Raw genomic sequence first — 72,089 nt, 5'->3', positions numbered from 1 at the left:
TTCTTTTTAGACCATTTATTATGTGCAACTACCATAAAAAGATGTTCCCATTTAAGATAACTCATCATCATACCATCTTGTCAACTCTTAAATGGTAAGATTGTGTAAATCTAAATAATTTTTATTTGTGCATATAAGTGAATAGATACACGGTTAGACATGAATGCAATATGTGCTTTTTCAATATTTATTGTAGACTTAAATGTTAAGGTGTGACATATTTGTATGTGGGACACATAAGCACGAAAATGATTAAATTGAATCAGATAAAGTAACGAATTTTTCAGATGAAAATTGAGCTTTAATTTAAAAAGAGTTTAGAAACTTATCACAATTCAATCATGACCATCTCGTGTCTTAATTTTGAAAATCTTGATTCACACAAAGGCTTTGTGAGAATATCAGCTATTTGATTTTCGGTCGGGATGTATTCAATTGACAATTCCTTCTTTTCGACATGATCTCGGATAAAATGATGTCTCACATCATTGTGTTTTGTTCTTGAATGTAACACGGGATTGTGTGTTATGACTATGGAACTTGTATTGTCACACAATATGTTGACATTTTCACAATTCACGCCATAATCTTTCAGTTGTTGTTTCATCCACGCCATAATCTTTCAGTTGTTGTTTCATCCACGCCATAATCTTTCAATTTGCGCACAACAACTCCAAGCGGCTATATATCCTGCTTTGGCTGTACTTGTAGCTATGGAGTTTTGCTTTTTGCTAAACCATGATACCAATCTTCCCCCTAAGAACTGGCATGTCCCTGAGGTACTCTTTGGATCGATTTTACATCCTGCAAAATCTGCATCTGAGAAACCAGTTAGTGTAAAATTACCTTCCTTGCGATACCATAATCCCACATTGATTGTTCCTTTTAGGTATCAGATGATTTTCTTGGTAGCAAGAAAATGACTTTCTTTTGGCTTTGACTGGAACCTAGCACATACTCCCACTGAGTAAGATATATCTGGTCGACTTGCAGTGAGATAGAGTAATGATCCAATCATTCCTCGATATTTTGTTTCATCAATGTCCTTGCCTTCATCACTTTATCCAATCTTAAAGATGTGCTCATCGAGATCTTGATTATCAACTTGAGAATTTTGATTTTCCACGTGTGAATCTTCATTAGCTTCCATGTGTCCTTCACTATTGCAATCAATGTCCAATTGCTCCATACCCTGTATAATTTGATCTTTAAAAGATGTGTCAGTATCATTAAATGATTTTTCAACTTGACATCTTTCCTGATCATTTTTGTTGCTCTGGGTTTCCTTCTTATGAGCTTCATCAAATGTAACATGAATTGATTCTTCTACCACCATTGATTTCTTGTTCAATACTCTGAATGCTTTGCTGGTAGATGAATATCCCAAAAATATTCCTTCATCTACACGCTCATCAAAAGTCTTTAGATATGTTTTACCATTATTAAGAATAAAACATTTGATGCCAAAAGTATGGAAATAACTAAGTTTAGGTTTTCTCCATTTCCATAATTCGTACAGAGTCTTATTGTAAGACTTGTGTATCAAGCTTCGATTTTGCGTATAGCAAGCGGTGTTGATTGCTTCAGCCCAATATCTTTTAGGTAGCTCGGCTGACGTAATCATCACTCGTGCGGTTTCTTTTAGCGTTCTATTTCTTCTTTCGGCTACACCATTTTGTTGAGGTGTAGGTGCGACAGATAATTGATGTAGAATTCCTTGAGAATTGCAGTAAGCTTCAACTACTTGATTCACGAACTCAGTTCCACGATCAATTCGGATCTTTGCAATTTTCAAGTCTTTCTCGTTTTGTAGTAGCTTGAGTAGTTCTGGCAACTTTTGCTCTACTTCATTTTTCTTCTTGAGAAATATCGTCCATGTATACCTGGAAAAATCATCAACAACAACTAGTGTATATTTCTTACCACTTAGACTTACTGGGTCTACTGGATCGAAAAGATACATGTGCAGTAGACTTAGCGGTCTTGTTGTAGATTCTTGAGCTTTGGATTTGAAAGATGACTTGACTTGCTTTCCTCTCTGGCAAGCATCACATATTTGATCTGTAACACCCCGAAATTTTTCAACTTTTAAGACTTATATAATAAAGGTTAATTCTCATTAAATCCCAAAACATAACATAAAGAGTACGGGGTGCTATGCCACACCTGAGCTAGAGAACTCAGGTGCACAGGCTAACTAACTAATGTCCTCAATAATGTAAATGCATAAGCATGGCACGCAGGCCGAAAGGGAAACTATCTACTTCTACGCTCCAAGACTCTAGCGCGCTCCAGTGTCTACTCCTCTGTGCCTGAAAGCCAAATATATCTGTTCAGCGAGAGATGCTGGTAACCCACTCTAACGCGTTGAAATACAGTACATATAGATATATACATAGATATAAGAAAAACTATTTCGAAGCATGAATATATATCCTAAGAGACTCTAGCTTTATAAAACAGGGCATAGACTCGACAGATAGGGATAAGCACAGTCAACAGTCATACAATTCACAAGCATAAGGAACAGGCTCGACAGATAGAGATAAGTACGGCCAATAGTCATAACCAAGCATATATAGTTTACTAGCATGTATCCTATGGTCACGCTTTCATAATACTCATAACATCAAACCATCCATATCTCATCACATAGCACACTTTGATGGCGCCACAGGACCAATCGCATGCCCATACATGAGGGTCAGCGCATATAGCTCTGACACAGCCCCGCAGCACCCTGCCCCGTATCGCAACACGGAGGGGTCGATCGCAACCGACTGATGAACCGCAGCTCATCATAATGTTTGATCGCAACCGAACAGTGGACCGCAGCCCAAGAGTAGTCATCTGACCGCAGCCAGGAATATGAACCGCAGCTCATGTAAAACGTTTGATCGCAACCAAACGGTGGACCGCAGCCCAAGAGTGTAAATCTGACCGCAGCCAGCTTTTGAACCGCAGCTCAGGAATAACTAATTTGATCGCAACCAAATTGGGGTTTCATGCACACATAACACATAGCAAACACATGCAACCCACATTGACACATTGGGAAGGGGGAGAAATCGTATAACGAAACCTATGCGTGATCATCCACATACTAAGAATACTCCTAAAGGGTTCATACTTCTTACACCTAGGCCAACGGGATACCAATCCAACTAGCATGCAATATATAAGACTTATTCAACCTACGAATGGTACCCGAACATCAAACTAGACATAGGCACGATGGACGGGGTCCGTTGGGACACCACGGGGGTCGGGGGAACATCAAACGGGGAAGCCGGAATCCCGAGGCGGGGGAATTTCCAGCGGGTAGCCGGTGGGTGAAGGGTCACACGCCGGCTGCCCGCCGGTGACAAGTCTCCGGGCAGCGGGTGCCCGGCGGGCAGTCGCCTGCCCGCTGCCGGCGACGTTAAACCTGGCCACGGGTAGGTGGCGGGTCCCTGATGGACAATTTTAATATAATGTCCTCGCAAGTGCACGAGTCAGTGTAGTAATAAGGTGCAAAAGCAAGGGTCGAACCCAAGGGAATTGATACTAAACAATTTAATTTATAAACTTGAACTAACAATTTAAAGGTAAAAGAGAGAATTCAAAATAAACCTTCAATTGCAGTAAATTAAACCAAATGAAAATAACTTAGGAAAATATAATAATCTGAAGTTAATGAAACATAATTGAAAATCAAAATGGATTAACTAAATGAAATTGCAAGGCAGAAAATAAAGGCCGAAAAAACAATTGACGTAACGAAATAGCAGCTAACAAAAGGACTAGAAACATGAGTGAATTAACAAATCATCAAGATCAACAATAAAAGAACAATCAACCTCACCAGCTAAACAATATAACTCAACATGTAAAACTTAAAACTGAGCATTAAACAACGTGATCAAGCTTACTACTTTCACAAGTAAACAATTTGAATTTAAGGAATTGCAACACAGTCCTCAATTGAAATTGAAGAAATATATATATCAATAGCTACGTAAATTAAGACAGGGAAAAACCAGAATGTTGTGATATGTTGTTGAACCCAAAAGCTGCCACCGCCCAACAAACTCTCCGGAATTGGTCCAGAGTAATCGCCGTACCTGCGACGCCACCGGAATTAGTCCGGGACGATTGATGATCTTGTTTCTCCATTGTTGCCGCCTTTTATACTGCTCTAGCTCCAACCGCAACTCCATGATTCAGATAGAGAATAGCCGCAGAAAATTCTTGAAGCAAGGATTGCCATTGAAAATCTTCCCGCTATTTAATCGGATCACCAGAGGACTTCATCTGCGGAATACTGATTCGAGCTCTGCGCCTTTCTTCTCGTAAGTAATTTTGACTTTCTGAAATCTATTAAATAGGCTAATAATAATAATAATAATAATAATAATAATAATAATAATAATAATAATAATAATAATAATAATAATAATAATAATAATAATAATAATAAAGTTATTAGAGATCATATATAACTAATCTACATTTATTAAACTCCTACTGAACATGTACTACTAAAATTATAATTATTATTAAATCAGGATCAACGAATTATTGGACTAATAGAATTCAAATAATAAAATAAATTTAATAAAAACAACCTAAAATGAATAATATTAACAAAGTTATTTAATCAAAATAATAAATAAAACTGTATATAAATTAATCAATTATACCAGGACTATGTGGTCCAATGGTACCTGGGTTGGACTTTCATTAGGAAGGTTGTGAGTTCAAGCCTCAGTGGAGGCGTTATTATCTCTTTGTGTTTCAATAGGTTGAGAAAGTATATGAACAGATACTACAATGTAATAGAGCTAATAGCATTCAAAAAAAAAAAATCAATTATTGTAAATTAACTATAAAAATATCATTGAAAATAACACTAAAAATAATGTTTATCAAATTTCCCCACACTTATTTATTTGCTTGTCCTCAAGCAAGGACAATATTAAAAGGAAAAGAAATTAAATTAAAATCAAACATAAGATCGAGCTTTACCCAAATAGACTTCCAAATTTATTACCACCAATGAAAAATTAGTGTCGATCTCAAAGAATGTATAAAACATTTGACTAGAAATCAAAAACTTTAACAACTAAAATAAATATAAAACGTGTGTTCGTGTGCTGACACCCCTTAAATGAACTATACAAAAGCTCAATAGGAAAATATGAAAATTTCACCAAATTCAACCTAAACCAAATTCAGAAATATTCTATCCCTGTGCAGGTGCAAAACATGAAGGAAATAAGGATCAAGGCATTTATTAAAATTGAAATGCAATTGCTCGTCTTTTCCAAAGTTCACTCCTTATTGTTCTATTTTGACTTTTTCCAAAGAGAACTTCCCCAAAAACCTCGCCATTTTACGCCAGACTTGTTTGGATTTTCAATTTTGTGTGTACTCATAAATCAGACCACGACACTTATTTATTTATTTATGGTACATGTGTATATGTGGCTGATTCAGCGGAGTAGAATCTCTTATTTATTGCAAACAAAATAAATAAATAAATAAAACACTCATTTATTTTTTAGATCTTTTTTTTTTAAAAAAGATTTTTCACCTCACTTATGCCATACAGATGATCCTTAAACCAACACACTACACCACAATTTATAGCACTCAAGAATTATTTAAGGATTTGAAAAAGGTAATATAAAGTGAAAGATACATACAAACTACTAAAGAAATTGTATAGAACACATAAGGGTATTTGTGATTTTCAAATTCTTTTTTTTTTTTTTTTTTTTTTTTGTCTAAATTTGATTTTTTTGGTTTTTTTTTTTTTGGTTTTTTTTTTTTTTGATTTGATAAAGATATAAGATTAAAGAAATTACCAACTAGTCAAAAGCAATATACACACTAAGAGCTGACAAAAACCTGCATTATTTTTATCACCAAATATTTAAAAGACTAATGGATAAAGCTCAAACTAATGCTAGAATTTTAAAATAAAAAGATTTAAGAAAATGAACATAAGAAAATTAAAAAGTTTGAAATTTTTGATTTTTTCCTGATTTGTGGGTAAAATCCCTTCCCCACACTTATTTTCAACATTGTCCCCAATGTTGTGATAGGAAAGAAAAGAAGACAAAGAGAGTCCTCCTTTATTAGATTTTTTATTTGTAGAATTTTCATTTAACCCTGCAATTTTAGAATAACAGGAAGAAATCGATTTATCAACGCCATTCAAAAGATTTTCTTTTTGGAGTTTTTCAAACCCCAACTTACCATCCTTTGCACAATCCAACCCCTTAACTGCAAAAACTTGGTTAGATTTATCAGAGAAATGCATAGATGTAACAATTGGAAACTCAACAGTTTCATCAAACACATTTTTGATCAATTTATCTGCTTGAGCATCAATAGGTATTGGGAGCAGTTCTTTTTGTAACTCTGCACCTACCTTTTCAGGCACACAACTTTCGAGCCTATTTGGAAACGGAATTGGGGGCACATAAGGCTCGGGTGCTACATAGGGCTCCTCCTCATCAAAATCTTCATTTTGCACAAGGTTGGTGTTTTCAAAACTTTCATTAACAGGGACTGGGGGCACATAAAGCTTGGTAGGCACATAAGGGTTACTAGATTTATGCAACTGAGGCTCATCATTTTCAACAACAATATCATCAACATCATTATTCAATTTTTCAATCATTTCAGTTTGTTGACAAATGATATTATCTTTTAACTTGTTTTCATCATTCAGAGCATCTTCATGTTGATTAGGTAACTTACCTGGCACATGCCCTTGCACAAATTTAGCAATTTGCTCTAAATGTGCTTCTATTCTTTTAAAGCAAGCATCATTTTCTTCAAATCGTTGTTCATCTGTTTCTTGGGGCTCATAAGCTTCTTGTTGCATCTGCAACCATTGATCATGTTCTTCTTTTTGCTTTTGGAACCATTGATCATGTTCTTCTTGTTGCTTTTGAAACCGTAGATCATTTGCTTCTTGCTGCCTATTGCTAGCCTGTATATAATCATTCAAGGAGTCCTCCAAAGATGGTTTTTCAGGTTGGGGTGGAGTTGGTTGAAAATCATTTTGATCATTACCCCAATAAAAATTAGGATAGTTTGGCTGAAATTTTTTTGATTATTCCAAGAAAAATTCGAGTGATTTTCCCAACCCGAATTATAAAACGGGTCATGCACAGGCCTTTGATTAGAAACATTAATTGAATTTTCCTGTACATAATCATCATTATAAGAATTATTTTGGTTTGATAAGAAAGAGTACATATTAAAATGTAAAAATTTTCAAATTTTGGTTATTTTGTGTGAGAATGAAAATATAATTTTCAGACAATAGAATGGACCAATGAATTAAATAAATGAGTAAGCTTAAAAAGGAAAAACAAACGAAATAATAAGAAAGAGATAGCATTAAAGAATCAAACAATTAAGAAATGAGAACATTAAATAAAGAGAATAGCCAAAGCAAAAACAAATATAAAGCAGTTTTTAAATGGACGAAAGACTTAAATGAAATGCAAGATTAAAAATAAAGAAGATGACAATAATGAAAGGATAGCGAAAAAAAATAAAATAAAAATCAAGCAATTAAAGAAAGAAAAAGAACACAAGCAAATTAAATTGCAAAATAAACAATTCCCCGGCAACGGCGCCAAAAATTGATGGACAATTTTAATATAATGTCCTCGCAAGTGCACGAGTCAGTGTAGTAATAAGGTGCAAAAGCAAGGGTCGAACCCAAGGGAATTGATACTAAACAATTTAATTTATAAACTTGAACTAACAATTTAAAGGTAAAAGAGAGAATTCAAAATAAACCTTCAATTGCAGTAAATTAAACCAAATGAAAATAACTTAGGAAAATATAATAATCTGAAGTCAATGAAACATAATTGAAAATCAAAACGGATTAACTAAATGAAATTGCAAGGCAGAAAATAAAGGCCGAAAAAACAATTGACGTAACGAAATAGCAGCTAACAAAAGGACTAGAAACATGAGTGAATTAACAAATCATCAAGATCAACAATAAAAGAACAATCAACCTCACCAGCTAAACAATATAACTCAACATGTAAAACTTAAAACTGAGCATTAAACAACGTGATCAAGCTTACTACTTTCACAAGTAAACAATTTGAATTTAAGGAATTGCAACACAGTCCTCAATTGAAATTGAAGAAATATATATATCAATAGCTACGTAAATTAAGACAGGGAAAAACCAGAATGTTGTGATATGTTGTTGAACCCAAAAGCTGCCACCGCCCAACGAACTCTCCGGAATTGGTCCAGAGTAATCGCCGTACCTGCGACGCTACCGGAATTGGTCCGGGACGATTGATGATCTTGTTTCTCCATTGTTGCCGCCTTTTATACTGCTCTAGCTCCAACCGCAACTCCATGATTTAGATAGAGAATAGCCGCAGAAAATTCTTGAAGCAAGGATTGCCATTGAAAATCTTCCCGCTATTTAATCGGATCACCAGAGGACTTCATCTGCGGAATACTGATTCGAGCTCTGCGCCTTTCTTCTCGTAAGTAATTTTGATTTTCTGAAATCTATTAAATAGGCTAATAATAATAATAATAATAATAATAATAATAATAATAATAATAATAATAATAATAATAATAATAATAATAATAATAATAATAATAATAAAGTTATTAGAGATCATATATAACTAATCTACATTTATTAAACTCCTACTGAACATGTACTACTAAAATTATAATTATTATTAAATCAGGATCAACGAATTATTGGACTAATAGAATTCAAATAATAAAATAAATTTAATAAAAACAACCTAAAATGAATAATATTAACAAAGTTATTTAATCAAAATAATAAATAAAACTATATATAAATTAATCAATTATTGTAAATTAACTATAAAAATATCATTAAAAATAACACTAAAAATAATGTTTATCAGTCCCCTACCCCCACCTACCCCCCCACTGACTCTTTTTCACAAATAACGTCCCGGGAACCTTTGTGGAACCCGAAACCATGCTTAGAGACCTTTAAACGCAATTGATGACAACACGTAGACAATTAACGGATCAAAAGCGAGAAACATGCGGAACCTATCCTATCATGCTTTCTAAACATAATTAACACCCAAACATGCGAATTCCCACCCAATACATTAAGAATAACACCATACGAGTTTCACGTTACATCCTAGGGCCCTAATCACAATTAAATCATCAAGAACGTAACCCATCTTTTAATATCAAGAAATATCAAGATTCATCAAGAACATTACGCAATCATCAAGAAACCCTTATCATCATCAAGATTATCAAGACAAAACCATATCACCAATTATCAAGATCACATCATCAATATCATAGCAATTCATCAAGACACAAGAATATAGGAGGATGCCTAAGAGAGAGAGATCATAGCTAAGAAAATAGGTTTTGTTGAGACATAGGTTACCTCTTAGCCTTAATTAATTTCCTTGGCTATGAAGGGTCTTTCTCTAAGTCTTCCTTCTTTCTTGATTTCTCCTAGGGGAATTCTTGGAGCTCCTTGTGTGGTGAGAGATTATTGTGGTGTGGGTTCTAGGTGTCTTCTATGTCCCCTATTTATATATCAAAGAGTCCTAATTAGGGCCCAAATACTATAGGCTTGCTAACTCTATTCCTTTTAGGACTAGGGGTTGGGTTTTTAGAGGTGAGGCCCACAGACTATGGTGGGCCTTTTCCTAATTAATTATTGTAATTTAATTCTTTCTTTGGATAATTGGTTAAATGATTAATTGGTTTTAGGGGTCGTAACACGGGGTGTTACATGATCTTTCTTGTAGACAATGTCGGGTAGACCTTCAACGAGTTTGTTTCTTGCTAGCTTGTTGATCGTTTTGAAGTTTAGATGATTCAACTTCTTATGCTATTCCCAACTTGTTACGTGTGAGTTGTTTGCTAATAGGCACACTGATTCTTTTGTTGTGTTCCAATCCACAACATACATATTTTTCTTCCTTATTCCTTCGAGCACGACTTATCCCGAGGAATTATTCTTCACTTGGCACTTGTCTTTGAAGAACTCTACTAGATATCCTTTGTCACAAAATTGACTTGTACTCAACAAGTTGAATTTTAGACCTTCAACAAAGGATACATCTTTGATTTTCAAACTATTTCGAAATATTGTACCAATTCCTTTTGTTATGACGTATCGTTCATTTCCACCGAATACGACTTTTGGTCCTTCGATATTTTTAAGATTCACAAGACTAGATTTATTTCCAGTCATGTGTCTAGAACATCCACTATCGAAGTTCCAAACTTCCTGCAAATAAATTACACATTTTTAGGTACCCAACTTGATTTGGGTCCTTGGGTGTTAGTCATTTTTGGTACCCAAATCCACATGTACTCACTGATCTAAGTCTAGGTGATTGGTAACCATTAAACACATTATAATCATATTTAATTTTTGAAAACATTTTTTGTGCCGGTTTTTGAAAATTTACTTGATTTTTTTGGCACGTGGGAGGTAGATTGTTTGAGCCTATGATATGCATTAAATCTGGACTTAGTCCATGGTTTAATATTATCAAACCAATCTTGTTTGGAGGGATAAAATCTCCCTGCCTCAATTCTTGGATTCCTTCCCATTCTTCTATGAGGGCTTTGTGCACTGGACTCATTGGTGTATTTCCATTTAGGAACAAACTTTTATCTTTTTCCATACTGTTTAGGCGAAATATTGTTTCTTTGAGGCTTCGGCCTAACAACATTAATTTTGACATTAGTTTGGTGACCAATTCCTTGTCTCACTGTGCTTTCTTGACCTTTTACAAATTTTACTACTTGGACTTTATTATTTAAAGTAGTAGTAGAATTGGCCAAGTTTTTGGAGGCTTGAGAACATGATGGATCATAACCGAGTCCGGTTTTATCACTTGAGGGTTTTTGCATATTTACCATTTTGTCCATTATTTTGGATGAATGTGTAAATGTTGCTATAACCTCTCTAAGGTTTTGTTTTCTCACTTCCCTTGATTTACACTCTTCTTGAAGACAAATAATTTTATCTTTCAAGTCTTTCACTTCAAGTAGAGCATTTTGCAATTTTTCATTTATTTGATCTTTTTCAAGAATCAAAAGACAATTGCGCTCTTTGAGTTGACAGTGAGTGTCCATTATGGTTTGACATTCTTCCATTAAGTGAAAGAAGGACTCTCTAGAAAATGAAGAATTGACAGAATCATAAGAATTAGATGTTACCTCATTTTCTTCATTTCCATTTGCCATAAGACACATGTCCTCGTAGGGTGTGTTGTTGGAGATGCTCATGCAAAACATTGCATTGTCATCCTTTGAGGTGTCACTTTCATCACTTGAAGATTCTTCTGACTCACTTATCTCAAGTGGGTCACTAATAAGTGCTTTTCTTCTCTCCTTTGTGAACCTTTTATCTTTGGGCTTGAATTCTTCCTGTTGAGAGTTAGAAACATTTGTATATTGACTTTTACTTACTTTGGGGTGTGGACAACTAGCTGCAAAGTGTCCAGGCTTTCTACAGTTGTAGCACAAATTCGAGTTTTCCTCAACTATTTCTTTCTTTGAGTTCTTTGTTGCATTCCACGATTTCCCTTGTGGATTTTTCTTGTAGTTGCTTCTCTTCATGAATTTCCTAAATTTCTTGACAAAGAGAGCAAATTGATCATTAGGTAATAATTCAACATTTTGTACTGACCTTAAAGTTGATGGTTGCTCAGCTACAAACGCGTTATTCTTTTCTTCATGATCTTCCTCTAATTTTGATTTCATCTCAAATTCATAAGCTTTTAGATCACTAAAGAGCTTATCGGTTGATAGGGTTTTTAGATCCCTATGATCTCTCATGGCCGTGACCTTCATGTCCCATGTAGATGGTAGACCACGTAGAATTTTGAGTGAGATTTCTTTTTGATTAATATCTTTTCCAAGATCATTAATCTCTCCTAAGATTTTGGCAAATCTTGTTTCCATGTCGGTAATATTCTCGCCGTTTAGAATTTTGAAATCCTCAAATTTCTTCAATGCTATGGTGAGCTTATAATCCTTTTCTTGCTCGTTTCCTTCACCAATTTGAATGAGTGTTTCCCAAACTTCTTTCGTGGATTGACACTTTCGAACTTTTGGAAATATCGTGTCATCGATAGATTTAAATAGAATATCCTTGGCAATATTGTCCAAGTTATTTCTTGTTCTATCTTCACGAGACCATTCCGCTTTTGGTTTTGGAATGTATTGTGGAGTGTCACTTGTTTGTACGGATGAGGTGTTGACTTGTAAAATCTCAATAGGACCACTCGTAACTACTTCCCACATTTCATCATGTAATGCGGATAGATGTACCTGCATGCGAATTTTCCAATCATCAAATTTCTCTAAGGAAAACAATAAGTTTTGGGCAAAAGCCATATCTCTTTTCATCATCTTGATTTTTCGAGATCTGTCTAACAGTCAAAGTTGACTCAAATAGTCAACTGCTCTGATACCAATTGTTGGTCCCGATAGGGTAGTGAAAGTCTAGAGGGGGGGGGGGGGGTGAATAGACTTTCAAGCTTTTTAAAATTAAATAACTCTTTAGTAACTTCAACTCTAAGTAACAAGTAAATAAAGTAAGTTTGAACTGCACAACGGAATAATAGTATGTAAAGAGTTATGCCCAACCAATAATTTAAATCTGCATGTAAGATGGGTACAGATGATATGTAAAGTGACAGAGATATCTTGAATATATAAAGGAGATGGTGCACTCAATATATAATAATAATATTCAAGATTGTAAATAAATATCGTGTCACGTCGACCGTGTAACGGACGTTACATGCAACACGTCAAACTTGCTCAGAATAATTCAATATTTAAGCTCTAGAAGTTTGAGTCACATGCATACGTGAAAAAACACTAAACCCGAACGATTAAGATTGACTGTGAATAGTAAACGGGTTAGTCGGATAAGATAGATAAATAGAGCAAATTATGTAAGTGCGGTATGTAAATGAGAGAGGCAATTTATAGTGATTCGGAAGCGGCGTTATCTTCCTAGTCCACTTTACTCCATTCACTTCTAGGAGTAATTCACTATTTTCCACACACAGTTACAATAGTGAATAAGCGCTACACAAGCACTTCTTCCGGATGTCTTGCATACAGCTACACCCAACTCAGAGTGTCTCGCACAGAGCTACACTCAACTCCGAGTATTTCGCACACAGCTATACTCAACGCTAACTAAGTGTCTTGCACATAGCTACACTTAGCAACTACGAGTGTTTTGCACACAGCTACACTCACTAGAGTATTTTGCACACAGCTATACTCTTTCTACAATTACAAATACAAAGGTAATTGTATCTCTCTCCATCTAGATTTGAGACTCTTCAGACTAAGTCTCTAAGAATATTTGAGCACTTGAACTTTTTAATTTTGCACTTTGTTTATCCGTGTGTATTGCACCTCTATCTCTCTTCAAGTCTTCATGGCTTTTTATAGGCAATCAAATATATCTGTTGGAGTGGTATAATTTGATATTTGAAATTTGAATCTTCATAGCCTGATATTGTTGACAATAGTAGATCTTCAATTTTGATTTGATTGTCAACTTGCCTGATAAAATAATATTTTATCTCAACTTGATTTTCAAGTTGTTTCTAAAATATTATTTGTTGTTGTCAATTTGAATATCCAACGAATCTTTGAATTAAATTCATCTGATAGAATTTATTTCTAGGATAAGTGTTTATATTCATGTCTTCATAAATATTTTTCCGTTCTGATCAAATATCTTCAGGCAATTTTGGACTCTTGTGGCATGTGGGCTGATCCAAAATAAATTCCTTCGAATTTATTCATTTTCTGAACATCTTGCTTCTTTGCCACATTGTGCTCCTTTGACTTGGGCACTTCTTGCTTGTTTGAGTTGAACATTGTGCTCTTTCTGATTTGGTCACATTGTGCTCCTTTGAACACATCGTGCTTGTTCACATTGTGCTCTTTTAGAACATTGTGCTCTTTTTCAGACATTGTGCTCCTTGGGCACATCTTTCTTGTACACATTGTGCTCCTTTGGAACATTGTGCTTGTCCGCATCGTGCTCCTTTAGGAACATTGTGCTTCTTTGAAAACTTGACATGTAAAAAATAAGTCCTTGGGGGGGGGGGGGGGGGGGGGGAATCAATCTCGGGTGTGATCGTTTTGAGTAAGGACTTCTACTATTTTGTCGTTAGGCTTATCCGGTCATTTCTTGCAACGCCATTCCTTTATGCTTCTTTCTCGGATGAATACTCGTAGGACCAAAATTAATTTCCCAAATTAATTTTGTTCTTCCTATGGTAGATTCCTTTTTACTCGATATTCTGATTTATGATGCTTATACTAAAAGACCTAAATACTAAGGGGATCTAAAGTACATTTGCCTCATCAAAACTTACAAAAATATTCCTATCACGATCCGACAGATTTATCATCTAACGCGGTGTATTCCCACGTTACGAGGTTGGAGACTGCTCGCCAGGCTTGGAATCCTGGTTAGGGGGTGTGCACACTAAAAGTACGATACCTGATGAGCAAGCAAGAAAGAAAGATAAAGAACTAAGAGAGTGGTTATGTGAGCGAGTTGAGTATGTGGCCGGCTAGATTGCCGAGCCGGTTAGGTCCATTCACGATTCGAGAAGACCTACCTCCCCACGAGTTAGAGGTTCCGTAGCTACGGATGTGGCGGATGCATGAGATTGCACCGTACGCTAGGGCTTCGCTGCGGCGGAATACCTGCCTTGCACAAGAAGAGAAACGAGAAGTATGAGAATGTTTGAGCAAGTAAGAAATCGAGTCAAGAGACTCAAGAGAAAGAAAGTGAGTCATTGCGACTCTAAGAAAGAAAGAGCAAGTGAGTCCTTGTGGCTCTAAGAAACCTCCATAGAAAAGTATTCTATTTACAAATGAGTGTGTAAGTATACTTATTCTATAGCATTTTATTGCACTTGAGTATAGTTTGCACGAGATTGCATAATGAGAATGTTTAATTTGCATGAAATTGCATATCGAGAATGTTTGCATGAGATTGCATATTGAGAATGATTACCCGAGATTGTATATTAAGTATGATTGCCTTAGTTGCATATTGATGTATGATATTTCTAGTTTGCATGATGAGAACTTGAAACATTAATTTCATATTAATTGATAGTACGGAATTCCTTGATAAGTTTACGTGTTAGCATGTAATTGTTATTGAAATGTTATACAGGATTGAGATTGGATAAGTTAAGTATGCGATAGTATGAGCATGTTGTTAGGTTGATATCGTTGAAGTATGCTTATTTGATATTTTAGGTTGTGAGCATGTAGAAAGCTTTGTGGTTTATATCAAGGTTTTGTCTAAGTGATTGAGATTGCTTAATTTGAGAATGTGAACAAATGTTTTTCCAAAGTATATACTGTAGTATTTTACGGGGTTGAGTGGAGTAATACATAGCTTCGTGCTAACGGGTGTTTTCTACTTGTCTATTTGCAAAACCCCTTTCAGGTGCGCCCTGTGACACCTCGTAATCCGAATTCTATTAAGGGATTAATTGAGTAATTAATCCTAATCCAATTGATAATTTAATTCCTTAAATTCCTGAAAATTCAATAGTCGGGGACTAGTAATTGACTAGTCAACCCAAAGTCAAGTGTTGTACCTAAAGCTTTGAGAGTAGTTCCCTTGTTCCCTTACACCTCTTCATTTTAGTAAAAGTAATAAAGACATTTCGACTTATGTTAGTAATGCAAGCTAACCTAGAAGACACCCCTCATTCTTTCCCTTACACATTCTACACTTGAGCTCCTCCTTCTCTCTAAAAGTTAGATAGCTTTTCTTCCAAGCCAAGTTGGAGCTTTACCAAATCCTCAAATTTTATCTCCAAGATTCCACATTTCCTACCTTTGAGCATCTAGGAGGGTAAGATCTATGTTTATCTTGTGTTTTTAGTGTTTTCTAAGGTGTCTTTCCTTAAAGATAGAATCATTATGATCTTTTGGTGTGTTCTTGAAGTGGGTGTGGAAGGTGAACCTTATTAGGAGCTTGGTGAAGTGTTAAGTGAAGGTTTTTGTCTACATGAGGTAACCCATGCTCTACAAAATCTATTTTGCTTACCTATATGATGATTTATTGGATTCTACATGTGTTTTGCTATGAAATGTGAGTGTTTATGCATTGTCTTGTGAGAATGCATATCTAGAGCTTGTTATTGGGGTTCTTGTGTGCCATTGCTTGGCTATTCCTTTGATTCAAGTCATTTTGTTGTATTTGGTGAGATTTGGCATGTTTTGGACTTGAATTTGAGCTTGGAGTTGAAAATCCCCGAAGGGATTATTTTGGTACAGGGTGTGTACCCGCGGGCGGAACGGCGGGCAGTGGCCTACCCGCCTCCCCACCCGCGGGGTACAAGGCCTCGGGAAGGGGGTTCCCGCGGGCGGAACCACGGGTGGAGGTCCACCCGTGGCTCCACCCGCGGGTACGTATATGGTGTTGTTCGGGGATTTGCTCCCCGTGATATTTTTGACTCGGTATTTGGTCTTTTGACTTTAAAATGTTCTTTTGTGGAACTATTTGAGAGTCTTCTTGATGTTTCGTATGTCTAGAACTATATGGTAGGATTCCATGTAGGTTTTGGTTTCTTGAATCGTGCTAAGTGTTCAACATTGTGATTCGTTGAACCGTGATGAGTCTTGTGTGTTATTCGGAACTACATTTGGTTTACCCGTTTGATAAGCAAGCTAGTTCGTTGTTTAAATGCTAGCGTGTGGGTTGTTTGTCCTTTCCTATTGTTTTGATGATGACTTGTGTTTATCATCGTTGTTGTTGGACTGTGATCCATTCCTTGATTGAGTATGGTTTCATATCTTCGTTGTGATCCGTTGATTGATTCCTGTTGTGGTGTGGTATGTGTGGCTGTACCTGGATTGCACGATTAATGGTATGGGACAATAGTCACCAAGGTACGACAGTTGTCCTCGTGGTGGCCATGACGCGATTTTGGAGTTTGTGACCTATGTGTAAGGTTCACGTATTTCTTGGGTGGCATGTGTTGCCGTGTGTGTGATCGGTACCCTCGTGTACTATGAATCGGTGGTCTTGTTGGTGGTCGTTGGTGGGGGATGACGGTCCCATGAGGGAAAAGGTTGGACTTGGATGTACAGGGGTCCTGGAGGTAATGGTTGGAACTAGACATAAGGTTGGGGGTAGCCATAAGGTTGGAACTGGGCATAAGGAAGGCATCTCAATTCGTGATGGGTGATGTCACAAAGGTTTGTGTAGCCGTTGTTGTGTGTTTCTCTATTTGTGACATGTGTTGTCACAAAGGCAATGTGTTGCCAATGGTTGTGTCCTTATTCTCTTGTGTTTTGCATGTCGGGTGTTAATCTACTGTGTGATGGTAGATTATGCATTGAGCCGTTTTTGTGAGTCGTTATTGCTTCTTGTCATATTGGGATGTGTTCCGTTATCTTTATTGCGAGTGCATAGAGTTTTGTGTTGATCTCTACCTTGGCTTTTGAAATTGATATATACTATATCCCGTTTCGCAAATGATTTTGTATACATAAAAACTATCTACATATGATATTTCACATGTATTGGTGGGTTCCCAACATCATTCGCTGACCAGGCGTCGTCCCATATATATATCTGTGTTTCTTTCAGGTGCTGATTAGATGATGGCGCGGTCTAGAAGCTGTTAGAATAGATCCCCTTTTCTTTATGATGATTTGGGCCTGCGTGCCTTTGATTAGACTTTAGACGTTATGTCATGGACTTTGCTTTTGGGATTGATAAATTATGTTGCAGATGTTTACGCCTGTCGTTCACCGTTGTGTGAGCGTGGCATGACACTCTATGTTTTCCATTTATTTCATATCTAGTTTTCCGCTGTGTATGTTTTATGGTTAGTTTATCTGCGTGTTTAAGGTTTAATTTGGTATGGAAACCGGGGGTGTTACAGTTGGTATCAGAGCCTAGGTTTGAGCCTAGGATGGTAGAGTCTAGACTTCTAAGTGGCTAAGTGTGGTTTGAGACCTTAAGGCGACCATAAGAATCTAAGTATTTAGTCTTAGGATTTCCTAGGATGCGCGGTGAGCTGAACGTTGTTTGCTTGTTTGTTGTCTTGTTGGTAATCGTGTTGTTGTTGTAGAAGCTTGCGATGCCTCCTCTGCGCGTACTACGGAGACCCCGAGGAATGAGCAGCTCGCCCAGAACCTACAGCAGTTGACGCAGACTATGCAGACTCTTAGTGAGGCGTTGCTGAACAACAACCATCCCGTGCCACCTCCTCAGCATTCCGGGCATAGGGGCATGGGGCGTCTCGTGTGGGTCACAGACCACTGACCTTCGTGGGTGAGGAAGACCCGGTTGTCTTGGAAGAGTCGATGAGAACATTTGATAATATCTTTTCGGTTGTTGGTTGTCCGGAAGAGCGAACGGTAGAAGCCGCGACCAAGCTTTCAAGCCAAGAATGCAACGTCTCCAACCCAAGGACCCAATCGAGCGGAGCATTGAAATCAAGCCAAGACGTTCCTGTGTCGTAGATGTGGGAAGGTGCATGCTGGTCAGGACTGTCATGGTCAAGCGTTCCGGTGTTTTCGTTGCAGAGATAGCGGTCACAAGGTTACCGAGTGCCCTCAGCAAGCCAACCAAAGGGCCTTGCCGCCACCCCCAGGAGCCGGAGGAGCAGTAGGAGGTAGCTCGAGCCGTGGAGCGGCCGAGGCCAGGCCATCGGGGAGAGTCTTCGTGATGGGGCGATCACAGGTAGAGACCGATGGCTTAGTTGAGGAGGAGCTAGCAGGTAATATTTTTCTTGCCTACCCTTGTCTTTAGAATGCGTCTTGTTCATTGTTTCCTTGGTGTGTTGCCTTGTTTTCTTTGGTTGTCTGTTGGAGTTGTCTCGTTATCCTTGTTATGTTTTCCTCTTTGGTGAATGATTCTTTTGGACTTAAGTGTAAGCCCTTCTTGATGAATGATTCTTTTAAGTTGTAAGTGCAAGCCTTTCTTAGAGATAGTTGTTCATCCCTAAGATGAGTCATGCTTGGATTAAGTCCATAATCTTTGCACATGTATAATTTGCAACCTTCCCTTCTTGTGAACCACTTAATTTTTCCTTAAGTATTCTTTGAGTTTGGAATAGAAAATCCATAAAAATCCTTTCTTGTGACAATCATTATTGTGTGGACCATATTTTGTCAGCTGTAAAATAATGTACACTCAGTACAAAAAATAATGTACATTCAGTACAAAAATAATGTGCATTAAGTACAAAAATAATGTACATTGTATTCAAGGGATTTACATTATTTTTGTTCTGAGTGTACATTATATTGTATAATGTACATTCAGTACAAAAATAATGTACATTGAGTATATTAAAAATGTACTTTTTTGTTATGGTCCACACAATAATTTGCCTTCTTGTGAAGCCTAAAAGACACGTAAACTTTTATTTGCAAGCTTTGAGTTTTGAACCCTGATGTACCATTTGCCAACCCAACCCTTTAACCACTTGAGCTAATTATGTTTCTTAGAACTTACCCAATTTTAATTCCATCTAAACCATAAATTCTCACTTTACCCAAATCCCCAAATTAAATCATATCTTTTTCCCAATTTTTCCCAAATCCCTAAATTCCCAAAATTTTCATTTCTCCCTCCCCTCTCCCTACCCGTGGAGTTCAGCCGGACCACACCCCTCCCTCAACCCGTCGCCACCACCTGCCGCCCGTCGTCACCCCGTCGCCGCCGAGGACCAAGCCGCCGCCGCCTGTCGCCGCCGTCGACCGAAGATTCGCCGTCGACCTGCTGTGTTGCCGTGAACCCGAGAGAGCAGCGAGAGAGTGAGAAGCAGCGAGAGAAGAAGAAGAAGTAGGGGAGAAAAGTCTTGGGTCCTTTTTTTTTTTTAGTTTTGGGTCATCTTCAATAATGCCTAGGAGGTCAAGTTTGGCAAGGAAAGCGGAATGGGTGGATGCCCATTATCTCGTTCTTGAAGGTAAAGCTTTTGACCCGGAATCTTTCTCTAGTTCTATGTTGGATATGCTTAGATATCAAGGGTTTCTTGATGGGTTCCTCGCCATAAGGGCCGATACATACCCAAGTTTTGTTAAGGAATTCTATCGTCACATGGTTGTGACAAAGGATGGTGGTAAGCTTGAAATTACCTCTAAGGTGAGAGGCGTGGAAGTGGTTTTGTCAGAAAAGAGGCTAGCTCAGCTTTTGAGTTTATCTACTTCGGGAGTTGCTCAGTACAGTGGTAACTCGTGGATTAGTACGGATACCATGGGGTACCGGGACTATTTGAGTTATTTGTTGGGTCGCACGAGTGGTTTCACTCAAGCTTCAAGACCGGAGAAAAAGTGGTTGTCCGCCGAGCAAAGGATTTTGGTTATGCTTGTGTCAGATTGCTTGTTGCCCAATAACAACAAAAGTCGGTTGTTGGGAAAGTTGGAGTGCACCTTTCCTTTTTGCCTTAAGAACATGGTAAAGTTCAATCTACCGGCTTTAATGTTGAAACATATGGTCTTTTGTCGTGATCACAACCGAAAGAGCCTACCATACGGTATGGTGTTCAGCTGGATTCTTGTCAAGAAGGGTGTGAGCGTTGATGGTTGTACCCTGAAGCCCGTGGGGAAAATGGTGTTGGATGCCATTAATCTGTGAAGTTGCAACTTATTTCAGTTGTACGATGGTGATTATATCACTCTTGAAGAGGTTGCTAGGAAGTCTCCCGAGGAAAGGGATGAGTTGGTTGCTGAGCTCGAGATTCCTGTTGGAATGTTGAACCTTGCTGTCCAGAGCCTGGGAGGTGATGTAGAGGACGAGGGTGAAGCAGACCAGGAAGAGGAAGTGGAAGCGCCAGAAGCTGCCGAAGCCGAGGAAAGTGACTCCGAGAGTGATGAAAACCAAAGGAGAAGAGAAGCCCGAACCAAACGGGAGCACGATGCTATGACGCACGAGGAGCGTGTGGTCACCTTGCTACGTCAGCAGAACCAAATGATTGAAGAAGGCTTCGCTTTCATGAAGACGCGGTTTGTTGCCGTTCACCAGAGGCTAGGTCAGATTGAGGCTAGCTCAAGCCGAAGAGGAGGAGACGGCGAAGGGTCTGAGGAGAACACCGACGGATCTGAGAGCGAGTCGTTCTAGCTCAGTGCTGTGGTAACCCCGTTCACCCATTTTCCTTAGCTTGTGCTATCTTTTAGTTGTTGCTACCGTTGCTAGTTGTTGTGGTTTGCTTCGTGTGTTTGCTTTGCTTGCTTCTTTGGTTGGTTTGTTGGTTTGGTGGTTCGTGTTAGGAGTTTGAGGGTTAGACCTTTGGTGGTTGAATAAAATTTGGTGGTTGTGTTTGGTTTAGAGTTTGATATGCTCATTATCTCCGTTGATTATTTCTTTCCAACTCTTGAATGTCATGACTTCTTGCTTATGTTTGGTACCTTTTTGAATCCTTTGAGTATTAAACCAAATATGGATGTTCTTGACACTCTTGTCACATTGATGTTCCATTTCATCGTTTGATCAAATTCGTCGTACCCAAGCTTCAGGGACGAAGCTTCTTTGAAAGGGGGAGAGGATGTGACACCCCATAATCCAAATTCAATTAAGGGATTAATTGAGTAATTAATCCTAATCCAATTGATAATTTAATTCCTTAAATTCCTGAAAATTCAATAGTCGAGGACTAGTAATTGACTAGTCAACCCAAAGTCAAGTGTTGCACCTAAAGCTTTGAGAGTAGTTCCCTTGTTCCCTTACACCTCTTCATTTTAGTAAGGGTAATCAAGACATTTCACCATATGTTAGTAATACAAGCTAACCTAGAAGACACCCCTCATTCTTTCCCTTTCACTTTCCAAACTTGAGCTCCTCCTTCTCTCTAAAAGTTAGATAGCTTTTCTTCCAAGCCAAGTTGGAACTTTACCAAATCCTCAAAGTTTGTCCCCAAGATTCCACCTTTCCTACCTTCAAGCATCTAGGAGGGTAAGATCTAAGTTTATCTTGTGTTTTTAGTGTTTTCTAAGGTGTCTTTCCTTAAAGATATAATCTTTATGATCTTTTGGTGTGTTCTTGAAGTGGGTGTGGAAGGTGAACCTTATTAGGAGCTTGGTGAAGTGTTAAGTGAAGGTTTTTGTCTACAAGAGGTAACCCATGCTCTACAAAATCTATTTTGTTTACCTATATGATGATTTATTGGATTCTACATGTGTTTTGCTATGAAATATGAGTGTTTATGCATTGTCATGTGAAAATGAATATCTAGAGCTTGTTAGTAGGGTTCTTGTGTGCCATTGCTTGGCTATTCCTTTGATTCAAGTCATTTTGTTGTATTTGGTGAGATTTGGCATGTTTTGGACTTGAATTTGAGCTTGGAGTTGAAAATCCCCGAAGGGATTATTTTGGTACAGGGTGTGTACCCGCGGGCGGAACCACGGGTGGAGGTCCACCCGTGGCTCCACCCGCGGGTACGTATATGGTGTTTTTCGGAGATTTGTTCCCCGTGATTCTTTTGACTCGGTATTTGGTCTTTTGACTTCCCAATGTTCTTTCGTTGAACTATTTGAGCGTCTTCTTGATGTTTCGTATGTCTAGAACTATATGGTAGGATTCCATGTAGGTTTTGGTGTCTTGAATCGTGCTAAGTGTTCAACATTGTGATTCGTTGAACCGTGATGAGCCTTGTGTGTTCTTCGGAACTCGTTTGGTTTACCCGTTTGATAAGCATGCTAGTTTGGTGTTTAAATGCTAGCGTGTGTGTTGTTTGTCCTTTCCTATTGTTGATGATGACTTGTGTTAATCATCGTTGTTGTTGGACTGTGATTCATTCCTTGATTGAGTATGGTTTCATATCTTCGTTGTGATCCGTTGATTGATTCCTGTTGTGGTGTGGTGTGTGTGGCTGTACCTGGATTGCACGATTAGTGGTATGGGACATTAGTCACCAAGGTACGGCAGTGGTCCTCGTGGTGGCCATGACGCAATTATGGAGTTTGTGACCTTTCTGTAAGGTTCACGTATTTCTTGGGTGGCATGTGATGCCGTGTGTGTGATCGGTATCCTCGTGTACAATGAATCGGTGGTCATGTTGGTGGTCGTTGGTGGGGGACGACGGTCCCATGAGGGAAAAGGTTGGACTTGGATGTACATGGGTCCTGGAGGTAATGGTTGGAACTAGACATAAGGTTGGGGGTAGCCATAAGTTTGGAACCGGGCATAAGGAAGGCATCTCAATTCGTGATGGGTGATGTCACGAAGGCTTGTGTAGCCGTTGTTGTGTGTTTCTCTATTTGTGACATGTGTTGTCACAAAGGCAATGTGTTGCCAATGGTTGTGTCCTTATTCTCTTGTGTTATGCATGTCAGGTGTTAATCTACTGTGTGATGGTAGATTATGCCTTGAGCCGTTATTGTGAGTCATTATTGCTTCTTGTCATATTGGGATGTGTTCCCTTATCTTTATTGTGCGTGAATAGAGTCTTGTGTTGATCTCTATCTTGGCTTTTGAAATTGATATATACTATATCCCGTTTGGCAAATGATTTTGTATACATAAAAACTATCTACATATGATATTTCACATGTATTGGTGGGTTACCAGCATCATTCGCTGACCGGGCGTCGTCCCATATATATATCTGTGTTTCTTTCAGGTGCTGATTAGATGAGGGCGCGGTCTAGAAGCTGTTTGAATAGATCCCCATTTCTTTATGACGATTTGGGCCTGCGTGCCTTTGATTAGACTTTAGACGTTATGTCGTTGACTTTGCTTTTGGGAGTGATAGATTATGTTGCAGATGTTTACGCATGTGCATTCACCGTTGTGTAAGCGTGGCATGACACTCTACGTTTTCCATCTATTTCATATCTAGACTTCCGCTGTGTATGTTTTATGGTTAGTTTATCTGCGTGTTTAAGGCTTAATTTGTTATGGAAACCGGGGGTGTTACAGGCCCAGCTCTTGAGAGTGCTCGAGTTAGACTAGTGTAGTTAGTCGCTATGTAGTCTAAACTCTTGATCGATTATTGATGTTTTTGGGATTTGGATGTAGATACTTGTTATTTTGTTTGGTGATAGACACCGGGGTACTTATTTCCCCAAGTTACTTTAATGTAGTAAATTTCGGATGTTAGTTTGTCTTGATGTTTAGTTTTACCCTTAGCCTGCGCAATCACCATGGGAAGGTGGTTGTGGCGGTGACATTCCAACTAAGTTTGTTAATCAAGTTTGCTCTTTCGCTGCTTAGTTTATCTTAATTTGGTTTTAGAACATTAATTAAATTTAAGAAAAGTGGGGTGATACACGGAGGTCCAGCGGCGGGTAACCGGCGGGTGGTCCACCACCCACCCGTTGGAATGTGGTGGCGCGACGGATCGTTTTCCCCCGATTGATGTTTCCCCGTGTCCCGTTGTGCCCCATTGTACCCCGTTTGATGTTTATGAGTCTCATTTGATGTTTTGAGTACTGTTCTAGGAATCTATGTGTAATGCATATCGTTGCTATTATACCATGGTTGTTATTGTTGATTATATGTTTATTGATTGAATGATGATGAGTGTTGTGATCATTGCGCAATGATGGTTGAGACTAATGATGATGAGATTGTGATTTGGTGGAAATGAATTGTTGGCGGATAGCACAACGAGTGCTCGGTTATCGTGCTAAAGACACGGACCACCCCTTAGACTTGCTGGTTAAAGGCTTGGGTCAGGGTAAAAGCCCCGTGGTGCCATGTCAGAGCTATACACGCTGACCCCATGGTAGCAGTGCTAGAGGCACGGACTATGTGAATGGCACTTCAGTGTTACCATGTTGGTGGACTTGTTGGTGGTTTCGGTGTGGGGCATGTAGTTGCTCCGGAGGAATAAGGATGGTGATATAAGGGTGGCTTGGAGGTACAGGTTGGAACTGATATAAGGATGGAGAGGAGTAATGGTTGGAACTTGGTATAAGGTTGGAAGATGGATTGTGTGCTTTGATGTGTACTTGCTAATTGATTGTTACTGGATCCCATTGTTGCCTTTAATTGCTATTTATGAGCATACTTGTCTAGTATTCCTTCTAAGCGTAGGATGTATGCTAGTATCTCTATAATATTCAAAATGTTGCCTTATTGATGGTGTTTCGAGTTTTGATAATGGTTTTAAAGCTAGAGTTGCTCAGGATTATATATGTATTCCAGTTTCAAAATGGTTTTTCTTATATCTACCTATATTGTACTCAACGCGTGGAGTGGGTTACCAACATTATTCGCTGACGGTTGTTACACCGTATGTTTTTCAGGTACAGATCTGTAGTTTCGGAGCGCGTTTGACGGACTCGTGGATTTAGCTTAGTATTAGTTAGATGACCTGTGAGCCCTGAATTGTATTGTGGATGATAGTTATAGTTTTTGTTCTGTTTGGTTAGTCTAGCCTGTCCATCTAGGTTCTCAAACCTAGATGTGGCATAGCACCCCGATACTTATGTTGTTTGTTCCACTTTATTTGGATGAATAATGATAGATTTGCCTTTATTTCATAAGCTTTAAATGTTTTAAAAATTAGGGGTATTATAGTTGGTATCAGAGCCTAAGTTCGACCCTGGGTTAATTCCTTTAGGAAAAGACTTTAAGATATTGAACTTGAATTGTAGGAGTTTAAGTACTTCGAACTTAAGAATCTTAGGACGTGCGGTGAGATTGTGAGTTTATTGCTTTCAGTTATGTTTCATATACTTGCTCTTTGTTTAGCTTATATTCTTTGAGTTAAGGCGCCGCGCCAGGTAAGGGTGGAAGTAGATTATTTTGCCTCCGTAACAGGGTGGTGTGCACTACCTGGTACGTTGCCTCATTCTAGTTACCACTAAAGACTTGATAAAGACCGTGACTAAGAAAGGAGACTTGGGTGTTTGTTAAAGCAAGGCGGCTAAGATGTGGTGTCTGCATCTGGACATAAGGTCAACTCGAAGAAGTTAGACTGCCCTACTCGCGACCTGGAGACAGCTACTACAAATCCTTGTTCTGACAAGTGGCGTGCACCTCCGGGTAAGTTGATTTATCTCGATACGTTAAAGTTACAGCCACGGCAAAAAGGGAAGAGAACTAGGACGCCAATTAAATGCAAGGAAGTGAAGTGACGCATGAACAGCGCCTTTGCTTAATCTTTGGTGCGAGGTAAGTATATCGCGTTGTCTTGTGAACCCTTTTCCTCAACTTAAAATATCATTCGCCCTTGAATCCTCGCCTCTTGATATTCCTAATTGTTGAAACCCCTGCCTCGAATCCTTGAAAGCAATTAAACACCCGTTATGCCTTTACTTACCCTTTGTTGTATCTAACTTATCCTTGTAAACCTTAAAATCTTTATGAGCTTGGAATCATTGACATTGCTCTAATTTTGTATCCCTCTCTTTCGAACCCTTGCTAAAACCCTACAAGTGGTGTAAACCCATTGCTTTGTCTAAATGGCGTGAGGGCTGATGCTTATTAGGCTGGTGTTAGGATAGTTGTTAAAAAGGACTCGGCATGTTAAGTAGAGGCGGCGGACGCTAGAAAGTTCCGTGCACTAAGCTTCACTGTAATAAAGATCTTACTTTGGAATGAGGACCTTGATGGTTTTAAGGCACCGTAAGAAGTACATGCGACTCACAAAATCGCCAAACGTCATGTGACGTCGAGAGCAGTTAACCAAATGCATTTCAAGAAAGAGAAAGGCATCACTAAGCATTTGGTCGCTAAAGGATTAAACGGGACCGGACGACAAGCCAAACTTCAAGAAAGACCAAGAGGGCTTGTCGTTAACCAAGACAAGGAAAAGGCAAAAGATTGTATTACAGCCATCTACCTTATGTAGATTTCAAGATTGCCAACTGTGAACGAGACGCGACCTATTGAGCGATAAATAAGGGCATGCATGAATCCTTGGGGAAAGGAACCATGGATCGCCTCAAGGTGTTGACCTTGGTAAATGATTTAAACCCACGTCTCGTTTTCAATAAAGGTATTATCGATTGCGTTAGTTGAGAAGTTACAGTTGAACCCTACGATTCAACCATGGCTATCGTTCGAGTATTCAAAGGACTCCTTCAAGATCTTTTTGTGAAGAGAAAGAATGCTGAAACCTATGGTACAAGCCCATTCCAGTCACGATCTTTTTGTTTACCTTACCAAAGGTCCCCGAATCCGTGAAGAATAAAGGAGACATCCTTTCCGCCCAAGAAGAACAAAATAAGACGACCAGAGTCTAAGGACATTTCTTATCATAAGATTTCGTGCATCCATTCTAGGGTCGTATGTTTAAGGGAAGTGTAGGGAACACTTTGGTATCAAGACCTCAATTACTTAAGGGTCAAACAATGAAGTAAAACAACTCTTAAGGACCGCCAAGTCATTTCGCAACAAGAATCAATAACCGATTGCATTCCAAGAAGGAGGGAAGCGTGCTAAGAGCTTTCGCTACTAGATGCATCACCAAAAGGGCGCAATAAGCCAAATTTCAGGAAGGACATGAAGTTGTGCTAAGAATTTCATCTACCAAGGAAGAGATGAAATTCAATAAATCGAGGAAACCAACCCGAAGCTCCTTGATCCTTAAGGAATCTCAGCAAGAATCGGGAGTTGAGGCCTAAGGATTGGCTTTGCTAACCGACTAGGTCAAGAATTTTGAGCATTTTGGGGAAAGTATGCACGGAATTCATCACGCGAATTCCCTCAAAAGCGGTAAAGATGGATAAGACTTTATCTTGGGTAGGAAAGATCAACAGAAATCTTAGAGACAGGCGGTGCCATGTCTAAAGAAAAAGGACCATCAGTTCGTCGTTATGTCATAATCGAAGCTTCAAACAAGAATAATCGCTCGAAGACGAGAATCCTTAACCCTATTCTAGCGGAAGACCTTTCCTTTCCTTGTCTATCGAATACTGTTTCGTTGAGGAACCCATTTTCCCCTTTTAGACCTCATTCTTGATCTGTCATTTTAAATGATTCCGTACAAGGTGACAACCTTATTTCCTAAATTAAAACTTTGAAATCATTGATCCTACTCCTAATTAACCTTGTTCAATGAAGAAGGACCCGTAAGAATCCTAGACATGAAAATAAAAGAACTCGCAGGAAGACCGTGAAGATGGTCAAGGTCCTTTGGTCCAACCATGAGACCGAAGAAGCAACTTGGGGACTGGAAAGTACAATGAGGGAGCGCTATCCCAACCTGTTCACTCATGGTACCTTAGTTTAAACCTAGACTATGTGGTTTAGAATAAGTCTCGTTACGTCTAAGCTTCGGGGACGAAGCTTGTTAACACCCCGTGATAAGATCTTCAAGCCCGGATTAATTATGTAATTAATCCAGCTAAGAATAGTCAAAAAGGATTAAATTTAATTAGAATCTCCTTAATTAATTAATAAGGTCCACAATGGACCATGGACTCTTGTCTATATTAAAGACCTTAAACGTGCTAGGAATAAAGAGAGTAAACCTTCTGCTATTCAGATTCTAATTAGGAATTCTAGACCTATATATCTGTTAGGAATAAAGAAAGTAAACCCTTTACTATTCGAATTCTAATTAAGGATCCTCGACTCTATAAATAGGGATTAGAAAGCAATTAGAACAATTACCACCCATAGTTATATTACACGAAATTATTCCCAAGAAACTAGGCGAAGAGATTTCCCACCACCAAACCTACGGAGATCAATCGGAGGGAAATCTTAGAGAAGAACCTTAGTAGCTAAGGAAGGATTAATTAAGGCTAAGAAGTAACCCATGTCTTACAAAACCTATTTTCCTTGCTATTGTTGATTGATTGGCTTCGTCGGTTGATTGAATGCGTGATTTTGATTGTATATCTTGTTAGAGCTTGTCTTTAGGTTTATATGGTGAATTATTTCTATTCTTGATATTCTTCATGGCCCTGTATGGTTATTGGTCTGATCTTGTATTTAATTGTGTCTAGAGCATGTCCCTAGGGTTTATATCGTGAATCTCGTGTTGTGATGTTCTTGGTATTCTTGGGTGGGTTTATGCATGTTCGGGTGTTGATTCTAGTTTTAGACTTGTCTTTAGGGCTTTGCATATAGATTTCTTGATGTTCTTGAGGTTCCGGATGCTCCCGAACCGTTATGTGATTGATGTCGGGTCTTGGCATGTTTAGGAATTCTGTTAGAATGCAATTCGAATGATTCTTGGTTCAATCTTTGTTAGTCGAATCCGTGTTGTTGCTGATACGTGTTGGAATGTGTTTGGACATGGTTTTGGGTTCCATGAACGAACCCAGAACTGGTTTTCTACATTCGTACCAGTGGGGGGTAGTTGGGGGGGAACGAGTCCATACCACTTACCCGCTGCCCGGTTTGCCCAGTTCCAGCGGGCAACCGGCGGGCAGTGATTTGCCCGCCGGGCACCCGCTGGAATAACGGCTGCCCAGCGGCGGGTGACTGGTGGGTGGTCCACCACCCACCGCCCACCCGCTGGATTGTAGTGGCGCGGCGGATTGTTTTCCCGCGTTTGATCTTTCTTCGTGTCCAGTTGTGCCCCGTTTGATGTTTATGAGTCTCGTGTGATGTTTTGAGTTCCGTTCTAGACATCTATGTGTAGTGTGTATCGTTGCTATTATACCTTGGTTGTTATTGTTGATTATAAGTTGATTGATTGAATGATGATGGGTGTTGTGATCATTGCGCAATGATGGGTGAGACTGATGATGGTGATATTGTGATTTGGTGGAAATGAATTGTTGGCAGATAACACAACGAGTGCTCGGTTATCATGCTAAAGACACGGACCACCCCTTAGACTTACTGGCTAAAGGCTTGGGTCAGGGTATAAGCGCTGCGGTGCCATGTCAGAGCTATACGTGCTGACTCCTTAATTGGTAGCGGTGCTAGAGGCACGGACCATGCGAATGGCACTTCGGTGCTACGATGTTGGTGGACTTGTTGGTGGTTTCGGTGTGGGGCATGTAGTTGCTCCGAAAGAATAAGGAAGGCGATATAAGGGTGGCTTGGAGGTACAGGTTGGAACTGAGATAAGGATGGAGATGAGTAAAGGTTGGAACTTGGTATAAGGTTGGAAGATGGATTGTGTGCTTTGATGTGTACTTGCTAACTGATTGTTACTGGATCCCATTGTTTCCTTCAATTTCTATTTATGAGCTTACTTGTCTAGCCTTTCAAACGGAAGATGCATGCTAGTATCTCTATAATATTCGAAATGTTGCCTTATTGGTGGTGTCTCGAGTCTTGATCCTGGTTTTAAAGCTAGAGTTGCTCTGGATTATATATGTATTCCAGTTTCAAAATGGTTTTCTTATATCTACCTATATTGTACTCAATGCGTGGGAGTGGGTTACCAGCATTATTCGATGACGGTTGTTACACCGTATGTTTTTCAGGTACAGATCTATAGCTTTGGAGCGCGTTAGACGGACTTGTGGATTTAGCTTAGTATTAGTTAGATGGCCTGTGAGTCCTGAATTGTATTGTGGATGATAATTATAGTTTTTGTTCTGTTTGGTTAGTCTAGCCTATCCATCTAGGTTCTCAAACCTAGATGTGGCATAGCACCCCGATACTTATGTTGTTAGTTCCGCTTTATTTGGATGATTAATGATAGATTTGCCTTTATTTCATAAGCTTTAAATGTTTTAAAAATTAGGGGTGTTACATTACTGGTCATTACTCTCTCTCTCTCTCTCTCTCTCCCTCTCTATCTCTCTCTCTCTCTCTCACAAATGTTAAAATGGGTTAAAAAAAAATTTCGTTGAGCATACTCTATGAGACGTTAAAGTTACATTTCGGGTTACTTGAACGTATAGTGAAAAAGTTTTAAAATCTAACAAGTCTATTCACCCCATACTCTAGACTTGTTCCCCTAACCCTCTGAGACCAACACATAATTTTCTTCGTTGTATGCCCCTTGGGCCACTTTGTTTGGATTATGCATGCGTTCGAGCCTATTTTGTACACTCGAATTGTGTATGTCGCATGGGTTCTTATCCCCTAAATTTAACTTCGTTTTTCCATATTGAATATGCCTCTCTGACCATTTGTCCAAATTGGACAAGTATCAGAGGCCCTTATAATTTAATTAAGGGTGGCGCCTGGTCTCTCTCACTTTAATCACGTTGTTTGGGTCCCATTGGCCTGATGGGATTCTTTGTTCGAATCGCACAAGCCTCTGGGACCCTTATAATTTGAAGGGTGGAGCTTGAGCTCTCTCGCTTTAATCATGTTGTCCGGGCCGCATACGCCTCTTGTGAGTTGGGACCCTTTGTCTTAATCGCACAAGCCCCCGGGACCCTTATAACTAAATTAACGGTGACAGTAGAGCTGTCTCTCTTTAATCACGTACACTGGTCGAGTTGCCGCCTAGTTATAAATCTTTTAGTAATTAATAGGACTCATTTCTTTTCTCTTCCCTAATACTTTGCAAACCAAAACTTTTAGTTTTCAACCCTTTTGAACAATCAAATTCAATATATGCGCACAACACTGAATATGAAAGAAATTACCATCACACAACAAATTATTCTATAAAAATAAATTGTTTCAAAATATTTTGCATACTGTCATTTGTAGAAGCATTGTCCAAAGTCAAAGAAAAAAAATTTTCTTATTAATACCCCACTCTTTCAAACAAGTAAACACTTTCTTGGCTAACTCAATAGTTGTGTGTAGGGGCTCCATATGACAAAAAGAGGGCATCCTCATTAGTGGTTCTTGGGGTGGTTTTTGAGGAAACAATGCATATGTGGAGGAGAGAGGGTGGGGGAGAGAGAAGGGGAGAGGTCTTTGCTGAAGGAGCTTGATTTTTGTCAGCTATGTGGGTCTCACAAAAATGCAACAATTAAAGTTGTCTCGCGTGAGGCGCCAATCTCGCGCCTAGCGGGGTGCTTAAATCTTTATTTATTTGTTTTTAATTTTTTTTCTTTTTTCCCTTCCCTCCAATTTTCTCTTTCCTAGTCTCACAACTACAACTATTGGAGATGCTCTTACTATTCGACTTCCAATCCTTATCAACATAGTGAAGAATTAGGCAAATATAGCCTTCAATTGTATAGGCAAATCTCCAATCTATGTATAATGCAATCTCATCTATTGAATTGCAAAGGCATACATTAAGAAGAACGATAAGAAAGTTAAATAGTTGAAAGAAATGGACAATTATAACCTCATGAAAAAATTATTAAAAAAGAAATTTCTAATTATATAACATGAGGGACCAAATGTGGCACATTATATGTGTATACTATAAAGGCTCAGTTTATTTTTGCCCCTGACTTTTTTAGGCGGAATTTTTTTTAATTTGCATTTCTATTCTTGTACCTTGACAAAAGTCAGTCTATTTTGCCCTTGCATATGTGTTAACGTTGGTAGTAAGACAACTGTTTAGACAACAGATGTGATACTATTCCGGTGGTGGGGGCCTCCGTCTCAACGGTCATTTACTCAGTCATGTTTTGGCTATCACCTGTCGCCCATACTCATCTTACTTGAGTGGACTGATATTGAACAAAACTCATTTTTTTGTGTATTTTGTGGTTTTATATATCCTTTTTTCAATTTGATTTAGCTTGCATCTTACTTCATTCGTACTTGATTTATGAGATTTCAGCAGAGTTGTTGGCGAAATCTGTAAGCGACTGCTTTTGCATGTTTGCTTATTATGTTTTTGACCAGTCTATATATATTACAAATACATATTACATAACAAATAATTGATAATTGATAATTGATAATTGATAATTGACTTCAGTCTTACGCTGCTTCTCTTCTTTTGCTGGTCTAAACTCTGTAATATGAGGTATGCTTTGCTCTCTGTTATGTTTTTGGTTTCATATCGGTGTTCTGATTTTGTTTTCATTTACGTCGGCTGTTTAGTGTGGTTGACTATTTCTTCTGCATTCTATTTCTTGTTGTTGTTGCCATAATTGCTTTCATTTACACATTCCATTCCTCGTCATCGTTTGTACGCCATCGTATGTCGTTACTTATTTTGATTGGATCAGGCTCCGAAATCATTTGTACATCTTTTTTTTTTTTTTTCAATCTGTTTTGTTCTCTGTTCGGTTTGCTAAAAAATACACTACGATTATCTTCAAATCTGTCGCGGACTAACTGTTTGTTACTTTCTCCGTAGCTTTGTACGAAATCTCTATTCACAGTATTCGACTTATGTAAATTTAATGCATACGAAACATTCTACCGTTTATGGCACCTCATGTTGGGTTATTGTAATGACTTCTCAAGAATGTGTCTGTAAGCATTGAAAATTTAAATAATATTGTTGGACCATGGTGGATAATTGCTCATTAAATTAATTACTTTAATTAGGCTAATTGGACTAATATTTATTTAATTGGGTTAATTAAATGGCCCATTGAATAATTAATTAGTTTAATTACTTAATTAAATGTAATTGAATGTTGGATTGTTCGGTCCAAGTTGGTGGAATATTTAATTGAGTTGGACCAGGCTGCGTGGATGAATTGGGTTGCCTAATTAGCGGGCTTGACTTGGTCTTGGCCCACTAAAATTATATGTGGATTATATAATTTTGAGGAATTTGAATATTTGATATTATTTGGAAATTTATTGAAATCATGAACTTGGACGCAATGGTGTCCCGATACATTCCTTAATTTAATTAAAATAATTAAATTAAATTAAGAGTTATCCAAAGGATAGAGATGGTTAGAGATTTGTTCTCTACACTCACCACTATAAATAGTGGTTTCATTTTCAATAATTGGAGCTCTGGAAATCTGGATACCGAAGCTCTGCCAAAATCTCGGCAGGATATCGTCTGGAACACGCAACTGCGTATATCGTATATTGCGCTGAGGAATACACCATTTGAACATCGGAAGCCCTTCTTTGAAGATCAAGCTGCATATTAGCCCTTCATTGAAGAACAAGCTACATAACTCCGGTGGCCCTTCAGCGAGGAACTACTCCCAGTTCGGCATACTCCCGAACTCGACATACTTCCAGTTCAACATACTTTGAACTTGGCTTACTTCCAGTTCGGCACACTCCCGGGCCCGAACTTGGCATATTTCCAGTTCAGCATACTCTGGACTCAGCATACTTCCAACAAGGAACTACTTCAAGTTCAGCATACTTTGAACTTGGCACACTTCTAATTCGACATATTCCGAATTTGGCACACTTCCAACAGGCATACTTCTAGTAGAGAATCAGAGGACTTCTCCTATACAGAGATTGTACCCCTGCCATTTGATATATTCTTGATACTACTTGTAACCGATACGTTGACTTTTGAATATATATAATTCAAGTTTTTCGCGTTTACATATTTTGGCACGCCTAGTGGGATAGCTCTGCCTCTCATCTCTCTACTACTAATCTATCTCTACCTGCGCATCAAATGGCATCGAACAATCCCATGTTCAGGAGGACCTATGCCCAAGCTACTAAGTCCAAGTTTACGCCTGTAGCTAGCTCTGGCACTACCCAGAAACTCAAGGTCCGCTGACAAGGAACCGCGTAAAGGATTTGGGGGTCCAAGTGCCTGAACCTCAGTCCATGGCACGACGTGTAGTTCGAAGGCTTGACAAGGCCCCTGCTGCCTCAAAGGCAATTGCTTTTGCTGGAAGTCCACCTTCTCCCAAGGGAGCTACCAATGGTGGTAGTCCAACTTCTATGCAAGGGAACGCTAATAGCGGGAGCACTTCCCCCGTAACTCCGCCACATCCATTATGGAAGGCTGCACTTGAGTGGTCACATGTCTACAATGTCATGCTAGCCATGGCGACAACACAGTCTATGGAGGAGCAATTAGCTAGAATTGCTAAGTCTCTGGAAGGAATGGCTGTCACCCTCCAAAATCAAGAGAAACGGCTTAACACCCTCGATGATAGGGTAGGAAGTATCATGGCGGAACAAGGAAGCCGTGCTCTAGGAAATCAGCCCGAAGGGCAAGAAGAGGTTGGTCAGCAATCACTACCACCTCCTGTTAGCTATGCAGCGGGTGAAGTTGCTTCCCACTTACCTGCAACTGAGAAAACTATTCCACTTACCGAAGGCATGATACCGGTGGATCAGTTGAAGGACTACATAATGGGAGCCATCAAAGGCAAGTTGGATGAATGCCAACCTTCATATTCATATTCTAAACCCTACACACAAAGAATTAAAAAGTTGAAAATGCCATACGGCTATCAACCCCCTAAGTTCCAGCAATTTGATGGCAAGGGAAACCCTCGATAGCACATTGCCCACTTTGTGGAAACATGCAATGATGCAGGGACTTATGGGGATCTGTTGGTAAAGCAGTTTGTCCGTTCATTAAAGGGAACTGCGTTTGATTGGTACACTGACCTCGCGCCCGGCTATATTGATACCTGGCATGATATGGAACGTGAGTTCCTAACCCGTTTCTATAGCACGAGGAGAACAGTTAGCTTCTTGGAACTCACTACCACTCGCCAATGGAAGGGCGAATGCGCCGGTAGCTACATCGAAAGGTGGAGGGAACTATGCCTGAATTGCAAAGAAAGAATATACCAAAGTTCTGCAATTGAAATGTGCATCCAAGGCATGCACTTTGAACTCTCCTATATCCTACAAGGGATTAAGCCAAAGTCCTTTGAGGAGTTATCCAGTCGTGCTCACGACATGGAGTTGAGCATCGAAGCCAGCGGAGGGCTCAACATATTGAACTTGCCTAGCTCCTCCAATGCACCTGAAAAACAAGAAGTTAAAAAGTGGAACAAATCATTTCCAAAGCAAGAAAAGAAGGAAGTGATGAATGTGAAGGCTACACCAATGACAGTTTTCACTAAAGCAGCTGAAAGACCTAGGCCACGACCATTCTCTGGCCCGTCAAGGGGTGGTAGAAGGCCGACAATTGAAGAAAGGCAGAAGAAGTCTTATCCTTTCATGGATTTCGATGTATCTCCTATGTTTGATGAGCTACTCAAACTTAGACTCATTGAGTTGCCGAAAATGAAACATCCTGATGAAGCTACACGGGTGGATAACCCAATTGAGAAATGCTTTATCTTCAAAGACAAAGTTATGGCACTGGCCAGAGACGGGAAAATTGAGCTTGCTGATGCTAACGCGTGCTCAAATCAAATATCGATTACACTCGGACGGTTCGCTCCGCTGTGTACTGAAAAGGAACACTACAAGAAAAATCATGAATCGCGATGGAAAATCGCGACGGACAATATTCCGTCGCCATTTAGCGACCGAATACATTCCGTTGCGAAATTGCGACGGAAATGGCGATGGAATTAAATTCCGTCGCGAATTTTGACGCAAAGATAAAACAAAGCCCGCGAAAGATTGGCGGCAAAAAATTCACGACCGAATTTTCGACGGAACTAATTTCCGTCGCCATTTCGCGACGGAAAATGAGATGGATTTTCTTTCCGTTGCGCAATGGCGACGGAAGTTGCGACCAACTGGATTCCATCGTTAAATGAATTAAGTTTTGATGTATGGACTAAATATTGCGACGGAATTAACGACCGACTGAATTCTATCGCAATATTTGGTTTAAAATTTATTATTTTCTTTTAAAGTTAAACGTTGTCATTTTTAAAGAAAATTGAAATTAAAATCAAATATAATATAATAAAAATAAAAATTAAAATCTAAATGTAACACCCCAGATTTTCAAGACATTTAAAACTTATAAAATAAAGGTGAAATCTCATTAAATCCCAAAACATAATACAAGAGTACGGGGTTCTATGCCACACCTGAGCTAGAGAACTCAGGTGCACAGGCTAACTAACTAATATCCTCAATAATGTAAATGCATAAGCATGGCACGCAGGTCGAAAGGGAAACTATCTACTTCTACGCTCCAAGTTCTAGCACGCTCCAGTGACTTATTCTTCTGTGCCTGAAAGCCAAATATATCTGTTCAGCGAGAGATGCTGGTAACCCACTCCAACGCGTTGAAATACAATACATATAGTTATATACATAGATATACGAAAAGTCATTTAGAAGCATGAAGATATATCCTAAGAGACTCTAGCTTTCAAATCAAGGAACCGACTCGACAAATAGGGGTACACACAACCAACAGTCATAATCAAGCATATACAATTCTCACATAGGGCACAGTTATAGATAAGCACAACCAATAATCACAATTAAGCATTACTAGCAAGAGCCCTATGGTCACGTTTCCATAACAGTCATATCATCAATCCTTCTCATCTCATCATATAGCACACTTTGTTGGCGCCACAGGACCAATCGCATGCCTATACATGAGGGTCAGCGCATATAGCTCTGACACGGCCCCGCAGCACCCTGCCCCGTCTCACAGCACGGAGGGGTCGATCGCAACCGACCGATGAACCGCAGCTCTATATAATATTTATATACCTGACCGGTCTTTACCAGCCTGGTTAATAGTTGGGATGGTTCTCAACCCATTCAACTGCCCGTATAGTGGACCTCTGTCCTATATAATATTTATATACCTGACCGGTCTCTACCAGCCTGGTTAACAGTTGGGATGGTTCTCAACCCATTCAACTGCCCGTATAGTGGACCTCAGTCCTATATAATATTTATATACCTGACCGGTATTTACCAACCTGGTTAACAGCCGGTATGGTTCTCAGCCTATCCGACTGCCCGTATAGTCAGATTCATCTCAACCAAATCGGGGTAACATGCATACATAACACATAGCAAGCACATGCAACCCACATTAACACATTGGGAAGGGGGAAACGTATAACGAAACCTATGCGTGGTCATCCACAACTAAGAATACTCCTAAGGGGTTCATACTTCTTATACCTAGGTCAACGGGATACCAATTCAACTAGTATGCAATACACAAGACTCATTCGACCTACGAACGATATCTGAACATCAAACTAGACATAGGCACGATAGGAGGGGTCCGTTGGGACGCCACGGGGGTCGGGGGAACATCAAACGGGGAAGCCAGAATCCCGGGTTGGGATACTTTCTAGCGGGTAGCCGGTGGGTGAGGGTTCACCCGCCGGCTGCCCGCCGGCGTTACTGTTCCGGGCAGCGGGTGCCCGGCGGGCAACTGCCCGCCCGCCGGCTGCCCGCTGCCGGAGCTGCCCTTTTTGGCCGCGGGTAGGTGGCGGGTCCCCTACCCCCACCTACCCCCCACTGACTCTTTTTCATCAATAACGCCCCGGAAACCTTTGTGGAACCCGAAGCCATGCTTAGACACTTTCAACGCAATTGACAACAACACGTAGACAATTAACGGATCGAAATCAAGAAACATACGGCACATATCCTAACATGCTTTTCTAAATATAAACAACACCCAATCATGCGAATTCCCGCCCAATACACCAAGAATAATACCACACAAATCTCACGATATAACCTAGGGTTCTTAATTACTTTTTAAATCAACAAGAACACGATTCATCTTTTAATATCAAGACTCGGTAGGAAATAACACATAAGCATCAAGAACATCATATAATCATCAAGAACATCACATAATCATCAAGAACATCAAGAACACCTTTTAATCATCAAGAACTCCTCAAGAACATCAAGATCACCCATGGAATCATAATACCAATTATCAAGATCATTATAACGAATCATCAATCTCAGAAGAACATGGGGGAAATCCTAAGAGGGGAAACATAGCTATGAAAATAGGTTTTGTTGAGACATGGGTTACCTCTTAGCCTTAATTAATTCCTTGGCTATGAAGGGTCTTTCTTTAAGCTTTCTTCTTTCTTGATTTCTCCTAAGGGGATTCTTGGAACTTCTTGTGTGGTGAGAGGTTATTGTGGTGAAAGATCTAGGTGCCTTCTATATCCCTATTTATATATTTAAGACTCCTAATTAGGGCCTGAATGGTATGGGTTTACTAATTCTATTCCTTATAGGACTAAGGACTTGTTTTAGAGATAAGGGTCCATGGTCCATAGTGGATCATATTAATTAATTAAAGAGAATCCTAATCATAATCTGAATAGTAAAAGGCCTACTTCCTTTATTCCTAATAGGCCTAAGACTCTCATTTAGGCAAGGGTCCACGGTTCATGGTGGACCTCATTAATTAATTAATGAGAAACCTAACCGAATTAAATCATATTTAATTATTATTAACGGGATTAATTAAATAATTAATACGTGATTGAAGGCCGTAACACGGGGTGTTACACTAAATCCTAAGACGCTAGCCTAATTTCAGATAGACGCCAATGCAGAATGCCATTGCACCATCGCCATTGCAGAACGCCATCGCAGCAGAGCGCCGTCGCCGTCGCCGCACAGCGCCGTCTCTGTCTGCGACTGCTCCTCCGTCTATGACTGGTAATTCTATAAATCCATCTCTATTATAGTTCCTCCTCCTTGTTTTTGTGACTGCTGTTTCTTCCCTTTTTGTGCAACCTGAACATTCCTCCAAAAGCTCATAAAGTCAATGTTCGATCAGTATCTCGCATTCCTTCACAAGCTTGTAAAGCAAGTCGGTGGTGAAGAAGGGCTGTTGTAAGACTTTCTGAATGAGACCCATAAATTAAATTTCTTGATAGATAAATTAAAGAATCTTCTCTAGATTTTTGAATTGATAATTATGCAAAGTTACCTGTGTTATTTAAGAGCACTGTAGTTTTCCAACAGAACCTTCTCACCATGGAAGTCCACAGCCTCCTTTCGGATTTTTATTATCTCATCATTACAAAGAACAGTGTCATATGTAACCCTAATTTTAGGATAATGAGCATTGTTATCTGGAAAAGATATATAAGCGAGCTAGGCAGGTTTTGTAGAGTTGAGTGTGAGAAAATTCATTGCTTTAGCTCCATCTCAAGTTATTCTTTGCTGATAAGCAGTGCTTTTCTTGATGAATCACATGTGAAAAGCTCTGTAAAAGACTGGGCATATATGTATGTAGAAATGTAGAACTAACTCACAACTGGGCATATATGTCTGTAGAAGTGTAGAACTAACTCACAAGGACTACGAACCTAGTTCCTACCTGGCCTGGGCTTCCATTCACTTTTATAGCTTTATCACATCCAAAGTTTTCTTAAATGTCAAGACTTTGTTGTTCTATGAGCCTAAATTATAGTCATTATTAATGTCAACTGCATTTTACAAAGAACAGTGTCATATACAACCCTCTAACTTAATAAGGAGCTTTTTATATATATATATATATATATATATATATATATATATATATATAACTTTAAGTAACAAGATTAAGCTTAGACATTTAAACTTTGCAGGAACATTATAAAACTAAAATGAAAGTATCAAAGCTAAAGAGTCTTCAGAAACATTATAAGATGCAAATAAAACTTATTCCATATTTCCATGTATAATATATATATATATATATATATATATATATATATATATATATATATATATATATATATATATCCTGCATCATCTTTTTCATCCCACTTCAAAAGTATATTTTCTAATTGGTATAATGACACTGTCAACTTCATTTGATTGTAATATACTCTGTATATTGTAATATTGAAGTGTTGATGAATGCTAGTGTGACTTTATAACTTCATTGTGTATGCACTGTTTGATATTGATTTTTATGTGATTCTAGACTAGTTATTATGTTTGCATTTAACTTGTTATGAACTAGTTATGAGTCTAATGGAATTTTATAAGCTTGTAAGTATTAATGTACCAGCTAGCATGTTTGAATAATTGGACAAAACAGAATGATGTTTGGAATTCCGAGGAGGGCAAGAAGAAAACAAAATTGGCTAAGAAAAATAGGTGTGGAGGAGTTTTAACTGGAGTTGCTCAATCTACCCATACCACAGGGTCAACACCTCACGTAAAAGTTGCACCTCAACTTGTAAGTTCATTTGAATTGTTTAAGTTATAAGTATTATGTGTTTTGTATTGGTTGAAAATCATAATTATGTTTAACCAACAACTTCCTCACTCTCATATACTATAGAGCATATTGCTTGGAAAGATAATAGCCCTACAATTTATATTAGCATTTAGAGATAATTCTAAGCTTTTTGTTTGATGTCTTGCTAGGATTTGGTTGACGTTGTTATTAGATTCTTGCAAACTGTTGATTGTTGGTATTTTGATCGTTGGAATTCTTTACTTATAGTGACATCTTTTTATGTTTTCTGTTGATTGTGATTGTGTTTTATTGAGTTTATTGATTGATGTTGGAGACTATAATTGAATTGTATTATATATTGAACAGGGAGATAGTTTTATTTACAAAGGCAACTCTGCCGAATTTTTTCTTACTTTAAAAATTGCTTTTGTTTGTTAAATATAATTTGTAGGAAGGACAATTGGGTCATTGTCCATCGTATTATGAACTGTTCAAGCATACACATACCAAACAACACAATGGGCAAACATTCATAGCTGAAAAAGCCAGACAAATTCATGTAAGTTTAATTTATTTTTAGTTTTTTAAATATATATGCCTTTACATATATTTTGTACTAAATTTCTTACATATTTTAGGAACAAATTGCATCGTAACGGGAGATGTTGGCAGAAAATGGGGAGCAGGTGGATGATAGTCAATTATACTATGACGCGGTTGGTGGACACGTCAAGAAAAGAAGAGTTTGAAGGCTACTATTCTCCTTATGCAACGACTTGATGCTATTGATGGCGGGAGAGCGGGTACTTCATCATCACATCCATTTCAAATCAATTGATTTTAATGGTTGTTTAATTTGTTAAGACTATTACAATGTTGTTTATACTTAAATTGACTATTATTATGTATTAAATGTGGATTGATAATGTATTATTATGTTGTTTAGACTTGAATTGACTATTATTATGTATTAAATGTGAATTGGTAATGTATTATCACTTGAACTTAATGTAGAATTATGTTATATTATATTATATTTTAGAATTAATAGTATTTTTTATATTAATATTTTTAAAAAATTCATTACTATTTAAAAATCATAATTTTACTCTAAAAGAATTCAAAAAATGCGACAGAATCGCGACAGAATATAAGATTTGCGACAGAATATTTGTTGCAAACAAAGCGACGGAATCACGACAGAAATGTTTTCCGTCGTGTTTTTTGCGACGGAATTGGAGACGGAAAAGATAATATGACGACGGAATATTCGGTTTATAAATAACGACGGAATTGCGACGAGAAATGTTCCGTTGTGAAAATTGCAACGGAATTGCGACGGAAATGTTCCGTCGCCAAATTTTGCGACGGAACTATTCCGTCGTCTATCAAAATACGACAAGGTGATAGACAACGGAATAAATTCCGTCGCAAAACTCGATTCGCGACGGAAATTTGCCCATTCGCGACGGAATAATTCCGTCGCGATTCGCGATTTTTCTTGTAGTGGAAGATGGGAAGCAACGGAAACGTCCACTCCTCTTCATTGATAAGCATGTTGCTGGTCAAAGTTCAGAACCACAGCAAAATGATAATACATCTGAAGGAAAATGGGTGATTATCGCTCATAGAAAGAAGAAAGTTGAGTTTGGGAGACACCCTAAGCACACAACGAGAAGTTGGGTTGAGAAAACCTCAACAAGTGGCCATGCCCGCAGACCAAAGACGAAGGGGCATGTCAAGCAACCACGAGCACCAGTTCCTTTGGCTCAATATATGCCAAAAGGATTTAATCTTCAAGGGGTAGACACTGCTAGCTCCTGCCTCAATACAAATGACAAGCCAGAAGATGAAGGAGAATGTTCATCTCCCAAACACATCGGGGATGAGGAAGTGCTAATGCAGAAAGCTATTTCCTACTCCACAGAAATTTCCTTCAAGGATGAAGACTTGTGACTTGGAGGCACGCCACACAATCGCCCATTATTTGTTAAAGGCTATACCCGTGGGCAAAAGCTCAAAAGAATTATGGTTGATAAAGGTTCAGCTGTCAACATCCTATCCCTTCGAGCTGTGATAGATGCAAGGACATCTTATAACTTGTTACTTGGAAGGCCGTGGATACATGAAAATGGGGTGGTACCCTTGTTTTGGCATCAATGCCTCATGTTTGAAAAGAACGGCGTAGTTGAAAAGGTTGTCGCCGATGAAAACCCTTTCACAGAGACTGAGTGTTACTTTGCGGATGCAAAGTTCTACATTAAAAGGCAAGTTATTATTGAAGATATTGAGGAAAGCAATAACGATCCACCTTCCCGATCAAAGTCAATGGGAAAACAAGTTGTAGAGGGAGATCAACACAACACGAAATTCATTTTCCCGCTTGCAAGGATTGATACACTCAAAGCAAATGCAGCAAAATCATCCGAAGAGAAAGGTGGTGATAAATTGGGCCAAATATTCCCTGCCAAGCGTACCGAGGGTTTCGACCCTAACGCTTATAAGCTTCTAGCCAAAGCTGGCTATAACCCCAACGAGCCACAGAAGTTGGGAAAGCTTATCCCAGAAGCTGGTGGTAAAGGCAAGGCAAGTCACCAAGAACCTTAAACGGGCAAAGGGTTGGGCTATGTCCCCCCTAAACCAGTGCGAATTCTTATAAATAGGGCTGCAAGTAATTGTATCTCCGCGGAGGGAAGCGAGTATGACCCAAAGCTCACACCTACCAATGATAATGGGCAAGACAAAAAGAAGTCAGTCTTCGACCGAATCGGTAAGGCAGACTATCGACGCTCAGTCTTTGATAGACCGGGGTCAAGTCCTAAAGCCCTAAAGAGAAGGCAATGTATGATCGACTTGGAGTTGTCCAAGTTGTTAAAAGACAGTGCCAATGTTCCTGCTGAAATGGAACCTCCCAAAAGGCTTAGAAGTATGATTCCTTCTCGGATGAGACGAGAAACATATATTCATGTTTCATGTGGTGAAGTGTTGAAAGTCCAACCGAAGACCATTGTACACACTCGTGTACATACAGAGGAAAATGATGAAAGCATAGGCTCAAGTGATGACGTACCACCAACTACTCAGTGAGAGGTGGCATCGTTGTTCCATATTACTTTATGTGATGAGACTCCGATTGAGGGAGAAGATGCGGAAGAGGCACCCCATGAGTTAGAAGAAGGGGTATGAGCCGCAGTGGATGAATTAAAAGAAGTTGATCTGGGAACTCCTGAAAATCCTCGTCCTATCTTCATTAGCGCACTCCTATCTGATGAAGATGAAGAAATCTATGTCACATTGCTGAAAGAATATATTGATGTCTTTGCATAGACATACAAGGATATGCCAGGGTTAGACCCAAAGGTAGCTGTGCACCGCTTAGCAGTGAAGAAGGGGTGTCGCCCGATTAAGCAAGCTCAACGACGCTTCCGCCCCGAGCTCATTCCCTCGATTGAAACAGAAGTTAATAAGCTTATTGAGGGTGGCTTCATTCATGAAGTTAAATATCCAACCTGGATATCCAGTATTGTGCCCGTGCGCAAGAAGAACGGCCAGATCCGCGTCTGCGTAGATTTTCGTGACTTCAATGTGGCATGCCCGAAAGATGACTTCCCGCTTCCTATCACGGAGTTAATGATAGATGCCGTGACTGGGCATGAGATCCTGCTGTTCATGGATGGCTCCTTTGGTTACAATCAAATCTGCATGGCGCCGGAAGATGAAGACTTAACTGCATTCCGAACGCCGAAAGGCATCTACGGTTACAAAGTAATGCCCTTTGGTTTGAAAAATGTAGGTGCTACATAGCAACGGGCTATGCAGACAATATTTGATGATATGCTCCATAAAATGGTCGAGTGCTACGTAGATGACCTGGTTGTGAAGTCGAAATTGCGTACAACCCACCTGGTGCATTTAAGGCAAGTCTTCGACCGCCTACGGAAGTTTCAACTCAAAATGAACCCCCTGAAATGTGCTTTCGGGGTTGCTGCTGGAAAGTTCCTCAGGTTTACTGTTCGACACAGGGGCATCGAGATCTAGCAGGCCAAAATTGACGCCATAATGAAGATGCCTGAGCCGAGAAACCTTCATGAGCTTAAAATCTTACAAGGGAAGTTAGATTACATCCGAAGGTTCATATCAAACCTAGCAGGAATATGTCAAACTTTTAGTCGGTTGATGAAAAAGGGCATCTCATTCATATGGGATGAGGCATGCAAGAACGCATTTGAGAATATAAAGTCATACATGATGAATCCGCCTGTGCTAGCCGCTCCTGTTCATGGTCGCTCGCTGATCCTTTATATCTCCGTCTAAGACAGTTCTGTTGGCGCCTTGCTTGCTCAGGAAAACGACAAGGGGAAATAGAATGCTCTCTACTATCTCAGTAGAATGATGACCCCGAACGAGTTAAAGTACTCCCCAATTGAAAAGCTATGTTTGGCACTTGTGTTCGCCATCAAAAAACTTAAACACTATTTCGAGGCTCATACCATCCGGCTTGTTTCCAAAGCGAACCAGGTGAAATATGTTATGGCGAAGGTCGTTCTCTCCGACCGCCTCGCAAGGTGGTACTTATTGTTTCAACAGTTTGAAATTATATATGTGCCGCAAAAGTTTGTCAAGGGGCAAGCCTTGGCCAATTTCCTAGCAGATCACCCAATACCTGCTGAATGGGAGTTGTCTGACGATTTGCCTGATGAAGATGTGCTTGTCATTGAAGTCCTACCCCCATGGAAGATGTACTTTAATGGAGCTTCACATAGAGAAGGGGCAGGTGCTGGAGTTGTCTTCGTCACTGCAGAAGGCCGAGGTGTTGCCATATTCATTCACCTTGACCGAGCAATGTTCAAACAACGTTGCTGAGTATCAAGCATTGATACTTGGGCTCGAAATAGCGGCTGACATGAAGCAGCTGAGAATTAACATTTATGGAGATTCAAAGTTGATCATAAACCAAGTGTTGGGTCTATATGAAGTGAAAAATGCGGAGTTAGTCCCATATAACAACCATGCAAAGATAGTAATGCAATGGTTAGGGGATGTCACAATTGAACATATACCAAGGAAAGAAAACAAGAAGGCTGACGCTTTAGCCGCATTGGCTTCGACTATTGCTCATCCTGCAGCCCGAGTGCGAGTATGTCAAAAGTGGGTAGTTCCACCAATCTTCAATGAAGACGGCTCAGTTGATGAAACTGTTGAACTCCCTACTGCCCCAGTTTATGATACAGGCAAGGACGACTGGAGGCAACCGCTAATTGACTACCTCACTGATGGGAAGATACCTGGAGATCCTCATAAAAGGGTGGATATAAAGCGTTGAACTCCTCGCTTCATCTACTATAAAGAGACGTTGTATCGTCGGTCATTCGAAGGAGTCTTTCTCCGATGTCTAGGGGAAGATGAAGCTTTACAAGCTATGCAAGAAGCTCATTCCGGGGTTTGCGGTGCACATCAATCCGGTCCCAAGTTACACGTCCACATTAAGCGAATGGGCTACTATTGGCCTACAATGGTAAAGGATTACATAGACTATGCTCGAAGATGTCAAACTTGTCAGTATCATGCAAACTTTATCCATCAGCCACTAGAACCTCTACACCCAACAGTTGCATCTTGGCCATTCGATGCTTGGGGACTTGATGTGGTTGGCCCAATTACACCTAAGTCATCTGCAGGGCACACATACATACTAGCTGCCACCAACTACTTTTCAAAATGGGCGGAAGCTGTAGCATTGAAGGAGGTAAAGAAAGAAAATGTTGCAGACTTTCTCCGTGTCCATATCGTCTATCGATTTGGTATCCCACGATATATCTTAACAGATAACGGGAAGCCCTTTGACAACAAGTTGATGGACAAGATCTGCAAGCTTTTTGACTTTAAGCAGCGAAACTCATCAGCTTACTATGCAGCTACGAATGGGCGTGCCAAAGCATTTAATAAGACCCTATGCAATTTGTTGAAGAAAGTGGTCTCAAAGCCAAAAAGGGACTGGCATGACAGAATGGAAAAAGCTTTGTGGGCGTATAGAACCACATACCGCACACCTACTCAAAGCACTCCATATTCTTTGGTGTGTGGTGTAGAAGCGGTCTTGCCTCTAGAGCTCCAAATACCTTCCTTAAGGTTGGCTATACAAGAGGGTCTTACTAATGAAGAAAATGCTAAGCTACGCTTGGCTGAGTTAGAAGTCTTGGATGAAAAATGTCTGCAAGTGCAACAAAGCTTGAAGTCTATCAATCTCGCATGTCTAGAGCTTTTAACAAAAGGGTAAGGACCCGTTCCTTTCAAATTGGGGACAAGGTCCTAGCTGTTCGCAGGCCCATCATTGTCACGAGAAAAACCGGCCACAAGTTCACTTCAAGGTGGGATGCCCTATGTGATTTTAGAAATTTACACCGGTGGGGCTTATAAGCTAATTAGTGAAGATGGTTTGAAGATCGGTCCGATTAATGGAATGTTCCTAAAGCTTTACCACCATTAAACTTGGGGTGTCAACAGAAGTCATGAAGATGTGATGAATGACTGATCCACCAAAACTGCAGCACGTGGTTAAAATGCTAATGCATCTCGCTTTGTCTATGGGTGGGCCCAAATCATAGACGCCCCTGGCCCGCATGAGTCTAAACTGTGAACGACTCTACTTTATAATAAAACATCATTTGAACTACGTTTGACTTGATCTCCTTCATAGGAGTACGTAGGCAGCTTAGAAATCAAATTATCTAAGTTCAGTCCTAACAAAAAAACAAATACAATTCATGTTGCAAGAGTGGTGTATCAAGACAATCACTCAACAAGCCAAAGCAATGATGTCGAGTGAATGCTAAAAGACAAGCACACAAATGAGAGCATTTAATTATCAAGAGTTAGAAAAAGAAATAACAACAGTCTTGCAACCAAAAAGAGAAACGACTAAAGGAAAAACAACATCAGTCGATGAAAAGCCCACGATTAAGCATGTTAATTACCTCTACTTGCCGCTAAGCTCATCTCCGCCTTGTTCAAGCTCTCTTCATCTTCTAGCGTTAACATAGTCAACTCTTTGATGGGAGAGACTTCTGCCTTGGCATTTGAAACTGTAGTCTCAGCCTTGGTTGAATTTTCGGTAGCCTCAACGATATTAATGGCAGCCAGCAACATGCATTTTGACTGGCCAACTGATAGGGGAAAACCCTTTATGAAATTTTCAAGGGAGGAAGCTAAAAGATATTCCTTGATATGAGTCAAAACTGTCTCATATCCTCCAAGACTCCTTGACATGAGTCGAAGCTGTCTCATATCCTTCAAGACTCATTAGTACGAGTCGAAACCGTCACATATCTTTCAAGATTCCCTGGTATGTATGAGTTGAAACTGCCTCATGGTGACCTCCAAGAAGTCTGTTCTGAGTGTCCCTCTTAAAGCAAGGGTGTTAGTTACACGAGGTTTCACCTTCAAGTATCCAACTCCCTAAAATTGGGAGTATATATGAGTATTCCACATGGTGTAGGCCGGATTACAGAGTCCATGTATTTGAGGGCTTGAATTTAAAAAGGAAGGAATTTACTAACTGGGATGAATCTATTATGTTGATTTATTAAAGTCCAGTTTTTCACTCAAAATCAAGTCAAGTTATGAAGTTTGCAAGGAAGTCATAAATCAAGGAAAATGTTCTGAGACTACTCGAAGAAAATTGTCATGAAAGTCTTCAAGGAAATTCTCATGTCACATTATGTCACAAAACAATCAATATAATATATATATTTTATGAATACACATATCACGTATATATATCATATATTATGTACGTGTATACATAAGTATATATTATTATGCATATGCATACATATGATTTGCAAGGTGGAAGCCAGAGATATATATATATTATTACATGGACCAGTGCACCGCATATATAAATATATACTATTATGTACACCCACATCACATGCAAAGCAAACCACTGTGCATATTATATATATTAAAAGAAAATTTATATATATGTATATGGCACGTAAATAGAGAAACCAAAGTGGTGGAACTTGGAAGATACGCTAATATACATATGTATATATACACGCACAAGCAACAGAGAAGGGAAAAGAAGATAATGGAAATCTGCAAAGGGCAGCCGCGGCTGTAACGTGCATATACGCTGACACACGCAAAGCAGAGGGAAAAAATAAAACATGGGAATATGGCCGTATGGGAAAGCGACACGGTGCATAGCTCTAGGCCCTCTGTAGTCTCATATATATATACACATATATATGATATATTCATGACAGAGTCCAGGAAGAAGCATACCAGATGTTAAGGCGGATGCGATACTAGATCGCTGGAGTGATCCCGTTCCTAATGAACACGCTGTGTCCTAGGCGCCGGTTGTCTTCGGCATACCGGGGTTCAGGCTGGCTCCGTCTTCTTCATCACCAAATGCAATGAGAACATGAGGTAGTGGTTGTAGCGTCGTAGCAGTCAACCTGTTCGTAGCAAGGTGCAAGGGTGAACCGTGACCATGGAGTCCGAGCAATGATAGAAAACAAGCCTGGAAAAATCAATTCCCAAGTGTTCCTTCTTCGCTGATAAAGACGACGATGATGGTGACCGTGACGTGCCGAAGCAACGTCTCTACGGCAGTTCCTATTGCAGTAGTAGAAGCGTGCCGGAGCGAATAGCCATGGAATCAAGTCCAAGGCTTGGAGAGATCTTCCTTTGCCAAGACATGCCTATATCGTAGGACAACAGCAACGTGTCGTAGCACATATACCCGGTGAAATCCCAGCATTGTGGCAATAACAGAGGCGTGCCGGAGCAACACTCTGCAGCGACGACATTCCGATGATGGTGGCAACGGGCATCCTCCTTCGACGAGCTTGTCGATGACAGCAACTCGCCGGAGTACGGTGACTATCCAATAGCTTTCCTCTCCAAATGGTGTCATTGTCGACAGCCATGCTCCAATAGCTTTCCTCTCCAAATGGTGTCATTGTCGGCAGCCATGCTCCAATAGCTTTCCTCTCCAAATGGTGTCATTGTCGACAGCCATGCTCCAATAGTTTTCCTATCCATATGGCGTCATTGTCGACAACCATGTGCGTCCTCCTTCGACGAGCTCGTCGATAATAGCAACGTGGCGAAGCACGCGCTTAGTGACATCCCAACAATGGCGGAAGACAACTTCTCCGACGGTAGAAGACGTGCTGGAGCAACGTCCTGAGGTGCTCCTTCACCAAAGACGGTGGCCGACGGTGCAAAGCAAAACCATTACGAAAAAAAAAAAAATCAATCTCCAATCACAGCAGTGGGCGGCTAATCCAAACAATGGGAAAATCAATTCCCAGGAAGCTCCACCCCAATGTTGGTGATGACTATAAGTTCAAGCAGTGGTGAAATACACCTAAGAAAATCAATTTCCAGGTGTTTTCAACCCAATGCCTCACATATCCGCTTTCCCTTACTCCCTCCTGTCAAAGAAAAATCTAGGATATAGTATATGTTGCAAAAAGATTAAAATTACCTTGAGAAAGATCGTAACTCTGCGAAGATCAATTGCAGGCAGCTCTTGGAGTGAAAATTGTAAGCTCGTGAGAGTTATTTATAGCTACAGAGTCCTAGAACCTAAATGAGTTTGAGTATATATGGGATTCAAAATTTGTTTTCTTTTCCCAATCTGTTTCTCTTATGTGATTAGAGCCCCACGGCGGATGGATTCATGAATGGAGTAGGATGAGCTGTTACTTTGGATTAACATAGGAAAATCACGTACATATGCGGTCAACTTCTACCAAATTATGGAAAAAGATTTTTTTTTAATAGCTAAAGTCAAAATTAATCTTTGGCTAAAATTAAAAAAGCAAAATGGGCCTTTAATGAGATTATTTATGCAATCGGATTATTGGATATGCTTCTTGTTGGGTCTGTGCAAAAATAAGAAGTCTTTGCAATCAAAATATAATTTGTTGGGTTGCTATCTACAAATATAGACTCATGGACTGCTACGGTTAATTTCAAGACTACCTTCCCTCTGCATTTATCGCACGTCAAGCAAGTCTCGAATGGGCAATTTTTAAGCATTGAGATTTAAATAATATTGTTGGACCGTGGTGGATAATTGATTATTAAATTAATTACTTTAATTAGACTAATTGGACAAATATTTATTTAATTGGGTTAATTAAATGGCCCATTGAATAATTAATTACTTTAATTACTTAATTAAATGTAATTGAATGTTGGATTGTTTGGCCCAAGTTGGTGGAATATTTAATTGAGTTGGACCAGGCTGTTTGGATGAATTGGGTTGCCTAATTAGCGGGCTTGACTTGGTCTTGGCCCACTAAAATTATATGTGGATTATATAATTTTGAGGAATTTGAATATTTGATATTATTTGGAAATTTAATGAAATCATGAACTTGGACGCAATGGTGTCCCGATACATTCCTTAATTTAATTAAAATAATTAAATTAAATTAAGAGTTATCCAAAGGATAGAGTTGGTTAGAGATTTCTTTTCTACACTCACCACTATAAATAGTGGTTTCATTTTCAATAATTGGAGCTCTGGAAATCTGGATACCGAAGCTCTGTCAAAATCTCGGCAGGATATCGTCTGGAACACGCAACTGCGTATATCATATATTGCGCTGAGGAATACTCCATTTGAACACCGGAAGCCCTTCTTTGAAGATCAAGCTGCATATTAGCCCTTCATTGAAGAACAAGCAACATAACTCCGGAGGCCCTTCAGCAAGGAACTACTCCCAGTTCGGCATACTCCCGAACTCGATATACTTCCAGTTCAACATACTTTGAAGCCACTAATATCTCGGGAGTTTGCTCTCCGATGAAACCCCTTCCGCTTGCTAAGCTCAAGAAAGACGCTTCCCAACTCAACCCACTCCCCCCAATCTTCACTTTACGCCACGCCGACTCCCCTTTCGTCATAAGGCGTGGAATGCACACTCCCGAACTTGGCATACTTCCAGTTCAGCATACTCTGGACTCAGCATACTTCCAACAAGGAACTACTTCAAGTTCAGCATACTCTGAACTCGACACACTTCCAATTCAACATATTCCAGATTTGGCACACTTCCAACAGGCATACTTCTAGTAGAGAATCAGAGGAATTCTAGTTTTTCGCGGACTAACTGTTTGTTACTTTCTCCGTAGCTTTGTACGAAATCTCTATTCACAGTATTCGACTTATGGAAATTTAATGCATACGAAACATTCTACCGTTTATGGTACCTCATGTTGGGTTATTGTAATGACTTCTCAAGAATGTCTCATGTCGTTACCAGTCTGTACCTGTGTTGTTGAGGTCGCTGTCTTCGGTTGCCACTCTTCATGCGACTGACCTCCTCTTCATTTTTGCAATGCTCTGTCTTACTTCATTGTCCATCATTTTTCCTCGTATTCCTTTGGTTGCAATTGAGTGCTTACTTGGTGCATGCTGTGACATGGTAGACATGACCGCTTTATGGCCGCAGTATTGTGTGTTAAATGTTTCCGTTGATATTTTCTCCCCATGCTAAGGTCTCATTCATCTTTACCTTTTTGAAGGAATTTTTGTGATGAATTCCGTGCATACTCTCCCAAAATGCCCAAAAGTCTTGACCTAGTCGGTTAGCAAAGCCAATCCTTAGGTCTTAACTCCCTATTCTTGTTAGGGTTCTATGCGGATCAAGGGACTTTGGGTTGGTTTCCTCGTTTTATTGAATTTCATCTCTTCCTTGGTAGGTGAATCCTTAGCACGACTTGACGTCTTTCCCAAACTTTAGCTTGTTGCGCCCTTTTGGTGATGCTTCTCGTGGTAAAAGCTTCCTAGCACGCTTCCTTCCTTCTTGGAATGCAGTCGGTTTATTGATTCTTGTTGCGAAATGACTTGGTGGTCCTTACGAGTTGTTTTACTTCCTTGTTTGGCCCTTAAAATAATTGAGGTCTTGATACCAAAGTGTTCCCTACACTTCCCTTGAACGTATGACCCTAGAATGGGTGCACAAAATCTTATGATACGACATGTCCTTAGACTCTAGTCGTCTTATTTTGTTCTTCTTGGGCGGAAGGGATGTCTCCTTTATTCTTCACGGATTTGGGGATTTTTGGTAAGGTAAACAAAGGTCTAAGGATTGGGACAGGTTTGTACCATAGTTTCCGGCATTCTGGCTCTTTACGGAAATATCTTAAAGGAGTCTTTTGGACACTCAAACGATAGCCATGGTTGTAAAAAACTAGGTCCACACTTAGAGTTTGACTCGAGGCCTTTGTAAGTCCGTAACTCGACTTCTTGGTTTGCACGTTTCTTTTTGTCAATCATTCCTAGTTGGTTGGATTGTAGGGTTCCACTGTAACTTCACAACTAACGCTATCGATAGCACCTCTTGAAAACGAGACGTGGGTCTAATTCGTTTGACACCTTGAGATGATCCATGACCCTTTACTCCAAGGACTCACGTAGGTCCTTGCTACTTGTTCAATCGGTCGGGTCTTGTTTACAGTTAACGATCTTGAAATCTTCATAAGGTGGCTGATTGTAATTCAACTTTTGTCTTCTCCTTGTCTTGGTTAACAACAAGCCCTCTTTGGTCTTTGAGGTTTGGCCTGTCGTTTGGTCCCATTTAATCCTTTAGCGATCAAATACTTAGTGTTGTTTTTCTCTTCCTTGGAATGCATTTGGTTAACTGCTCTTGTTGTCGCATGACGTTTTGGTGATTCTGTGTGTCGCATGTATTTCTTACGGTGTCTTAAAACCATCAAGGTCCTCATTCCCAAGTAAGGTTTCTTATTGTAGTGGAGCTTAGTGCACGACATTTTCTACGCGCCCACCGCCTCTGCTTAACGCGCCGAGTTCTTTTTAACAACTATCCTATCACCAACCTACTAAGTGTCAACCCTTGCGCCATTTAGGCAAAGCGAGGGGTTTACACCACTTGTAGGGTCTTAGCAAGGGTTCGAAAGAGAGGGATACAAAACTAGAGCAATGGCAATGATTCCAAGCTCATAACGATTTAGGGTTTCCAGGGATAAATTAGATACAACAAGGAGTAGGTAAAGGCACAACGGGTGTTTGGTTGCTTTCAAGGATAACCAAGGATTCGAGGCAAGGGTTTCAACAATTAGAAATATCGAGAGGCTGGGATTCAAGGGCGGATGATATTTCAAGCTGAGGCAAAGGCTTCACGAGTCAACATGATATACTTACCTCGCACTAAAGATTAAGCAGCGGCGTTGTTCATGCGTTACTTCACTTCCTTGTATTTAATTGGCGTCCTAGTTCTCTTTACAGGTGGTCCCCCACCTTCGTTACTCCTTTTCTGGATCTGCTCCTGAACTCCCCGTTGTAGTAGTTGGATTTGATAGCGGTCAGCAGGCGTAGGTGGTCGGTTGTTGTTACGGAGGACTGCGTCGCTTAGTGCCTGGGCGACCTGAGCTAGTTGTTGTAGATTCTGAGCTAGAGATTTGTGAGTGGAGGGTTCGGGGGTCCTTGACTGACTTCTTGTTGGTGCTATGCTGACGACTTACAGGACCAATGTTTATTGTTACGGTAAGTTAGCGGGTTGCACCCTTACCTTGTTGCGATAAGCGTGGGGGGATTCTTAAATTAAGTGCAGATTAGAGTGAGGGGAAAGTTAGGCTTGTAGTGATAGGTAAACCCACAATCTCGCCGCGCGTCCTAAGTTTCCTGAATCCTATGTACCTAAATACGTAGAGTTCAAGCTTAATGTCCTAAAGTCTTGTCTTAAGAGTCTTATCCTAGGGTCAAACTTAGGCTCTGATACCATCTGTAACACCCCAGATTTTCGAAATTTTTAAAACTTATATAAAAAAGGTAGTACTATTATTAATGTCGAAATAGAACAATACTAAACATAAGAGTTTGAGGTGTTATGCCACATCTGAGTTGGAGAACTCATATGCAGAGGCTATACTAACTAAATATCCTCAAAGCAATGTCACTACATCATCATGGCACGCAAGGTGAAATGAAACTAACTAACTAAGCATCGGTCCTCTAGCACGCTCCGGATCTACTCATCCGTTCCTAAAAGCCAAATATATCTGTTCAGCGAAAAATGCTGGTAACCCACTCCAACGCGTTAAAATACAATACAGGTGTGTGTGTATATATATATATATATATATATATATATATATATATATATATATATATATATATATATATATAGATTTTGATTCATGTGAGGTCAGGTCTTCCCGTGCGTTCAGTGCGGCATACACCAATAGGTATGCATAAATGCACCATACAGTGTTCGAAAATACACCAGAATGAAATGCCAAAAAATGCACCACAAAAAAAAAAATAAAAAATTCACACATATAGTGTATTTACGAACATTGTGTGGTGCATTTATGCATACCTAATGGTGTATGTCGCACTGACCGCATGGGAAGACCTGACCCCACAGGAACCTGACCCTATCGCATGCCCATACATGAGGCTTAGCGCATATAGCGCTAACACGGCCACGCAGCATCCTGCCTCATACTGCAGCATGAAGGGGTTGACCGCAGAGAACTGATGAACCGTAGCTCATTAGATCATTGACGAGCTCAACGGCGGACCGCAGCCCTACACACCGTTGACGAGCTCAATCGATGCACCGCAACCCCTGTAAAACCGTAGACGAGCTCAACGGCGGACAACAGCCCTACACACCGTTGATGAGCTCAATCGGTGGACCGTGGCCCTCTTTGTGGACTGCAGCCCTACACACCGTTGACGAGCTCAGTCGGTGGACTGCAACCCATGTAAAATCATACTTTATCTTTAAAATCAAGAATGTCAATGTAACACCCCAGATTTTTTGAAACTTTTTAAAACTTATATAATAAAGGTAATACTATTATTAATACCGAAATAGAGCATACTAAACATCAGAGTTTGGGGTGCTATGCCACATTTGAGCTTGAGAACTCGGATGCACAGGCTATACTAACTAAATATCCTCAAAGAAATGTCAATACATCATCATGGCACGCAGGCCGAAAGGAAAACTAACTATCTACGCTTCGGATCTCTAGCGCGCTGCGGAGTCTACTCATCTGTGCCTGAAAGCCAAATATATCTGTTTAGCGAATAATGCTGGTAACCCACTCCAATGCGTTAAAATACAATATAGGTATATATATATAGATATAGGAAAACCATTTTGAAGCCGGAAGATATATACTTTGGAGACTCTAGCTTTAAAACCGAGAATGGACTCAACAAGTAGGGACAAGCATATTCAACAGATATTATCAAGCATACAAAGATACCATTCTATATCTTAAGGTCACAGTTTGATTTCACTTCATTCATGTAATCTTTCAACCAATCATTTTTATCATATAAGCACACTTTGGTGGCGCCACGGGACGAATCGCATGCCCTTTCATGAGGGTTAGCGCATATAGCGCGAACACGGCCCCGCAGCACCCTACCTCATACCGCAGCGTGAAGGGGTTGACCAGTAACACCCCCTAAAACCATGCTAATTAAAGCCTTAAAACATGCAGATATCTTAAACCAAAACATCAAACACAACGGAAGACTGAAAGAGGAAATATATAAAACAATGGAAACGGGGTGCTATGCCACGCTCACCCAAGGGTGAACGCACAGGCTAAATCTGCATTGTTTAAAATCTACAACCATCCAACAGAGTACTAAGTCTAGATTGGCTCACAGGCCATAATATATAAAAGGGGAGCTATACTAGTAGGCACTAGACCGCGCACTCGCTCAAGCATCACCTGAAAGAAGCATATAAAACATGGGGCGATGCCCGGTCAGCGAATAATGCTGGTAACCCACCAATACATGTGAAATATCATACATAGATAAGGTATAAGTTTTTAAAGCCATTTTCGAAACGGGATACATATATATAAGTCCAAAACCAAGAGTAATAGTCAACACAAGACTTAACACTCTCAACAAGAACACAGGAACACATCCCAAGACTACAAAGAACAACAACGACTCACAAGAAGTCTCAAGGTATAATCTATCATCACTCAATAGATTAATACCCTGCATACATAACTCAAAGGAATAAAGACACAACAAACGGCAACACATGCAAAGGCAACACATGCCTTTGTGACTAAACACGTCACGAGAAGAGAACTCACAACAACGGCTACACGAGCCCTCGTGACATCACACATCACGAGTTGATATGCCTTCCTTATGCCCGGTTCCAACCTTATGGCTACCCCCAACCTTATGTCTAGTTCCAACCTTTACCTTCAGGATCCAAGTACACCAAATCCAACCTTATTCCTCCGGGAACCGTTGTTCCCCCTCCAACAGTCCCTCAAACAGAACCACCAATTTCATAGTACACGAGGGTACCGATCACACACACGGCAACACATGCCTCTCCCATAAACACGTGAACCTTACACAAAGGCCACAACTCCATAATCACGTCATGGCCACCACGAGGACCACTGCAATACCTTGGTGACTAGTGTCCCATACCACTAATCGTGCAATCCAAGTAAAGCTACACACACATCACACCACAACAGGAATCAATCAACAAATCACAACGAAGATATGAAACCATAATCAATCAAAGGAATGGGTCACAACCCAATAACAACAACGACGAATAACACAAGTTATCATCTACCAACGAAAGGTACAAACAACACACATGCTAGCCTTTAAACATCGAACTAGCATGCTTAACAAATGATTAAACTAAACATAGTTCCGAAGAACACACAGGACTCATCACGGTTCAACGAAACACAATGTTGAACACTTAGCACGATTCAAGACACCAAAACCTACATGAATTCCTACCATATAGTTCTAGGCATACGAAACATCAATGAGACACTTAAATAGTTACACAAAAGAACATCGGGAAGTCAAAAGACCAAATACCTAGTCAAAAGAGTCACGGTGAACAAATCCCCGCGGGAGGAACCGCGGGTAGAGGCCTACCCGTGAGCCTAGCCGCGGGTACGTGTGGTGAAGTTGTTGGGGATTTGTTCCCCGTGATTCTTTTGACTCGGTATTTGGTCTTTTGACTTCCCGATGTTCTTTTGTAGAACTATTTGAGTGTCTTCTTGATGTTTCGTATGTCTAGAACTATATGGTAGGATTCCATATAGGTTTTGGTGTCGTGAATCGTGCTAAGTGTTCAACATTGTGTTTCGTTGAACCATGATGAGTCTTGTGTGTTCTTCAGAACTATCTTTGGTTTACCCGTTTGATGAGCATGCTAGATCGGTGTTTAAATGCTAGCATGTGTGTTGTTTGTACCTTCCTATTGGTTGACGATAACTTGTGTTATTCATCGTTGTTGTAGTTGGATTGTGATCCATTCCTTGATTGAGTATGGTTTCATATCTTCGTTGTGATCCGTTGATTGATTCCTGTTGAGGTGTGATGTGTGTGTGGCTTTACCGGGATTGCACGATTAGTGGTATGGGACACTAGTCACCAAGGTATTGCAGCGGTCCTCGTGGTGGCCGTGACGTGATTATGGAGTTGTGACCTTTGTGTAAGGTTCACGTATTTCTTGGGAGGCATGTGTTGCTGTGTGTGTCTACGGTACCCTTGTGTACTATGAAATTGGTGGTTTTGTTGGAGGGACTGTTGGAAGGGGGACAACGGTCCCAGGAGGGAAAAGGTTAGACTAAGAAGTACAGGGGTCCTGGAGGTAAAGGATGGAACTAGATATTAAGGTTGGGGTTAGCCATAAGGTTGGAACAGGGCATAAGGAAGGCAAATCAACTCGTGATGGGTGATGTCACGAGGGCTTGTGTAGCCGTTGTGGTGAGTTCTTCTCTTGTGACGTGTGTAGTCACAAAGGCAAGTGTTGAATTGGCATGTGTTGTCGTGGGTGAGTCTTATTCCTCTGCGTTATGCATGTCGGGTTTTGATCTATTGTGTGATGATAGATCATGCCTTGAGCCGTTCTTGTGAGTCGTGTTGTTCCTTATGGTCTTGGGATGTGTTCCCGTGTTGTTGTTGAGAGTGGTGAGTCTTGTGTTGACTATTACTCTTGGTTTTGTACTTATATATATGTATTCCATTTCGAAAATGGCTTTACAACTTATATCTTATCTATGTATGATATTTTACGTGTATTGGTGGGTTACCAGCATTATTCGATGACCGCGCGTCGTCCCATGTTTTATTGTGTTCTTTCAGGTGATGTCTAGACGTGTGCGCGGTCTAGTACTTGCTAGTATAGCTTCTCCCTTTCGTTTTGTGGCCTGTGTACCAGCTTAGATGTAGAACTTTGAGACAATGGGTTTAGATGTAAACATTGCAGATGTTGCTAGAGTGTTCATCCTTTTGGTGAACATGGCATATCACCCCGTGTTCCGGATTATGTCTAACTGTCTATCTTTTAGTCTTCCGCTGTGTTTGTTGTTTAGTTCAGTTATCTGCATGTTTAAGGCTTTTAAGTAGCATGTTTTTAAGGGGTGTTACAGTTGGTATCAAAGCCTTGGTTTGAGCCTAGAAAGGGTTAAGTTTAGACCTTCTAAGTGGCTAAGTGTGGTTTGAGACCTTTAAGCGACCTTAAGAATCTAAGTGTTAGGCTTAGGACTTTAGGACGCGCGGTGAGGTAGTGAGTTCTTCTGTCATTTTCTGTTGTGCTTCCTGTGCTTGTTCTCCTTTTAGCTTTGGTTCTCTTTAGTTAAGGCACCAGGTAAGGGTGCGGGCCCTAAAGTTTCTCCTGTTATCGTGCTGTTGCCGTAGAAGTCGAGGATACCACCATCGAGACGTCGTGCAAGGTCTTCAGAAGCAGTCACCAGTGAACCGTTAACTCAAAGTTTCCATCATCTGACGCAGATCACCTAGACACTAAGCAACGCCCTCCTCATCAACCACCCTCTTCAGAATGGGAATCGTGACGTAGTACGCCTAGTCGCCAGTCTCCGTCCCCCGATCTTCGTCGGTGAAAAAGATCCCACAGTGCTGGACGAGTGGATCCAGATGTTTGACAAGATCTTCAAAGTTGTGGTATGCCCGGAGAATCGCAAGGTGAAGTTGGCTACGTTCTACCTTCGGCAAGAAGCGGACTCGTGGTGGATGCTTGAAAGGCCAGTTTGTAGACAAGATCCGGAGTTCAGCTAGGAAGACCTGAAAGTGAAGTTACACGAGCGGTTCTATCCTGCTCAAGTCAAGGAGGCCTACCTTTGTGCAACTGACCTCTACCGAGTTCAGCAAGTTCAAAAAGGAATCCGGGAGAACCGAAAGAAGAAGCTTGACGAAAGTGTTTCACCAGTGGTTAGGAGTTTGATGGCTACTAGTGTTGGATCAACAAGGAACCTGCAAAGAGACGTTTCTAAGAGAAGTAAGCCTCCTAAACAAATCCGGAAGATCAAGGCTAAGGGAAGGCACTCCGTTTGCAAGAAGTGTGGAAGTGACCACCCCGGCGTTGGCTGTCTTGGGAAACCGATAGAGTGCTTTGCTTGTGGCAAGAAAGGTCATCAGTCCTTTGAGTGCAGGGTTAAGAGGGAGACTTCAGCGGACTCAAAACCAGTTGATAGTGTGAGACCCCGGTCGAGAAGTAAGCATCAAAGTGGAAGCAACAATGGGCTAAGTGGAAGTAGCATCCAGGACCTGTGTACGAAGTCGGAACCTCGACAAGGCAAGATCCTCAGTCGTGAAGCAGATGCAAGTGGGAACCGTTGAAGTAAGCTCTTGTACCTTTTGTTGCACCTCCCTTCGTCTTTGTGCCTTTCCTTGCGTGTTAAGTTTCGGGCGTTAGCTTGTTCGAGAGTTACCCTTGACCCTCGTAAATCTCTTCTTCCCCCTAGACAAACCCAATCACCCTTTTTGCCAAGTGATCCTTTTCTTCCGAACCTTGTTCTTGTGTTCTTTCCAAACCATCTTGTGCATGGCGGCGGTGACATCACCTTATGAAGGAATCTGGCAAGTTCTAAGAGTTAAAGCCGCGTTGAGTCGAGGTAGAGAGCCTTCAGTTCGTCAAGCCGAAGTTTCGCCGGAAGTCGTGAACCCTTTCATCTCTTGAAGCCGATCTTCTTCTCTAACCCTCGTCAAATCCCTTGTCCCTTCTCGATAAATCCTTCCTGTCTTTTCAACCTCGTTCTTGTTCCCTTCTTGATTTGACTCTGTCCAAGGTTACTACCTCATCTTTCCTAAGTTGCAACTTTGATGACTTTGATCCTACTCCTAAGTAACGTGGTCCTTGAGTTTCTGAACCTTAAAACCCTTCAATCTAATCTTTTCCGTTGAACTGAACCTCTTCTTGTGAGCCTCTTTTGCCTGAGTTACCTCCCTCCTTTTGTTACCGTTCCCGTTTTGGACCTATCATCCGAATCGGAAGTTTTGAAGTTACAAGCGTTGCTTTGTTAGCCCAAGAGCCGGAGAGAAGGTCATCCAACTCGTGTTTTGGATCTAGCAGTTGCAGCCTTTGTCGGAAGTGTTAGATCAAGTTCAAGCAAATGCCGAGCTCAAGTTGTGTAGTGTGAGTACCTTGTTTCATTTGGTTGAAGAAGTCAACGGAGATTAGTTGAAGATGCAACCCTGGTTCTATGATCCCGAGTGATCTAGTTTAGAGTTCTTGTGGTGTCCGTTTCTATTTGTGGCTTGTTCGTTAGCTGAGCCGTCCCGTTTTGAGTAGATCGTTGGCTAGTTTCAGCAGGAGTTTGGTTCGGTGTGAAGTTAGCTTTCCTTTCCAGTAAATCTTTTATCTATCACCTTATCTTTCTTTCTTGTCTTACCTTTGTGAACCCTCAACCTATCTCTAAATCTTGTCTCTCGTTTTGTTAACCAACGGTTTTGGTGTTGAACTTCGTTTTGACCAAACCTATCTATCTCACTACCGTACTTTAAACCCTTGTTTTCTCTAACTTTAGTTAGTGGCGAACACCTTTGTTGCTTAAAACCTCGTTTGCAACCCATCTCTTAAGCTTTGTCATCCGTTTCGCAAGCCGACCATTTTCGTTGTGGAACCTTGTTGCGTCCCTTGCTTGTTTTGTTAGTAGGTTCGTTTGTAGTTTTTTGCTCAGTTGTGCGTTTAGTCGTTCTCTCTTGTTGGTCGTGGTTGTTAGCTTGTAGTTTGAGTAGTTGGTTTAGTTGCTTCGCCTTCATGAAGACGTAGTTCGTCGCCGTGCACCACATGTTAGACCAGATTGAAGCCAGTTCAAGCCATAGAGGAGAAGATGATGAAGAGTCCGAGGAATCGGAGAGCGAGTCCTTCTAGAGTGTAGATGTGGCTATCTTGTTCGCCTTCCCTGTGTAGTTGTGTCTCCTTAGCTGTTGCTGCCGTTGTTGGTTGTTTGTTGTTCATTTTTGTGCTCGTTTTGCTTGTTGCTTTGTTGTTTTGTTAGCTTAGTAGTAGTTGGTGCTTTGAGTTAGTTGTTTAGTTATTAGTGGTTGGCTAGAAGTCGGTGTTTGTGTTGAGACTAGAGTTCTTGATGCTCAATTTATCCGTTTGTTAAACTCTTGCCAATCCTTGTTTTGATATGCCTACTTTCTTGCTTTGAAATTCTTGTAGATTCTTTTGACCAAAAGAGTTTGCTTTGAGTTTTGACCAAAAGAGTTTGTTCTTGAACCTCTTGTCACAATGTTGTTTCCTATCACCGTTTGCTTTTATTTCGTCGTACCCAAGCTTCGGGGACGAAGCTTCTTTGAAGGGGGAGAGGATGTGACACCCCGAAATCTAAATTCAATTAAGGGATTAATTAAGTAATTAATAATATTTCAATTTGTAATTTAATTCCTAAAATCCTAAAAATTTAATAGTTGGGGACTAGTAATTGACTAGTCAACCCCAAAGTCAAAGTTGTACCTTGAGCTTTGTAAGGAGTTCCCTTGTTCCTTACACTTCCTTATGTTAGTAAGGGTATTCTTGACATTTCACTTAGTGTTAGTATTGTAACCTAACCTAGTAGACCACGTTCATTCTTTCCTTACACTTTCTAAAAATCTAGCTCCACATTCTCTCTAAAAAGGTGGGTAGCTTTTCTTCCAAGCCAAGTTGGAGCCTTGCCAAAACTTCAAGAGTTGCTTCCAAGATTCAACCTTTCATATATTTGGGCATCTAGGAGGGTAAGATCTAAGTTCATCTTGTGTTTTTGGTTTTATCTTAGATGTCTTTTCTTAAAGATAGGATCTTTATGATCTTTTGGTATGTTCTTGAAGTGGGTTTGGAAGGTGAGCCTTGAGAGGAGCTTGTTGAGGTGTAAAGTGAAGTCTTTAGTCTACAACATGTAACCCATGCTCTACAAAATCTATTTTGCTTACCTATATGTGATTTCTTGGAATCCACATGTGATTTTGCTATGAAATGTGAGTGTTTATGCATTGTCTTGTGAAAATGCATATCTAGAGCTTGTGTTTAGGTTTCATTTGTGCCATTGCTTGGCATTTCCTTTGATTCAAGTCATTTTGTTGTATTTGGTGAGATTTGGCATGTTTTGGACTTGAATTTGAGTTTGGAGTTGAAAATCCCAGAAGGGATTATTTGTGGTACACGGGTGTACCCGCGGGCGGAACGGTGGGTAGGGGTCCAACCCGCCGCCCACCCGCGGGGTACACATTTTGGGTAGCCTGTACCCGCGGGTAGAGGCCTACCCTTGGGTCTACCCGCGGGTACGTGTGGTGATGTTGTTGGGGATTTGTTCCCCGTCATTCTTTTGACTCGGTAATTGGTCTTTTAACTTCCCGATGTTCTTTTTTGGAACTATTTGAGTGTCTTCTTGATGTTTCGTATGCCTAGAACTATATGGTAGGATTCCATATAGGTTTTGGTGTCGTGAATCGTGCTAAGTGTTCAACATTCTGTTTCGTTGAACCATGATGAGTCTTGTGTGTTCTTCGGAACTATCTTTGGTTTACCCTTTTGATGAGCATGCTAGTTCAGTGTTTAAATGCTAACATGTGTGTTGTTTGTACCTTCCTATTGGTTGATGATAACTTGTGTTATTCATCGTTGTTGTTGTTGGACTGTGATCCTCCTTGATTGAGTATGGTTTCATATCTTCGTTGTGATCCGTTGATTGATTCCTGTTGAGGTGTGATGTGTGTGTGGCTTTACCTGGATTGCACGATTAGCGGTATGGGACACTAGTCACCAAGGTATTGTAGCGGTCCTCGTGGTGGCCATGACGTGATTATGGAGTTGTGACCTTTGTGTAAGGTTCACGTATTTCTTGGGAGGCATGTGTTGCTGTTTGTGTGTACGGTACCCTCATGTACTATGAAATTGGTGGTTTTGTTGGAGGGACTGTTGGAGGGGGAACGACGGTTGCCGGAGGAATAAGGTTGGACTTGGTGTACAGGAGTCCTGGAGGTAAAGGTTGGAACTAGATATAAGGTTGGGGGTAGCCATAAGGTTAGAACAGGGCATAAGGAAGGCATATCAACTCGTGATGGGTGATGTCACGAGGGCTTGTGTAGCCGTTGTTGTGAGTTCTTCTCTTGTGACGTGTGTAGTCACAAAGGCAAGTGTTGCCTTGGCATGTGTTGCCGTGGGTGAGTCTTATTCCTTTGCGTTATGCATGTCGGGTTTTGATCTATTGTGTTATGATAGATCATGCCTTGAGTCGTTCTTGTGAGTCGTGTTGTTCCTTGTGGTATTGGGATGTGTTCCCGTGTTGTTGTTGAGAGTGGTGAGTCTTCTGTTGACTATTACTCTTGGTTTTGTACTTATATATATGTATTCCGTTTCGAAAATGGCTTTACAACTTATATCTTATCTATGTATGATATTTCACATGTATTGGTGGGTTACCAGCATTATTCGATGACCGGGCGTCGTCCCATGTTTTATTGTGTTCTTTCAGGTGATGTCTAGACCCGTGCGCGGTCTAGTACTTGCTAGTATAGCTTCTCCCTTTCGTTTTGTGGCTTGCGTGCCAGCTTAGATGTAGAACTTTGATACAATGGGTTTAGATGTAAACATTGCAGATGTTGCCGGAGCGTTCATCCTTTTGGTGAACGTGGCATAGCACCCCGTGTTCCGGATTATGCCTATCTATCTATCTTTTAGTCTTCCGCTGTGTTTGTTGTTTAGTTCAGTTATCTGCATGTTTAAGGCTTTTAAATAGCATGTTTTTAATGGGTGTTACAAAGCCACTCGTGCGACCCAACAAATAACTCAAATAGTCTCAATACCCCATGGTATCCATACTAATCCATGAGTTACCACTATACTGAGCAACTCCCGAAGCAGATAAACTCAAAAGTTGAGCCACCCTCTTTTCAGACAGAACTATCTTCACACCTCTCACTTTTGAGGTGATCTCAAGCTTATCACCATCCTTTGTCACCCCGTGTTACGGCCTTCAATCCCGGATTAATTATTTAATTTATCCCGTTAATAATAATTAAATATGATTTAAATTGGTTAGGTTTCCCTTTAAATAATTAATAAGGTCCACCATGAATCGTGGACCCTTGCATAAACTAGAGTTTTAAACCTATTAGGAATAAAGAAAGTAAACCTTTTACTAGTCAGATTCTAATTAGGAATCCTAGACCTATTTATCTATAAAAATAAAGGAAGTAGGTCTTTTACTATTCAGATTATGATTAGGATTCTCTTTAATTAATTAATATGGTCCACTATGGACCATGGACCCTTATCCCTAAAACAAGTCCGTAGTCCTATAAGGAATAGGATTAGTAAACCCATACCACTTAGACCCTAATTAGGACTCTTAAATATATAAATAAGGTTATAGGAGGCACCTAGATCTTACACCACAATAATCTCTCACCGCACAAGAAGTTCTAAGAATTCCCTTAGGAGAAATCAAGAAAGAAGAAAGCTTAAAGAAAGACCCTTCATAGCCAAGGAATTAATTAAGGCTAAGAGGTAACCCATGTCTCAACAAAACCTATTTTCCTTGCTATAATTATCTTCTTTGGCTTCCTCTCTAGACTTGTGTCTTGATGAATCGTTTATGATATTGTTGATATGATCTTGATGATTGTGAGATTATTTTATGTGCGATCTTGATGATGATAATAGATTCTTGGTGATTATGTGATATTCTTAATGAATCTTGACGTTTCTTGATGTTAAAAGACGAACTATGATTTTGATAATTTAAATATGATTAGAGCCCTAGGTCAAATTGGGGATTTCATATTGTGTTATTCTTGGTATAATTGGGTGGGATTTCGCATGTTCGGGTGTTGATTATGTTTAAAAATCATGATAGGATGTGTGCTATATGATTCTTGTTTTTGATCCGTTAATTGTCTACGTGGTGTCATCAATTGCGTTTAAAAGTGTCTAAGCATGGTTTCGGGTTCCACAACGGTTCCCGAAACATTTATTTTGATAAAGAGTCAGTGGGGGTAGGTGGGGGTAGGGGGATCCGCCACCTACCCGCTGCCTGGAGGCTTGTCGCCGGCGGGCAGCCGGCGGGTGGTCCTCCACCCACCGGCTACCCACTGGAATTTGCCCACCTTGGGTCTTCGGCTTCCCCGTTTGATGTTTCCCCGGCCCTCGTGGTGTCCCAACGGACTCAGTTTATCGTGCCTAAGTGTAGTTTGATGTTTCGGGTACCGTTCGTAGGATAAATGAGTTTTATATATCACATGCTAGTTGAATTGGTAGCCCGTTGGCCTAGGTGAAGGAAGTATGAACCACTTAGGATAATTCCTAGTATGTGGATGACCACGCATAGGTTTCATTATACGTTTTCTCCCCGTTCCCAATATGTTAATGTGGGTTGCATGTGCTTGCTATGTGTTATCTCTGCATAATACCCCAATTTGGTTGCGATCAAATTGGTTATTCCTGAGCTGCGGTTCAGAAGCTAGCTGCGGTCAGAATTACACTCTTGGGCTGCGGTCCACCGTTTGGTTGCGATCAAACATTTTACATGAGCTGCGGTTCATATTCCTAGCTGCGGTCAGATGATCACTCTTGGGCTGCGGTCCACTGTTTGGTTGCGATCAAACATTATGATGAGCTGCGGTTCATCGGTCGGTTGCGATCGACCCCTTCGTGTTGCGATACAAGGCAGGGTGCTACGGGGCTGTGTCAGAGCTATATGCGCTGACCCTCATGTATGGGCATGCGATTGGTCCTGTGGCGCCACCAAAGTGTGCTTGTGTGATGAGATACGAGTTGAATGATGATATGAATGAGATGAAGTGAATCTTTGACCATAGGATATATGCTAGTATCTTTATATGCTTGGTTATAACTATTGAATGTGCTTATCCCTATCTGTCGAGTCTATTCCGGTTTTAAAACTAGAGTTTCCTAAGATATATCTTCCTGCTTCAAAAAATGGTTTTTCTTATATATATATATATATATATATATATATATATATATATATATATATATATATATATATATATATATATATATATATACTTATACGGTATTTCAACGCGTTAGAGTGGGTTACTAGCATTATTCGCTGAACAGATATATTTGGCTTTCAGGCACAGATAATTAGCTCCGGAGCGCGCTAGAGGACTCGAGGATTAGATAGATAGTTTCATATTCGGCCTGCGTGCCATAATGATGTAATGATGTTGTTTAAGGATAATTAGATAGTTTAGCCTGTGCATCTGAGTTCTCTAGCTCAGATGTGGCATAACACCCCGTATTCTTATGATTAGTACTGCTCTGTTTGGGATTTAATGAGATTTGACCCTTATTATATAAGCTTTAAAATTTTCGAAAATCTGGGGTGTTACAGTTGGTATCAGAGCATAAGTTTGACCCTAGGATAAAACTCTTAAGACCAGACTTTAGGACAATAGGCTAGAACTCTAGGTATTTAGGAACATAGGACTCAGGAATCTTAGGACGCGCGGTGAGATTGTGAAACCTACACATAACCTCCCCTCACTTTATCCCTCACTAATTTAAAAGAACTCCCCCTACGCTTACCACACCAAGGTAAGGGTGCAGCACACTGACTCATTATTACAATAAATATTGGCCCTGAAAACCAGCAGCATGACGCCAACAAGAAGTCAGTCAAGGACCCCACACTCCTCGAAAAATGGATCCGAACCTTCAACAAAATCCTCGGGTTAGTGGAATGCCAAGAGGAACGCCGCGTAGACCTCGTTCTACTTCAGACACGAGGCCGATCTTTGGTAAATCCACGAAGAACCCACTTATGGGCAACAACCGGGGGTTCAACTGGAAATGCCTAGGAGCACGGCTACGAGGGCGATTCCACCCCGCACCCGTAAGGACAACCATGTGCGAGGAAATTCTCCACCTAAAATAAGGGATGGCCACCGTCAGGGAATACCACAAACAATTCCTCCAACCGGCTCGTTTCGCACCTGAATTAGATCCTACAGAGATGACCAAGATAAAGAAGTCTGTGACAGACCACCAACTACGAAACCCAAAAGGCCCTAATTGTAAGCAAACTCCGAACCCCTAACTAAGCCTACACCAGTGTTGTCGACCTCTATCGAATCCAACTTCTACAAACGGGAAATTCAGGAACAAACCCGAAAGAAGAAGTAACAGAAGTGGGAGACCACCTGTAAAGAGGACTAGGAATGCCAATTAAATGCAAGGAAGTAAAGTAGTACATAAACAACATCTTTTCTCAATCGTTAGCACGAATTGTCGAAAAGGGCTCGATATGACAAGAAGAGGCAACAGACGCGTGGAAAGTATCATACAACTAAAGCTTCCCTGCAATAAAGGTCTTACCTTGGAACAAGGACCTTGATGGTTTTAAGGCACCGTAAGAAGTGCATGGGACACACAAAATCGCCAAAACACCATGCGACGTCGAGGGCAGTCAATCAAATGCATTCCAAGGAAGAGAAATGCATCACCAAACACTTGGTCACCAAAGGATTGAACAAAGAGCGAGCGACAAGCCGAACTCCAAGAAAAACCAAGAAGGCTTATCATTAATCAAGCAAGGAAAAGACAAAGTTGGCTTATAAACCAACTACCCGGTGAAGATGACGAGGTTGCTAAATTGGAAACCGGACCCGACCTACTGAGCCGAAAGAACATACGAGAGTCTTGACTCATCTAGAACTCGTGCTTAAAGATCAATAACACTGTACGATGGGTCATCCTATGTATTCAAATCCCTTTTATTGTGCACATAGGCATGGGGCTTTTCGGGACTTGAATCTGTGCATTCTTGGGATTTTTCCCGAAGGAATTCACTCTTCCTAGTCACCTTCCTGCGGGTCCCCAACGGGACCTTGATGGGACCCTAACGGGTCCTTGACGGGACCTTGGCGGGACCTTGACGGGGCCCTGACGGGAGATTGGCAGGCGGACGACCGCCCACCTCGCGCCCACTAAGACAATGTGCTGATTTCTTAACTCATCGTTTTATTGATTCATGGCGCACTTGTGTGCCTCGATTGATGAACGCGAGTCTTGGGTAAGGAACCATGGGTTGCCCAAACATGGTGTCCTCGGTAAAAGACCTTGACACGCAAGACACCGTCGGAAAAGCACAACCAATTGCATTACACGTGGAGTTGAAGTTGGACTCTACGATGTAACCGACTAGGGATGATTGGCGTGAAGGATTGTGCAAACCAAGGAGGCGAGTTGGTAACTCGTGCTAAGGACTCACAAAGGCCTTAAAAGTCAAAATGCAAAGGATGGACCGGGACCCCTTCAAACCGTGGATATTGTTCAAGCAAATCAGAGGGCTCCTTACAAGTTGTATGAAATCAAGAACGACGTAGTCCGTGGTGCTAGGCAAAAAGTAAAACAGCACATTTGTGCTAAGGCCTCAAGGGTTATTAAGGACCCACAAGGAAATGAGATGACTCGTAAAGTCACCGAGTCATTCCACAACGAGATTGTGTAACCAACTGCACTTCAAGAAGAAAAAGAGCATGCAAGGGCACCTTCATCATTAAAAGTAACACAAAAGGTCACAACAAGCCGAACCTCGAGGAAGACATGAAGTCTTACTAAGAATTTCATTCACTAAAAAGGAGATGAAATTCAATAAGAAGAGAAAGTCAACCCAAAGTTTATCGACTCCCAAGAGACTTTGGGAATAATTTGGGAAGTGCGCCCTAAAAGATTGGCTTGGTTGACCAAACTTGGTCAAGACCTTGGACGCATTAAAGAAGTAAGTATTAAATCATCACGGGCGATTCCCTTAAGATAGAAAAGAAGGATGAAACTTAAGCTTGGGAAGCAAGGTCCGAAAAGGATCTTAAAGTAAAGCAAGTGCCAACACCAAAGGAGAACGATCATCAGTTCATCAATACGTCGTGATCAAAGCATCAAACCAGAATAGTCACTTGAATCGAGAACCCTTAACCCATCCTAGCCGAATCCCTTTCCCTCCCTTGGATAACCGAGCCCCTCCTTATTACAAAACCCTTTCTACCCTTCAAACCCCATTCTTGATTCCCTATTTTAACGATTCCATACAAGGTAGCAACCTCACCTCCTAAAGTTGCAAACCTTGAAAACTTTGATCCTAATTCCTAAATTCACTTTGTCCTCAAGTTTGAAACCCACTCTCTTAATCCATTTAACCCAATCATTCCCAAAAACCCAGTACACATAGATATACAATTATATTCTCCCCATAGAATACATTCTCCCAATATGACCACCGTACTACTTTTGACTCGTTATCCCAGTAATGACTTCTAAGCTTCGGGGACGAAACTTCTCGTAAGGGGGGGGGGGGGAGAGTGTAATGATGATATGAATGAGATGAAGTGAATCTGTGACCATAGGATATATGCTAGTATCTTTATATGCTTGGTTATAACTATTGAATGTGCTTATCCCTATCTGTCGAGTCTATTCCGATTTTAAAATTAGAGTTTCCTATGATATATCTTCTTGCTTCAAAATGTTTTTTTTTATATCTATATATATATATATATATATATATATATATATATATATATATATATATATACTTATACGGTATTTCAACACGTTAGAGTGGGTTACTAGCATTATTCGCTGAACAGATATATTTGGCTTTCGGGCACAGATAATTAGCTCCGGAGCGCGCTAGAGGACCCGAGGCTTAGATAGATAGTTTCATATTCGGCCTGCGTGCCATAATGATGTAATGATGTTGTTTACGGATAATTAGATAGTTTAGCCTGTGCATCTGAGTTCTCTAGCTCAGATGTGGCATAACACCCCGTATTCTTATGATTAGTACCGCTCTGTTTGGGATTTAATGAGATTTGACCCTTATTATATAAGCTTTAAAAGTTTCGAAAATCTGGGGTGTTACATCAAAGACCTTACCTTTAAGAACAAGGTAATGGGTATCCACCCATTCTGCTTTTCTAGCCAAACTTGACCTTCTAGGCATGGTAAGAGATGACCCAAACCTCAACAAAAGAAGCGCACAACTCTTCCTTCTTCTCCACTCACTCCCGGCGACTCTCTCTCTCTCTCTCTCTCTCTCTCTCTCGCTTCTCTCTTAACGTCGCGGCACGCCAGGATCGGCGGCGAAGCTCCGGCAGATGGCGAACAGCGGCGGCAGTGTGTCGGCAGGCTGCTGTGTCGGTGGTGGTGCGGCGGGCTGCTGGTGGGGAGGGCTTTCGGTGGTTCACGGGTAGAGAAGAAGAGAAGAAGAAGACTTTGGGAGTTTAGGGATTTTGGGGAAAAATTGGGGAAAAGATGATTTAATTTGGGAATTTGGGTGAAGTGGGAATTTAAGATTTAAATGGGATTAAAAGTGAGTATGTTCTAAGAAAGATAATTAGCTTAAGTGGTGGGTTAGTAAAGAGTAGGTTCAGGTTTGAAACTCAAGAGTTGCAATTAAACATTTTGCTTGGATTTTAGGGTACACAAGATAGGATTTTTGTATGGGTTTTCTATTCTCAATTTCAAGAAATACTTGGGGAAATTTAGAGATTTCTCAAAGGAAAGGTTGCAAGAATTTCCAAGTGCAAGGATTGTAGAATCGTTCCAGCATGATTCATTTAGAAGATAAATACTAATTTCACAACGAACTTACCCACAAAAACTAGGGAAATAATCTATCAAGAAGGGCTTACACTTAACTCCAAAGAATCACTGTCAAAGAAATATAACAAGGATAGCCAAGTAACTCAGGTATACAACAAAGGACACAAGACAACACTCAAGGTAACAAGGAACAAGATGCACACATGGAATAAGGGTAGGCTAGGAAAGGATTACCTGCTAGCTCTTCCTCCACCAAACCCTCGGTCTCCACTTGCGAACACCCCATCACAAAGACTCTCCCTGCTGGTCTGGCCCCAGCTGCTCCGCGGCTCGAGCTACCTCCTGCTGCTCCTCCGGCTCCAGGGGGTGGCAGCAG

At 40.4% G+C, this 72,089-nt stretch overlaps 1 long non-coding RNA gene across 1 annotated transcript; it reads left to right on the top strand.

Moving 5' to 3' along the window:
• Positions 1-39,219: 39,219 nt before the first annotated feature.
• Positions 39,220-41,766, top strand: LOC109168275. Its single transcript, XR_002052063.1, has 4 exons — positions 39,220-39,313; positions 40,692-40,832; positions 41,287-41,394; positions 41,474-41,766. It is a non-coding gene; the product is annotated as an uncharacterized LOC109168275 (long non-coding RNA).
• Positions 41,767-72,089: the final 30,323 nt, after the last annotated feature.

This window comes from Ipomoea nil, unplaced genomic scaffold (assembly GCF_001879475.1).
Source record: "Ipomoea nil cultivar Tokyo-kokei standard unplaced genomic scaffold, Asagao_1.1 scaffold3195, whole genome shotgun sequence".
Lineage (NCBI taxonomy): Eukaryota > Viridiplantae > Streptophyta > Magnoliopsida > Solanales > Convolvulaceae > Ipomoea > Ipomoea nil.
Note: the sequence above shows the minus strand (reverse complement) of the source record. Positions and strands in the feature narration are given on the sequence as shown.